Source organism: Drosophila persimilis, unplaced genomic scaffold (assembly GCF_003286085.1).
Source record: "Drosophila persimilis strain 14011-0111.01,24,50 unplaced genomic scaffold, DperRS2 tig00000191-arrow-pilon, whole genome shotgun sequence".
Lineage (NCBI taxonomy): Eukaryota > Metazoa > Arthropoda > Insecta > Diptera > Drosophilidae > Drosophila > Drosophila persimilis.
The window spans coordinates 6,883,482-6,944,429 of NW_020825298.1; the positions used below are offsets into that span (position 1 = coordinate 6,883,482).

At 41.7% G+C, this 60,948-nt stretch overlaps 8 protein-coding genes and 1 pseudogene across 8 annotated transcripts; 4 read left to right on the forward strand and 5 right to left on the reverse strand.

Moving 5' to 3' along the window:
* Window positions 1-2,160: 2,160 nt before the first annotated feature.
* On the forward strand, window positions 2,161-4,710 carry LOC6589543 (gustatory and pheromone receptor 33a). Its single transcript, XM_026988968.1, has 5 exons — window positions 2,161-2,190; window positions 2,256-2,692; window positions 2,875-3,309; window positions 4,099-4,564; window positions 4,624-4,710. Exons 1-5 carry the CDS (start codon window positions 2,161-2,163, stop codon window positions 4,708-4,710), a joined length of 1,455 nt encoding a protein of 484 aa, XP_026844769.1.
* A 25,505-nt stretch (window positions 4,711-30,215) lies between these two features.
* LOC6589297 (probable G-protein coupled receptor CG31760) lies at window positions 30,216-47,613 on the forward strand. Its single transcript, XM_026988248.1, has 12 exons — window positions 30,216-30,764; window positions 32,396-32,582; window positions 40,530-40,734; window positions 40,793-41,201; window positions 41,262-41,560; window positions 41,697-41,850; window positions 44,902-45,011; window positions 45,071-45,215; window positions 45,281-45,489; window positions 46,360-46,609; window positions 46,672-46,859; window positions 46,917-47,613. The coding sequence occupies exons 1-12, from the start codon at window positions 30,216-30,218 to the stop codon at window positions 46,957-46,959; spliced, it is 2,748 nt and encodes a 915-aa protein (XP_026844049.1). The 3' UTR covers window positions 46,960-47,613.
* LOC6589541 (mitochondrial import inner membrane translocase subunit Tim8) lies at window positions 36,825-37,274 on the reverse strand. Its single transcript, XM_002015033.2, has one exon. It carries the CDS (start codon window positions 37,223-37,225, stop codon window positions 36,971-36,973), a length of 255 nt encoding a protein of 84 aa, XP_002015069.1. The 5' UTR covers window positions 37,226-37,274; the 3' UTR covers window positions 36,825-36,970.
* Window positions 42,252-44,878, forward strand: LOC113565754. Its single transcript, XM_026988812.1, has 2 exons — window positions 42,252-43,933; window positions 43,993-44,878. The coding sequence occupies exons 1-2, from the start codon at window positions 42,574-42,576 to the stop codon at window positions 44,820-44,822; spliced, it is 2,190 nt and encodes a 729-aa protein (XP_026844613.1). The 5' UTR covers window positions 42,252-42,573; the 3' UTR covers window positions 44,823-44,878.
* A 1,965-nt stretch (window positions 47,614-49,578) lies between the features above and the next one.
* LOC6589296 (male accessory gland serine protease inhibitor) lies at window positions 49,579-49,988 on the reverse strand. The gene is made up of 2 exons (XM_002015030.2): window positions 49,881-49,988; window positions 49,579-49,824 (listed from the first exon to the last, which is right to left on the reverse strand). Exons 1-2 carry the CDS (start codon window positions 49,948-49,950, stop codon window positions 49,616-49,618), a joined length of 279 nt encoding a protein of 92 aa, XP_002015066.1. The 5' UTR covers window positions 49,951-49,988; the 3' UTR covers window positions 49,579-49,615.
* Window positions 49,989-50,144: 156 nt separating this feature from the next.
* LOC6589295 lies at window positions 50,145-51,031 on the reverse strand. Its single transcript, XM_002015029.2, has 3 exons — window positions 50,944-51,031; window positions 50,647-50,832; window positions 50,145-50,579 (listed from the first exon to the last, which is right to left on the reverse strand). Exons 1-3 carry the CDS (start codon window positions 50,993-50,995, stop codon window positions 50,350-50,352), a joined length of 468 nt encoding a protein of 155 aa, XP_002015065.1. The 5' UTR covers window positions 50,996-51,031; the 3' UTR covers window positions 50,145-50,349.
* A 385-nt stretch (window positions 51,032-51,416) lies between these two features.
* LOC6589294 lies at window positions 51,417-52,374 on the forward strand. Its single transcript, XM_002015028.2, has 2 exons — window positions 51,417-51,555; window positions 51,643-52,374. The coding sequence occupies exons 1-2, from the start codon at window positions 51,495-51,497 to the stop codon at window positions 52,035-52,037; spliced, it is 456 nt and encodes a 151-aa protein (XP_002015064.1). The 5' UTR covers window positions 51,417-51,494; the 3' UTR covers window positions 52,038-52,374.
* A 610-nt stretch (window positions 52,375-52,984) lies between these two features.
* On the reverse strand, window positions 52,985-53,628 carry LOC113565643 (annotated as a pseudogene).
* Window positions 53,629-56,531: 2,903 nt separating this feature from the next.
* LOC6589292 lies at window positions 56,532-59,198 on the reverse strand. The gene is made up of 3 exons (XM_002015026.2): window positions 59,116-59,198; window positions 58,209-58,379; window positions 56,532-56,803 (listed from the first exon to the last, which is right to left on the reverse strand). The coding sequence occupies exons 1-3, from the start codon at window positions 59,168-59,170 to the stop codon at window positions 56,598-56,600; spliced, it is 432 nt and encodes a 143-aa protein (XP_002015062.1). The 5' UTR covers window positions 59,171-59,198; the 3' UTR covers window positions 56,532-56,597.
* Window positions 59,199-60,948: the final 1,750 nt, after the last annotated feature.

Genomic DNA, 60,948 nt, shown 5'->3' on the forward strand with positions numbered 1-60,948 from the left:
CTACCCACTCCCCAGCTCATGGGCAAACATGTGGATGCGTGAGTTGCTGCTTTGTGCGTGCCTCCGATGCAAACTTAATTATTAACTAAAGGAAAGGCAAAAGGCAGCTGCCAACACCTTTAACTTGGGCACTGGCGGGCCAGGTCGTGTTCTACCTGATACGATTACTAGGGTATATGGTGTATTAGGGTTTTAGGATCAGCCTCTGTAGCCGCTCTTCGTATCAAGAAATCTCCACTTGGTTTCTACCTTTCACAACATCTGGAGCTGTGATTCGACTTCTCATTCGTTGGATAATTATTAAGGCCGGAATAGGGGTATACTCCCCATCATTCCCTAGACACTAGCGGGTATCCTGTAGTCCAAATGTCCTCCCGTTCCTCGTTATAGTTGTAACTGTTGTAAGCAAGCCGCAGCCCATTCCAACACCTCCCAAAGCCCCGGTGCTCAACTCAGGGGAAATTTGCATTTTATCATCTCCGGAGTTGGGGTGTCCTTCGCCCCTCTCCCTCCCTCCCCAGCTGGGAGTCCCCAGTCGGCTCTTTCAGCCCTAAGAAAAGGCTTTGCTTTTAATTGGTTTTCTTAGGCGAGAATGTCGTGCGCTAGTTGGCAGGATGCTGGAATCCTGTTGGCACTGTTGTCTTACTTGGTAATTTAGTGTTGGGCGGCACTAACTTATAATTGTTTAATTAGCAAGTAAAATGCGGTGAAAATATGTGGAAATTATTAGATTTCCCAGCTCGAACGCACAGCATAGAAGAACCAACTGGATAAACACGTCGTAGGTGGGGAAGCAACAAAACCAATTACGCCCTCGAATAAGTGGCATGGAAATGCAAGGCTCTGCAAGTAATTAAGACTCGGAACTAATCAAACAACTAATGTTATCAAGAAGATATATATTTTATGGGTGAATAATACAATAAAAACAAAGGGCATTCGAATACAAGCCAAATATTGAATTTTGAGCTCATTCGAAAGTACGGATTGGAGCTATGGACAAAGAATGCTGCGTTTATTCAAGGCTTTAATTAATTCAATAACTAGACAAATACAAAATCGAATATATGTAAAAGGTTTGTTTTAATCTCATTTTTAAAAAGTTTTTGTATAATATTTTGTTATAATATTTAATATTTTATTTATTTAATCTCATTTTTAAATATTTTTGTATAATATTTTTTGATAATATTTTTGTATAATATTTTTTGATACTATTTTTGTGTAATATTTTGTTATAATATTTAATATTTTATTTATTTAATCTCATTTTTAAATATTTTTGTATAATATTTTTTGATAATATTTTTTTATAATATTTTTTTATAATATTTTTTATAGTATTTTTTTACAATATTTTTGAATAATTTTTTTGATAATATTTTTGTATAAAATTTGATGATATTTTTTTTATAATATTGTTTTATAATATTTTTATATATTTTTTGATAATATTTTCGTATATATGTTTCTATAATATTTTTGTTTATAATATTTAGTTTTATTTATTTTTGTTAAAAAAATTTAATAGTATCATAAAGATCATACAATTTATTTAGCTTGTTTTAAGCTATCAACGAGTTAATGTCATGAAACCTACAATTAAGCTTCAATTTTTCCAGTGTGCAAGAGCCAGCAATATTATCAATCAATAAATTGCACATACAAGTGAAAATACACTTAAAAAATAGATTGGTTTAAACAAGAAAATAAGCCAACAACAAAAACAACAAAAAAAGGTTTTAATTTTAAGGTTTAAAAGCCAGAAAAGCTAATGATAATCAATCGAATCCGTATTGATTGGCACATGAAATCCACAAACATATCTCAAATCCCATCTAGAGTTCATTGGGAATCGATCGATGCCACAAATATTTCTCACAGTGCTTGGAACAGTCCACATTTAATAAGCTAAAAGCATTTTAGGCGCCATGCCACTCGGAAGATATTTATCTTAAACATATGCGCATTATCCACCCACTCCTGCGAGCCATCGTAGCGTTTTCATTATCCAAACAATTGATGGAGTAGAGTACACAAGGTAAATATTAACCCTTTTGGGGGCCACCAACGACAACCCGACAAGTTCAGTACAAATAGTGAGCTGAAAGGGAAACCTTGGAGCACTGAGAGCAGGGAATACCCCAGAAACAACAGAAAATGATACAAATTATGAACTGGTTTTCAATGGTAATACCATTTCCTTCCACAATTCTTTGAGTACCTCCTTCTTTAACCCTCCTGTTCTTGAACAGGCCATAGGTCTCATTCCGCTGAATCGCCAGCAATCGGAGTCCAATGTGATACTCGACTATGCGATGATGCTGCTGGTGCCCGTCTTCTATCTGGGCTGCTACTTTCTCATCAACCTCACGCATGCCTTTGGCCTGTGCTTCCTGGATGCCTGCAACAGTGTGTGTCGCCTGAGCAACAACCTATTCATGCATCTGGGCGCCTTCCTCTATCTGACCGTCACCCTGATGAGTCTCTATCGGCGCAAGGACTTCTTTCTGCAGTTCGACGAGCGGCTGAACGCCATCGATGCTGTCATACAGAAGTGTCGACATGTGGCCGAAATGGACAGGGTAAAGGTCACGGCGGTGAAGCACAGTGTGGCCTACCACTTCACCTGGCTGTTCCTCTTCTGTGTGTTTGCCTTTGCCCTCTACTACGATATCAGGGCACTATATCTGTGAGTAAATATGAAGTAGGGGATCCATTCGGGTATTGGCTTTGAAGTTTAGTACTAGATTGAGGGATACATTTTGGAGACCTCTTTCCGCACGTTTGTAGCCCCTCCAATCATGGTTTTAAACACCGAAAACCCCCCGAAAATTCCTTTATTTTACATCTCACCTTTTCTTACCCTTGCAGCACCTTTGGCAACTACGCTTTCATCCCCTTTATGGTATCGAGTTTCCCCTATCTGGCCGGGAGTATCATCCAGGGCGAGTTCATCTATCATGTGTCCGTCATTTCGCAGCGCTTTGAGCAGATCAACACATTGTTCGAGAAAATTAACCAGGAGGCCCGCCACCGACACGCCCCGCTCACCGTGTTCGATATCGAGAGCGAGGGCAAGAAGCAGGAGCGGAAGAACCTAACGCCCGCCACGGCCATGGACTCGAGAGGGCCATCGTTTGGCAATGAGCAAAAGTTGTCCGGCGAAATGAAACGTCAAATGGCCGCTCCACCGCCTCCACCACCGCAGGGCCAACAAAAGAACGAGGAGGACGAAATGGATAGCAGCTATGACGAGGACGAGGACGATTTTGATTATGACAATGCCACCATTGTCGAGAATACAGGGTGAGACGAGGTTTGACTACTAGAAATGGTGGGGGTTTCTGACAAAAAGTTTGATTCGTGATTTGGGACATTTGTTGTTCCAAAATGTGAAACGTAGATTTTGTTTCTAAATGAACTGATAGATTTTTGTGGAATTTAATAGACACTAAAAGTGGATTTTATCCATGAATGAAAGATGCAAGTATGAAGATTCAATCTTAATTTCAAATTTAATCAAATTAAAATCCACAAAACAAAAAGAAAAATCAAAAGTTAAAGCTTGAAATATTACAAAATTTAAAGTTTTGGAAGGTTTAGACTTTAGTACAAACATTAGAGCAAACAAAAAGTATTAAGAGGGCACTTTAGATGAATCTTTTAGTCATAACCCAGTTTTGCATTGAATTTTTAACCAAATTAAAGGCGAGATTTGGTCCTAAGACAGCTTCAACATTATTAGAAAAGTCACAGTCAGCATCCTGGAATATTTAAAGAATTCTTTTCCCATTAGAAATATTGTAAACCAATCAGAGTTTATGTTTCTGTCGTTTAAAACCATTTTTTAGCTGGCTATCCACTTGCCATCCCGTTCCCTCTACCAGAAAACCAAGTAAGGGAGTGAGCGAGAAGAAAAAACCGAAATTTTCGCAGTAAAAATGCTTTGTTCAGGCCGTTTTAAGCGAGCGATTCGATTCGCTCACCAGTTCATGCAAAAAAAAAACATCTTATATCAAAGATTCTTGTAAACAAAATTCTATCCCAACCATTTGACCCTTTCAATCCATTTCTGATCTTCGAATCCCTCTTCAGAAACACTTCCGAGGCCAATCTGCCGGACCTGTTCAAACTGCACGACAAAATCCTTTCGCTCAGTGTAATAACGAACGGGGAATTCGGTCCCCAGTGCGTGCCCTATATGGCTGCCTGCTTTGTGGTCAGCATTTTCGGCATCTTCCTGGAGACCAAGGTGAACTTCATTGTGAGCGGCAAGAGCCGCCTGTTGGACTACGTGACGTACTTGTATGTCATCTGGAGCTTCACCACCATGGTGGTGGCCTACATCGTGCTCCGGCTGTGCTGCAACGCCAACAACCACTCGAAGCAGTCGGCCATGATTGTCCACGAGATAATGCAGAAGAAGCCGGCCTTCATGCTGAGCAACGATCTCTTCTACAACAAGATGAAATCGTTCACCCTGCAGTTCCTGCACTGGGAGGGCTATTTCCAGTTCAACGGCATCGGCCTGTTCGCCCTCGACTACACGTTCATCTTTTCGGTAAGTTCTGCCTGCCGCCCTTTTTTTGGTAACTTTCCATTCAATAAACTCTTCTGCAGACCGTGAGTGCCGCCACATCGTATTTAATCGTCCTGCTGCAGTTCGACATGACGGCCATTCTGCGGAACGAGGGCCTCATGTCATAAGGGGACACGCAGGCCCACAGGCACGCAGCCCTATAGCCCCGTAGCCCTGTCGTCCTGTAGCCCTGTAGTCCTGTGGCCCCGTAGATTCAATTATCGAGCATCAATTTTAATTCCATTAACTTTGTAGCACCAGGAATGTACGTTTTTCTTTTTGTTAAAACTATCTATAAAAAGTATTTTTGTGGAAAAAGTCAAAGAGCGAATACTCTATAAAAGTGAACGAAAAAATGATGGAAGATCGAAGATTGGAGATTGAAGAAGAGGATATTTTTGGCACATATAATAGTAGTAGACACCTGAGGCCATCGAAACCCTGGAACATCTATTCTGCAACTGCCCGGATCTCTCAGGGGCAAGGAGATGATGCCTGAGCGCCCCGGTCCTGGCTTCACTGGAAGATACCTCCAAGAGGAGGTCCAGGGAACTATTTCTTGAAACACTTCGATACTCGAGGACTCTCAAGCCTCATAAGCACTCCAGCGACTGTTCAGAGCCCCTAAACGGATAACCAAAGGCCCTACTAGCCTCTGCGAGGCCCCATTGAAGGCCGTCCGGGTTAGCCTAAACCTACGATATTGGTATCAAATACTTAACGAACTTTTAAGTGCATAAATGACACACTTTTAAATAAATATTTTATTTTAAACAGACGACAGAGTTTTATACTGTTGTGTGTTAAGTTCTTCGTTTGTTTAATATTTTTTAAATAATATTTATCTATCCTTCGCGTCTCTTAGATAGGTCTGAATCTTAAAGGGATCACAAAAGCCTATAAAAAAAACACATTATGTGAATAACTAGACGTTAAAATTCACATCATGTGTTCCTATATAGGCCTTAGTGATCCAACCTATCCAAGACCTTTAACTCCCGTTTCCAATCGTCTCCCCAGTTCGAATCAACCCACAACACATTTCCAGAGTACCCGTGACCAAAGGCATTGGCTTGAAAATGGGTGGAAATCGAAGGGACACCAAGGAGCGACCGACCGACCGACCGACAGACAGCCATCGAAAGCGTCTGTTGAGCCCCGTTGCGATAATCGCATCATCCAACACTTTGGGCTCAACGCGAAGGATGTCGAAGGAGGGCTGGCGGCGCTCCTGGGCGGCGCCGGAGGTCACTAACACAATTTCTAGCAAATGTCAATTGAAAAACACGATTTGCCAGTCATCAGTCAGTCAGACTCTGGCGGCACAGTTGCACAGTTTGCGGCCATCAAACGGAAGCCAGAAACGAGAGAAGAAAGGCAGTCCAACAGGGAGGCGGGGAAGAGGCGGGGGAGAGGCGGGGGAGAGGCGGGGGAGAGGCTGAGAGATGCAGTGAAAAAAGAACATGAAGCAATTTCCGCTTTCAATCACGTTTAGTGCAAAGGAAATGTGTGCAGAAATATGTTTCTCCTTCTTTGTCCCCGCTTTTGGTCCTTTTCGAGCCATGGAAATGTTCGGGCCCGAGGGAGGCTTGGTTTAAAATTGCATTTCGGTTTGGTTCCAATCAATTTACTTGACACAGAAGACAGGACATGGCAGACAAGAGGAGGCGGAGGCGGAGGCAGGGGGCAAGGAGATTTAATTAATTTCTCATTCTGTTCGGGCATAGAAAAAGTGTCAAATTTAATTGATTTCTTACTCGTTCCATTCGCTCTCTCTCTCTCTCTATCTCTCTCTCTCTTTTGCCTATATATTTTACTCTTTTGTGCTTGACAAAGTGAGTGTTTTATATTACACTCCATTGAGGCATGGTTTGAATGACAAGCGCACCATGAATGATACCATAAATCAATATCTGACTCGATTGGATCGTTTGTGCAGGAAACACACCCACACTGAAAGAAAATGGGTTTACAGAGGTTCTTTATATTTAACGCATAATTCCTGGTTTCTATAACTAATTTAAACAAAAATTTAGTAAAATAAAATAATTAAATAAGGGCTTAAGACCCTTTGAAAGAGATATTTTTTTTTTTTTGTGTATTTTATTTATAAAATAATAATAATCCTTAAATGAACTAGAATTCATTCAGTCCGCAAAATGTAGAAAATAAGAGGTCTAATATTTTCGTGGATATTTAAATGTGCAAAGGCATAAGAAAGACGGCAGATTGTGGCGTAGGTGGATGGATTCCAACTAGCTTAAATTCTCCTTAAACGGTGAACGCCGTGTGGATCGCAAGAGCGCACCAAAACACACGAGAGAGCGAAAGCGAGAGCGAGCTGGCACCAGAGCGCTGTTAACACTTAACAGGAGTGCCAACGCTGTTAATACATAAAAGAAGTCCCAGCGCTGTTAACACTTAACAGGAATGACAGCGCTCTAAGCACACAACAGCGCTGTTAGCACTTTAAGGTGGCGAGCACTGTTCTTACTTAACAGGACTTCTAACGCTGTTAACACTTAACTGGGGACCAGCGCTGTTGGTACTTAACAGGAGTCCGGCGCTGTTAATACTTAAACGAAGTGGTAGCGCTGTCAGCCCTTAACAGAAGAGACAGCACTGTTGACAGCTAACAGGAGTGCCAGCGCTGCTCTTAACAGAGGCCGTTCCCGGCAAGATCTGGATTCTGCTGCTATTCCGCTTCTGCGCTGCCGCGCTGCTATGCTTGACTTCTCGACTTGTTCTTCCCGTTCCAATCGTGTTAACAGAGCTACCTGCGGGGTGTCCTGTGTAACAGCGGAGTCCACAGCAGTCTTCCTATAGAAAATTATCACGAAAATTTGGCCTCAAAACGTACCCTAAATAATTCCAAATAGTCCCGAGAACCATCGTTCGTCAAATATACTATTTTTCTAAATTTTTCTATATACTTATATATATTTTTCTATATATTTTTCTATATTTTTCTTTATTTTTCTATATTTTTCTATATTCTTCATATTTTTTTTCTCAGTGCCGCCACAAGAGAGAACGAAAACGAGAAGAAAAACCTGAAGATGAAGAGCAAGAAATGGAGTAGCGTTTCCTTTCTGGTCAATGTCTGCGGTGGAGGGAAAAAACAGAAGCAACAGGCCAGGCCCCACATATTACCTGCAAATTACGTCAACTGTTGCTTGGTACCCGACTCGAGGAGGGAGATAGGAATAGAGAACGAGACAGAGAGAGAGAGAGAGAGCGACACAGAGAGTTTCGAATAAATAAGGACGACCCCTATCCAGGGGGGGAGGGGGGAGGGTTCGCACGAGCCACGTGACCCCCAGTGAAATGTCAGGGCACTTTTAAGAGTTCATTCAGACTGTGGCAAATTGAACGCTGAAACGGTTAATAAAGGGGCACGTGAGGGTTAAGAAATGGAGCCAAAAGAGTGGGGGGTGGGGGTGGGGGCCTGCCAAAGGGCAAGCACACAAATGCCAACAGGTTGTTTTTGCTTTTCTTTTTGTTGCTTTTGTTGTTGTTTGAGTAATTGAGTCTAAAAATGCAATGCCCAGTCGGTGGAGGGTCCATGATATGACCTCCCACTGCTCCCAGCATGTGGCTGTCTGTGTCTGTATCTGTATCTGTATCTGTATCTGTATCTGTATCTGTGTACATGGCGTGTGTGCTAGGGCGCTTATTTATACCCCATTCGGGGGCTAACCTCATTTATAGCTCACCTTAGCAACCACAGATGTGCGGATAAGAAGTCTGTCTGCGACTTTGGCAAATGTGGAATGTGGCTGTTAATGAATTCTGAAGGCGGCGGCAACTTGAGGTCGGGCTACAAGCAACAAAGCTGAGGCCAAAGCAACAGCAACAGCAAAAGCTTCTTTAAATAAAAGTGGGGTTTATTGAAAGCCTTTCATTCTTTTTATTGTTTAGAGGACCTTTTATTAAATTGTGTTCAAGTTTTATTTATTGGTTAGAACAGCAGATTGGAAATAGGGTTTCGTTAGAGAGAGAGAGAGAGACTGTTGAAGGAGCAGAGCATCGATAGATTCTCTGAGGCATGGGGCACAGTTTCAGTGTTGCTTTGAGATCGATAACATGAAATTTGAACAAATTGTGACCTAAATATGAACCAAAAGTTGAACATTAACTTTTGTCTACTGATTTCAATCGTCGAATTATACAAATATTCATATCACATGTCGTATACCTTCAGCTTATGCATTTGCTTGAATAAGTGTAATTTTTGGCTTAGAAGCTAGTCGATGACAGGGAGACCAGGTATTCGATACAGGGGATGACTATTTATGTTGTTTTGAGAAGGAATTGAATTTATTTTGACTTTATTTCGATTTAAATAAACCAAAAGTATGCAATACAATACAACATATTCCCCACTGCTTTTCTTTTGCTTTTCCAAACCAATATTGGATCTTGAAAACTTAAAACAATATTCCAAAGACTATAGAATCCAAGATGTGGCATAAGAGACCAAAAAGCTGTTCTATGGCGGGGCTTTTCAGGACGCTCCGCAGATATAGGGCGAGCGGGGGGTATCAATTCACTTTTCACCTATGACTCGTCCTCTATCACGTCCCGCTGCCTGAGCTGAGTCCGTTGCAGAATCCTACAACAATCCTAGTTTTTTATCTACAAATTTCCAGTAAGAGAGTCCATTTTGTCAAAGGTTTATAAATTAATTAATTCTCCAGGCACTCAGCATTCATTTTGTACATGAAACTTATTTGTATTTAAGAAATTTCCGGAATTAAAGAACTTTAATGGACTACTCGAGTAATACCTCTTGTAATACCCCTTTTAATTCCCCATTCCGTCACGTTTAAAGCCTGTATGTGTAGAAATGTATTTAATTTAATATAAAATAAATCAAATTAAAATTATTGCATTTATTCAGCTGACAAAATGAACAGTAATTCCATCACCACACAAATGAAATGCAAAAACATCATTGAGAATGCAGATTATGATTATTAGTGTATGCAAATTTGCAATAACAACATGACAACATTGCCATCGACGGGCAGGCGAAAGAAAGCTTTCGCCACAGCACAGCAGAGCACAGCAAAGGACACCCGACCGACACTACAGGTGTCTGTCAGGAGGAGAAACGAGCAATACCCGAGAGAGACAGAGAGAGGGATAGAGAAAGCGAGAGAGAGAGCAGGCAAGTGTGGTGAGTACAGTCGCCCACAGCGAACATCCTTGAAAACGCACTCTCACTCTCTCTCTCTCTCTCCGTCTCTGTCTCCCCTCGCCCTGGCCCAAGCCATGGCAAATTGTGCGAGGACTCTGGCAAGTGAAATCAAATCAAACTGATAACAGCCACAGAGCCAGGCAGTGCGTGCCTGCGAGAGCGAGAGAGACAGAGAGAGAGAGATGGGACACGAAGGACACCCGAGAGAGCGCAAAAGCACGAAACGGACCTTTCGTGGGGCTCTGCAGCCGTGGATAACGGAACAGTTCGTGGCGGAGTTGCGAAAGCGTCGGTTGTGCGATACCAAACATAACGGTACTTATCGGTGGAACAACGGTCTGTCTCCCTCTAGCTCTCCTCTGTGTGGGTGTGTGGGTGTGCGCTGTGTGTGGGTGGGAAGCCTCACTGTACTGTGCACTGTGTACCGTACTGTACTGTTCTGTTTTGTTCGAATGAAAAGCGACGGTCCCGTGCGGGCGCCATCAGCAAATTTCAATTAAAAAAGAACCCCCCCCCCCTCAACCAATTAGCCTTGAAAAACAGGCAACAACAAAATACAAAATAAAATGTCTAAAAACTCAAAATCAAAAGAATTCAAGCCAGGACTTGGGCGCCGTTGAATAACCATCGAGAAGAGCCGCGAAGAGCAGACCAGAGCCGAGCAGGCTGCGCCGTTTGGCGCCGTGTGGGCGTCTGCCCCCAAAAGTCTAAGAAATAAAACCGAAAGGACCTGTGAATATAAAAGAAATACATAAATCCCACCTAGACAGCAGCGTGGCGGTGTGCCGTCTGCCCCTTCGAGCTTTATTTACAGGTTGTTGTTGCCGCTTCGGCGATGCCCAGAGTTCGATGATGAGTGGATGTTGTCGACATTTCAGTGGGGCAATTTCGTTTCGGAAGAAGTTCTCAATCGGTCCAGAGATCGAACTCTGACGAGACTGAAGAGAAGGCTCCAGGCAGCAGAGGGAAGGACAGGCTTTCGCTACTTCGATGTGGAGGCATTTCTGTGGGGTTCGCTGTATAAGGAAGAAGTTCCCTGGCTGGGACTGGCTGATCTCAAATCTCTGACGGGAGAGTAGAGATAGTTCCAGGCAGGAGAGGGACAGACACTTCGACGCTTCGGCGATGTCGAAATTGTGGCATTTCATTGGGTTTCTTTGGGTTATTTTCGTGTTTGTTTGGAAGCCTTGAAAGGCACTGTTTATCATCATCAGGATCCTCCTTGAATATAAGATCAATTTGATCACATTTTCCTAGTATTTTCTAAATATTATGCACTACATAAATTATAGTCTTTTGAGCTCCTCTTAATGCTTTACTAAAATGCCTGTGGAATGTTTGTTCTTCAAATATATTTCTCTTTGAATTGAAATGTCTTTCTCCCAAAAATACTTGCTGCAATTTGTCATTAAAATGGTCTCTGAACCGCTTGCGACCTTAGGTTAAATCTCTCTTTCTTGGCCATCATTTATTTCATTGTTTTATCTTTTCTGCATTCATTTTTCATTTCCTACCATTTTATTGCATTTTCATCTTCTGCTCTTTTATTGCTTTAGTTGAAGTTTTTCTTTGTTTTCTTTGCTTGAAGATTTTTTTCATTTTCTCTATTTTTTATATCTTAGGTATTTTTTCTGCAAAGGAACTTGTTTTTCATTTCTCGCTCACGACTTTTTGGACTTTGCATTATTCACCTTTTGGGGTAATATATATTATTATTAAATTATATATATTATTCAATTATATATATTATTCAATTATAAATATTATTCAATTTTAAATATTATTCAATTTTAAATATTATTCAATTTTAAATATTACTATATTATAAATATTATTATATTATAAATATTATTATATTATAAATATTATTATATTATAAATATTATTATATTATAAATATTATTATATTATAAATATTATTATATTATAAACATTATTTTATTATAAACATTATTAAATTATAAATATTATTATTTTAAATATTTTAAAATTTTCTCACTATTTTAATATAATTTTTTATTATTTATTCCGAAAGATTTCCTTCCTCTTGCGAATCGACTGTTTAGAGATTATTAAGTTGCTTCATAGGACTTCTATACAATGCTCTTTACCCCTTACCCTTTCCCCTCCCTTTCTTAACTTTCTTTTTTCGTATTAAAGCCTTGCTCTTTTCAAACATTCTTGGCTTCTGCTTTATCCTTGCATTCCTCCGCTTATTACTTTTCTCTTGGCTTTAATTTGTTTCTCCAACTTTCGCTTTATCCTAGTTTGGTGTTTAGTTTGTTCTTCTTCTGTTTTTTAATAATCTACTGACTTGTGCAATCCAAAAGTACTTTTTGTGCTTTCTTTTACTCAATAATTGTTGCCTTTTCTTTGTCTCAGTCCTGGCATTGTTCCATGTCCAGCTTTCCCTGTCTTTACTCCTTCTGCTCCTGCTTTTGGGAGCATTAAAGGTGCTTTGTATTCGGCAAAGACGACTTTCTATAGCTTCCACCTCTTGGGGGGGAGTCTCTTTCTCCTTTCCTTATCACTTGGTCATGAAAATCAAAGTCCTGCCGTGTGTCCTGTCAATGTCTAGGCCCATCTGTGAGGATTTCTCGCCCTCTCCCTCTCTCTCGGGTACTCTCTCGTGCGTGTGTGTGTGTGTTTCTGCTGTTGGTGTGGGCGTGAAAAGTTTTCCTTCCGGTTTGCGTGGCGTATTTGGGCGCCATTTTAACTTTCAGCTTTTTTTATTTACTACAAATTGCTTTGCATTTCTGTTCGTCCATTTGTACCGGCTTCTTCTACTTTTCCACTTCTTCTGCGTTTAATGTGCCGTTGGCAATTTGTTAAGAAATAAAATTCCCCCTCCCCTCCCCTTCATGCACCGCAGAAGCAATGAAATATTGTAATTAACTTTGCCTCCGGCCGCGGCGGGGCAAACCGAACGGAAATTTTATTCCATTAATGAGGCGGCGGCGGCGACGGCGGCAACAGGTCCAACTTCCGCCTTGCCTCCAGTTCCTGCTGCCATTAGGATCCTTAATAAGCGACAGTTCACGGCTAATAAATATTCATAAATATTTAAGCTCAGCTGTTGGTAATTCCTGCCCCCTGCCCTCCCTCCCTGCCCTTCGAGGCCCTTGGCACATTTTACTGTATTTAAAAAGTTCTCTGCTCTATTCGAAAGTTTTCCATCAACTTCCGTTGTCCCCGTGGCCCTCCCCGTTGCCTTCATTATTAACGTTAATACAGCCACATAGAGCTCCTCGGAGATAGCTCCACTGATGCTTAGTTATGGGCAAAGTGCAGCAGTGGCCGAAAGTTGGGAATTAATTGCAAGACTCCGACTCGAGTGCAGGCATGCGATAGCCAGCATCCCATCCCAGGCCGCAAGTGGGTCACACAATGCTGCAGCCTTGCACTCTCCGGCCATTAGAACTGGTTTGCTTTTTGGTTGGAAATTGGAAATTGGGGCTTAGAAAGCCAAAACTTGGCATTAAATATGCATTTATTGTTGCGGAGTTTTTTGGTTCTCTTTCATTGAAGATTATATTTAATTCTTTTGTAAGTTCATTTGGATTTAAGTTGGGTTTATGGATGATTTAATTAATTTTTAAATATTTAGTAGTAGAGCCACTACAGATTTCGAGTTTACAATAAAAAAAAAATACAGGCTGTGCCGGAGTGAAGCCAAAACTTTTAAGAGCTTTTCCATCGCAATTTTCAAAAGAAAATAAATTTTAACCGATAAACTAATTAATTTTCTATAAGATATGCTTGTTTTTTTAAACATTACTTTGTTGCATTATTTTGTAGAATTTTTTGGAACAACAAAAAAAATCTTTTTAAAAATCCTATGTTTCTGGCCATATGGGTATTTTATTTTATTTTATTTTATTTATATATGGGTTATTTATATCCATATAGTCATGTATTTTATCCATTAATTTCCACATGTTTTTCTCCTTTTATGCAGATACATTTCCCACATAAAAAAAAAACCGATAACATATTAAAGAATTTATCTATCTATATCCCTGGAATTGTTTGACCATTTCATTGAAAACTTGTTCATCCGACTAAGCTCTTTTAATCCACTCCACATTTAAATATTGAACAGGCAGAACTTTCTCTCATCTCAAAAAACAATAGAAAATACTTTTAAAATTCGCCAGCACATATTTCGGGTTAAATTTGTGAATATTTAGTAAATGGTAAACCGAATAAACACAGAAAGATAAAGTTGGCTTGAAATAAAGCCAATTTCCGAGATAAAGACCAAATGGGAAAAACCCATGCCCACCCACAGACGGACACACAGATACGAAAGAACACACACAGAGACACAGACGCACAGCGGAAATATATGAAATTTAATTTAAATATTTGTATACAAATTGAACCTAAAATGGGAGCAGGCGGATGGATCCTAAGTAAATGAAATAACGAGAGACAATAAAAGAATAGTTCAATAAAAAGTGAGTGCGGCAGGAGATGATGAAGTGAAAAGAAGGAAATCGCTGATAACTGAAACAGACACAAACACACACAAAAAAAAAGGAAAAAGGAAAAAGAAGCTGTGGGAAAAGGCCACACTTTGAGGAAAACACTAAGAAAATTCCGAGTCATGATTTGAGTTTCGGTTAAAGGAGGTGAGTCCTTGGAAATGGGTAAACATTTTCTTGTGCGTTTCAAAAGCTTTTAGTTTAAACAATTTTATATATCCCAAAAAAAAATATTTATAAAATAAAAAGGTACACATTAAGATAGGAAAAAACTAATCAAGTAAAATAATTAATTATAAAATAAAAATTAGTATTCATTATACATTAAAGATTGTTATTAATTATGAATTATATATTATGAATTAATAACTATTATTATTAATTATAAATTCAACATAAATATTACTAATTATAAATTCAAAATTATTATTAATTCAAAATTATTCTTAATTCAAAATTATTAATAATCCAAAATTATTAATAATTCAAAAGTATTATTATTGATTACAAATTATTATTATTAATTCAAAATTATTAATAATTCAAAATTATTATTATTAATTCAAAATTATTATTTTTAATTCAAAATTATTATTATTGATCATAAATTATTATTATGTTTAAATTTTTCTTTGGTTTATTGGTTAGTCCCGAAATGAATCAAGAAAACTGATATTATAATTATATTTAAGCGAATATTGAGCAATGAGTATCTTAATTAATGAGCTAAAAATATCCAATTACTGCCTCAAAAATACTTCTTAAATTTCTTAAAGCCTCCACAAATTCGTGGCATATTCGCCAGCAGAAAAACAAGAAGAAAAAAACACGTGAAACCCAATTTTCATAATTCATTCAGCGGCTCCCCCAAAGGTCCCCAAAGTACAGAATAGATATTCCATTTCATCAGACGTATTAACAAAATGATGCCCAGCCCCAGTCCCTCCAGAGATTTATATTTAGGCTTCTGCATAAAAGTATATACTCCTATGTACAGCTGTATATAGGATACGGGGATACATAATTGAATGCGGTTAAATTATTTACTCGATGAATTTTCAGGGCTCGCCTTCTATCGAGGGCCTTTTAACCGCTTGCTTGGCCTTTAAAGGTCGAAGCATTTAATCAAATTAAACGGCGGCTTTAAGGCCGAAGGGCTGCCATCTTTCTCTCGCTCTCTCCTGCCAGGGGACTCGGCCCAGTCCCCGTAAAGTGTGCTGCAAATCCTGCCCATAAATATTTATGTCCTTACACGAGTATCTGTGTGGGCTGTTCGTTCACCTTCTCTGAAACACTTGAGACTAAACAGGGGGCCCCCCCTGTCTGTCCCTGGAAGAGGCATTGAACCAGCCTCTCTGCATATTGGTGGTATGCAACAATCGCCATGGCAACAATGAAATATCAGAAATATTAATAAACATACAAAGGCTTCTGCAGTTTTGCAATTTTCGGCGAACAATTGTTGATTTCATTTCACCCAATTTATTCAATTTATTCGCTTCTAATTGCCAAATCCAATTTGTGTCTGCCACACACGGACACGGTTTTTGGCCACATAATAATTACGAATATTTGCCAGAAACAAAAAAATTAGCATAACGCAATTTTCATTTTCATTTCAATTAAATGAAATTCATTAATTATGCCTGTCAGCGGATGAGAGATGATCCGCCCAAACAACTGGTAATTCATGAATGAATCCATCTGTGGTGCAGCAGAAATTATAGAGTGTGAAACACGCATGAAATTGGATTTGGAGACTTGTTGGGAATTTCGAGGCAAAAACAAAGTAACAACAATAGTAGATAGTTGAAATGCCATAACTCGAAGGTCTGTAAGTTAAATTTTCCTTAATTCGAACTAAAACGAGGGGCAGCAGCTTTTAGGGGGCTTACAGAGAGTGGAGGTCTCCTTAGGTCCATCATTTTTCTTTGGATAATAGTGTTTCGACTTATGGTTGTTCAAGGGTATTTCTGTATATTATTTCATCTAAAAAAATATTCGAAAAAGTCGCTGGCGGTCCTTACGGGTGTACCTCAGAGCATCGTCGATGGGGTGGTCCTCCGATGAGCATTCTTTTTGGCCTGGCGCCTAGGGACATCATCGACAATGATCATCAATGTCGACTTGTATATATTTGGACGTTGATGACCATCCAGTGGCCCCTGCGGCACCAGCAGAAGGCTGTCACGCGCGAATCCCAGGCAGGCACGGAGACAATATCATCCATATCTCCATCCCTTGGCATCTCCATTCATGGTGTCCCAAGATCTATTGTCTAAGTCCTCTTCGAAAGCTCGTGGATATTCCTTGGGATCCCTTACTTAGGATGTGCCACACCTCAAACTATTTTGCGGCTGGGATCTTTGATGATTTCCTCCCAATGGCCTCCTTCCTAGCCTTTACCTGCGCCTTGTCTGGCTTTTCCTTAGGTGGAACGACCTCCTCCCCCCGGATATGTGGAGGAGGTGGAACAATAATCGAAAGTCTAGTGTGGCTCCAACAAATCTATTAAATTGAAGCATTTCCCTGGCATTTGCAGGTCTTTCTCTGATATTGAAGCAAACCAAAACCTTTTCATTTGCTATAATTAAACAAAGTCGCTGTCTGTGGGGATTAACAATGTTGTTCGCTCAATGCGCTTTTCCCACATCAATCAGGGCCCTCGATGGCGGACAAAAGGGGGGTTTACTGCGTGGTAGCCGGCAGAAGGGACTGAGAGACATTACATAAGCCTACTTTGGATCGTTATGGGGGTGTGTGTGTGTGTGTGCATATACTTATGTGAGACAGTGTTTGTGCTTCTAGTCTGCTTATGTGCTTAGGCCTTATTAGCTGCTTATTCATTTCCAGAGTCCTCGAGTGTGTGTTTTCCTTTGGGGTAGCCCCGCGCTCCCCCCCCTCTTGCAGCACTGTGGCACTTTCAGGCAAGAGACAAATGAACAGCGACAGTGACAGCCAGACAATGACAATAAATATTAATGACCGTCGGAACTAATAGATATTTAAATAAATGTAACACCATGGATGGTGTCATTAAATCGGCATTGAATTGTCGATGACCAGAACCACACCCCTCGCCCCCCACACCCCACACAACTACATCCCCTCTTCTCTTGTTGGTTCTCTCTTTATTATGTGTCGATTGTTTTGCCCTAATGACCCATTTGTAGGCGGCTTTATATAATTGCCTTCCGATTGCCCAATAAAAATCCAGACAGTAAAAAAAACAGTACTCCATGGATTGATTGGCTTTTATGTTTTGGTAATTAAAGGAAATATGTTTTGGAGTACAATTTGCTCGAAATTGTAATGAAATTTATTCAAAAAGGGATAAAATGATTAAAATGAGGAATTGAGGAACGGCGGAGGGAAACCATATAAGAGCATATATTTCCAGTGAATCTTTCTCTCTCGTCTCCACACAGCGGAGTGCCCCAGGCAGTTGTTGGAGAAAGTTAACGTGACCTGCCACAAAAGTGTTCGTTTGAGAAAGGCAACTTTTGCTGGAAACAAACAAAAAAAAGCTCACAAAAAGATGGAATCTTTTTTCAGACATAATTATTACTGAAATTCAACGAAAAGTTACCTCAGCCCTGAACTCAGCCCTTAATTCACTTGGTACATTTTTTTAAAAATTCATTTTCTACTTTTTTTACCTTTAAATAAGGTCGATAAATATCCTATAAATTCCCAAGTTCTGAGAAAAATATTCACAGCTTGGTTTATTCCAATATGAAATTTTACTTAATTTATTTCCAGACTCGTTAATGTTCTACATAACATTTAGAATCAACATCCCACAGATTATGCCCTTGACTCCAATGATTTGATTTTTTCTCTTAAATTGTTTTTGTTGGGCCAAGGACTCCAACTTACGATCCTTCCACCAGATAATAGGGAAAATGAGAATTTTTTTTTTCGATTTTACCAGCTCAAAATCAAACCGAATGGTGATCTGGTGGGATAAGTCCTGACTTTCAATCTGGAGGGTCCCCTGCTCAAGCCCTGGATTTTCTTATATTTTTTGTTCCAAATAAATAATTTCTTTACGCCCTCATCCGACCACCAGAAGCCCGTAAAGCTTGCATTTTAAGACCAGGTAGAAACGTGGTTGATTGAAATAGGATAGGGATAGAAATAGGATAGTGATAGAAATAGGATAGTGATGATAGTGGTAACTGATGTGATACCCTACCCTACCCTCAAAGGACATCCAAGGACTTCCGTGCAAAAAACCGAGCCTTAACCTCCATGGCGGATGCACAGATACAATATCCCTTGACACATCTCCCTCTAAAAATCACACCAGGCGAAACCGCCGAGGACTATCTACATATATGGTATTTTTAGCTGCCTTTGAACATTTTAACATTTATTAAAATCCTCTATTAGAGCAATTAAAACTTTTTCTCTGTTTGCTCATCTTTTTTTTTTTAAGGGTAAAAAATAGTTTTTTAAATTTCATTCACGCTTTGGTCGAAAAGTTTCGAAAAACCAGACGAAGTTTGGAGTTTGGTCTCCAACTAAATTCGGCAATTAGAGATGCAAGAGGGGGGGCGGGGGGAAGGGTGTTCCCCCTGGAAAACACACTCAAAAAATTCAACACCTAAGCCGCAGGCTAATGAATAATCCGCGTTGCCCTGCATTTCAACTTTTCTCATTACTCAAATCTATACTTAATGTATCTGTATCTGTATCTGTGCCTCTGTATCCCTATATACTCGTCGTGGGGAACGTAGAGAACGAAGAGAACGCCAAATAACCGACAAATGGTCTGCCTTGCCCCGAAAATCTGTGAGAAAAAAAAAACGGCTGGGGGCGTGCATTTTTTTGTAAACCGCTCGGGCAGATTCATTTGCATCTCTCCCACGGGCTCCCCGGTCCCATGGGCGTGGCTCAGTGGCTCCCTTTGTGCGAAAGTCAAACGCCAAAGAGCTGCTGCAAACAGCAACAAATTTGTGCTCTCATTTTAATTTAGCTTGTATTTTTTATTTTTTTTTTTTGCGGAGCACGAAATGCTTTAAAAAGTTCCCAGAGAAAAGCTGCTGTGGCTGCACTTAATGGTCGGAAAAGTGTGTGAAAACTAGGGGCAAAAACTAAGGCAAGGAACGTGCGAGGGGGTGGCGAGGGAAATACATGAAATTCTTATTGAAGACCTCGTTTTTGGGGGGGTTTTTTTTTGTATTTGAAAGGAGGAAGTGAAGGCAAAATTCGCTAGAGTTTTGATCAAAATTTGCTTGCAATATCCTCGGTCCTTTGTCTTCGCTGCTGCTCCTTCCTTCTCGATGGATCCTCTGTCCCTTTTCTTGGTATCAGCCAGAACCTGCTTCTATCTAGGCAGTTCCTTCCGATACAATATCCGAATTCACGCTGATCGTACGATGGATGAGTTCCATCGATAGCCAAAATGATGGCATTCTTTGACAGAGTGCGTGGTAGGGTCATCCTTTAGCTTGTGAATTGACCTTTAGTAGAACGTAGACAGACAACATCCAGGGGGTACGAATTTACGTTGGACTGGACGCAGGACGTACTGCAGCTCGTCCTCTTTTCATGGGTGGTACCGAAAAACCGAGCTCCAAAACGGATTTTTTTCGTTTGAAATCTTATAACGAACACCCACAACCCGTTCATCCTTGTATAACAGCATTATTCTTAGCCAGGCAGACAGTGACAATGTGTCCCTTAGCAAGGACATTAAGCTCCCACTTTAGCTCCCATTTTACGACATTCATCGAACAAAATGCTTAAGCGCCATCAGAGAAAAGAACTATAAAATTTCGAAGTAAAAAAGCAACAGAATAGAGGTTCAAATGGGACACTAAGTATCCACCAGATGTCCATCTATAAATGGGAATAAATTAAGCCCCAATATTGAGCTACAATCACGAATATTCCGCATTGATTGACGAAAAACGAGTTGTACCACAGAAAATCAAGTATCCACTAAACCACGAGTACGTCCCCAACTTTGGAAGCCGCACAAAATTTTGCAAACAACCACAAAATCCACTTGAAGAGCGTATCACGAGCGAGAGCGAGGGCTGGAATTGAGTTGCAGCTGCAGCAAAGTGTCATCAAGTTCAGGCATAAAGTTTTACAACCGCAAACGGTGGCAGGGTGGCGGGGAGGCAGGGCACCAGCAACCTTGCAACCTTGCAACTCCGGGAGTACTATAATTATTGCTAAAGCATCCAAAAGCACACTTAACCACAGTTGCCTGTCATTTCCAAGCACTTGTTTGACATTTAATTACACTAATTTGTATTTGTATCTGTATCTGTATCTGTATTTGTGTGCCAACTGCAATCGACACGTCGCGGGGCCCCGCCTTCTGCCCTCCCATTGAATTTTCCTCTGGTGAGTGCATCTTATGTGTGGCATATGGCAGGATTGGTTAGAAGAGGGGCAGAAGAGGGGTTAGAAGAGGGGCAGAAGAGGGGGCAGAAGAGGGGCAGAAGAGGGGCAGAAGAGGGGGCACAACCCGTCAGAGAGTAAATCTCGGTTTTGGTGGGAGTTTATATAATTTAAACACAAATTAATTGTAGTCTAATATCCGAAGGAATGCCAGGGAAATTCTATCTCTAAAATGCCTTCCGAATATCCAGAACCGTAGGTTAATCCGGTAATACCCAATATCCTTTGACAGTGGTTTCTCGCATAACTCAACCTTGCAGGAATTTTTTAGGATTACAAATGAAAATAAATATCCAACTTTCCGCCTTGCTTGCCACGAACCCACCTTATCGCTCGGTATCTCCGGCTTCCCTTTCACTTGCCATCTGCCCAAAAAATGTAATCTTTATGGCATAAGGGGCAGAGCAGAATGCAATGTCAGGACATGCCATACCCAGCTACTCCGCCAGACACCACCTTGCACTGCCTTCGGGCTAAAGACATCAAACGCAGCTGCTCCTCCTCCTCCTCGAGCTGGCTGCTGCTCTGCGCTGCTCTTGATTCCTCCTCGAGCTGTTCGTGTCCTTAGTTTCATTTTTTGGGTGGAGCATTCCTTCCGCCATCTTCAAATTGTGTTTTCTAGTGCATTTTTCCGCATGAAGTGCTCGAGAAAAGAGACCAAAAAATGGAGGATAAAAACCTACAAAGCAAAGGCAATATTGGACAACATTTGTCAACAGTTTATAAGTACAGCTACAATTTATTGTTCCTATTGTTTCCCGTTTCTACTACCCTGCCTTCTCTTTTTTGCCGCTGGAAATATATTGCTTTTATTTCTGGGGGATTTAAATACCTTTCCTTTAATGTTTCTACTGTTTTCTGTAGCTTAAAATTCGTATCTTGTTGCTCTTATGACCCTGTTTTTATTAGTTTTTATTTATTTAGAACAGGGATTTGTGATAAAAAAAAAATAAATAAATATAAACAAAAAAAATTATATAAATAAATAAAAAAAATATATAAATAAATAAAAAAATATATAAATAAAAAATAAATAAAAATACAAATAAATATAAGTACAGATAAATATAGATACAAATAAAAATATATACAAATAAAAATATATACAAATAAAAATATATACAAATAAAAATAACTCGAAATAAATAAAAATACAATTAAATAGAAATACTATTAAATAAAAATACAATTAAATTAAAATAAAATTAAACAAAATTGCAATTAAATAAAAATGCAATTAAATAAAAATGCAATTAAATAAAAATAAAATTAAATAAAAATACAATTAAATAAAAATACAATTAAATTAAAATAAAATTAAATAAAAATACAATTAAATAAAAATACAATTAAATAAAAATACAATTAAATAAAAATACAATTAAATAAAAATACAATTAAATAAAAATACAATTAAATAAAAATACAATTAAATAAAAATACAATTAAATAAAAATACAATTAAATAAAAATACAATTAAATAAAAATACAATTAAATAAAAATACAATTAAATAAAGATAAAATCAAATAAAAATACACTTACAAAAAATACAATTAAATAAATTTAAATTAAATACAAATAAATATTTTAAAGCTATTGGAAAGGTATCGCCTGCCCCTTGGGTCTGCTAAGAGTCTAAACAAGAGTTTTTTAATCAAACTTTGACACTTTTCCCATACAGTTGCAGGACGCTTGTCCTGTTTTCTGTTTTCCTGCCGTCACATATAATCGCTGCAACACTTTTGCAGCTGTTTCTGCCCCTTCTGTAGCATGTAGCACACACGCCTGTCTCTTCCACGAGGCGGCTTAACTTATTAAAAAGCCAGAGAAAAAACACTTGCACCTGTCTAAAGTTTCCACCGGCTGCGGCATGTGGCATGCGGCATGATACGAACGAGTAAAGTTTTTCTATGGATATAGGCTAAATTACTTCCTCGTTTGTGGCAGAAGCGCAAACAATATTTGAGCTTTCCCTGGTTTCCCGGCTGACGCAACCCTCCCCCCCCCCCCCCCCTCCTGTCCACCCTCCGTCCCCCCTCCTGGTCAGTGGCTTTATTTTTAGATCCTTCGCATACGCCTTTCATCGCATAAACTATCTCTATGCCTTTTGGGACCTTTTCATAAACACGTTTTTATCTGCTTTACACATTTGTGCGTCTCTCCCTCTCCCTCCCTTCCTCCCTCCCTCTCGCAAAATGGGGCAACCGACTCAAAGGAGGGTCAAGCGTCCTTTAAGCTGCTTTTTGGGGGGGCGGTTGCTGCCATTAAAAGCTCCCTTTATAACACCCCTCATCCCCTCCAAATCCCCTGCCCTTCAATTGAGAATTTGAGCAACATTCTGCTGATTTTGTGAGTTTTCTTTGTCATTGATTTTCGATCATAATAATTTCATGTGCTTTATGTGGTGGAAAGCAGACGCCGAAACTCGCCCCCGCCCCGCCCTCGCCCCCACCCTCGCCAGAAGGTTTCCCAGGCAATCCATTGGCAATGCATTTATCCCGCACATTCCCGTTTGATGAGTAGATTCCCTGTGCTCTGATTTGATTTTTATGATTTTCTGCTTGTCTCCCCTCCCTCCCTCCCCCTCCACAGCTCTGTCTGGCTCCTGGCTTCGCTTATTTCTTATTGTTTGTTTTCTCTTTTATGACTTTATAATGTGGATATTACGCGTACGTGCAGATATAGCGAATAAAGCGAATGTATGCATAATTCCGTGATGCGGTAATGTTTATTGAGAAACGGAATCATTCAGAAAGAAAGAAGAAAAAGCAAGGAGGGTAGAGAGACGATGCGGGGGCTGGCAGGGCGTAAACTGGTGGCAATCGAGTAACAATTGCTAATCTGTAAACATATTTACAAGCTAATAGATTTAAGATTAAGAACTCCGAACTCCGTTGAACACAGAGAAAAAAGCACTAAAAACTGAAAAGTTATGCGTGCGTATGTATGAACATCTGTTACGATTCATTGCTAGAAGGGAAGCAAAAGTATGTTCATATGTACATATGTGTGTATGTGTGTGTAGAACCGATTGTGATGCCTACGAAGATCAGCTCGAGATTCATCAAGGCAAGGGATAACGACAGCGAGAGAACGAAAAAGAACGACCGAGGCAGAGCGCTAAAGCAGGCTCGGCTGTAGATAAGCCGGGAACGAACGATGGACAGAGCGCGAGAGAAGCGCACGAACGCAGAAGGTGGATAGAGTGGCGCAAAAGCATATGCTGTAATTATCTGCTACTGTGGGCACTGCAAATATCGAAAAATATTCGTTCATTTACGTTACGCTGCAGCGCTGGCTATTATTTAAGGAATTTCTTGACTAATTTCGAGCTGAGAAACCAAAAAAAATAAACATATATGATCTAAATGAGTTTCTTATATCAAATAAATATATTTCTTGAGCTTCAATTACATTAATTTATATTTTAGTTAAATTTATTTTCCATAAATTTAATATAATAATATACTTATTTATTTTAAAGTGTTTTATATTTAAATTAAATGTGTCCCATTTTAAAAAGACTTTTTAATACATTAAATAAATTTATATCAAAGTGAATTCTATTATCAATATGTTTGCATTTAAAGCCGAATATTTCATCTAAATATGGCTGTGTTTCTTTAAGTGTATTAGAGATCAAGCTAATTGATTTCTCCATACCTAGACAATATATTTGCATAATAATTAACATTTATTTTAAATATTACAATTTTCTGTTATTATATTAAAGGCAAAGACTGCGTTTAGCTCTAACCAGAGTTTATTTACATACACTTATGGGACACGAGGGTAGTAGACAAAGAAGGAGGTACTATGGCATTAATAGTTATGCCTTAAAAGGCTTAAAGTCACTCCAACTGATATCAAATAATGCCAGATTTATGCATTAAGTTTGCCCGAATATAGGCAGAAACTATTGTAGTCTTTGAAGCCCCTTCCGCTCAGACGAACGCTGGGGGTAGCACTGCTTATGTTTGTGCTGAAAAGTTGGCTAAAATACAAACACATGGCTGAGAACACAAGAAACTACAGACCTTGGTTAACGTAGGCCATGGTGGGTAAGGTTATCCTCGACTCCTTGTTCCCTTTTCCCGAAACACTGATACTGATAATCGAAAAACCAAACTAATTTGTTTGCGTGTGTGGGTGTGGGTGTGCGTGTGTGGGTGTGGGTGGGGCGGAAAGTTGATCCATGTCGAATCCAATGTTCAATCAAGTCCAGAACATTATGCAAAACACATGACAGGCAAACGGCAAACAGCTTAAGGAACAACCAACAACCGACCGACCGACTGACAACTTCACTTATTCCAGTCGAGTTGTGACGTTTTGACCCGCAGGCTGAGAGGCTGAGAGAGCCCCGATTTGTCCCACTCAAAAGGAGAAACTCAGCCAAAAGAAAAGCCGAGTGAAAGGCGTTGAAACGTCTCGTCTCGTTTCGTTCAACGAAAATGAAATGGCCAAAAAAACGAAAACCGAAAACCGCAGGCAAATCAGAGGCAGAAGGAACCTCATTAAATTAATGCAGGCCTCAGGAGATTTTCCCTCCTCACGGCCCACCCCCTAAACCAGAATTCGTGGAAAAAGCCTCTTTAGCGGCGAAAGAAAAATTGTCCCAAAGATTTGAAATGGTTGATAGGCGGGCCCCGAAATGATTGGCAGGACTGGAGCCTTAGCCGGCGGCTTAGTTTTCGATAGTGATAGCAGGACAGGCCAGCATTTTGCCAGTAGATTATCCATGCAACATGCAAAGTGGCAACGGGACTTCCATTTCAGATGTCTGCCAATCGAGGAAAGAGGCGGGCCAGATAAACCAGTTTGTTGGCAGCTATTAAACGCTTGTTCTTTTCCCAGTCCCAGTCCCAGTACAGGAAGAGCTCTTCGTCCGAGTCCTTTTCTATCTCGTATTTCGTTAAACAAACACCTGACCAGCCCACATTTCTGCTCCTACATTTTTGACATTTCCCAAATTGGGGAAACATAAATTCTTTATGCATAAAATAAAAGGGGGTCCAAAGCCAGGCCAAGCCGAAAAATGTAAATGGAAAATACAACAAATGCGACACACGAAAACCCAAAGTTTATGAAACGTTCAAAGTAAATATTCTCTGCTGGGCACATGTATAATTACACTAGTCAGCACGAAACAAGCTGCCAGAAAAATAAAAGAACATTTTAGGAAAATGTTAAAGCTTTTGGAAAATTCATTCGTTCGTATTTTACATTTTTAGACATAAGGATTTAGAGAGATATTGGGATTTTAGGATTTTAATTAACAGTAGATTTACTTTGTAAATATTCGGTTAAAAATGTTTTCTTGAAAGAATAAATAGATTTACAAAAAAAAAAAATAAATAAAAAATATATAAAAAGTTATAAAAATTGAATAAGAATAAAAATGTAATATACAAAGGTAAATAAATAAATAAAATGCCATAAATAATATTTAGAAAAAATAACATAATTTTAAAAAAATAATAATTTAATAAAATTAAAAAAAAAATAATAATACAATTAAAAAAAAAACAAAACTACATAATAATAATAATATAATTAAATTACATAAAAAAAAATAATATAACAAAATTACAGAAAAAAATAATATAACAAAGATAATAATAATTTTAAAAATATTAATTATAATTTGTAAACAAATTAGATAATGAAGAAAACATAAAAAAAAAAATAAAAAAAAATAATATTAATTAATGAAAAATTCCTAAGTCTGGTGTTAGATCGGATTATTGTAACCAGAATACAGAAAACTATTTCAATTTACAATTCTCTAATTCCGCACTCAAATTCTCCCTCTACCTCTCACACAGAGTAGCTTAGCAGTGAATGTACATGTGGCCCTTGAACCTTAATTCCCAACGTTTCGACTAGTTTTCTCTCGTGCCAAACTAATAATTCACGAAATCAAAGACCCCCCCAATCAAGTGAGAAGAGCTTTATAGTCGCAAAATGAAGAGAGGAAGGCTTACAGCTGAAACGAGTAATCGTTTTCCAATCAACCTCAAGCACAGCACAGCTCGGCACAGACTTTTGCTGGTGAGTGTCGAGTGTTGTGTTCATGTTTTGGATGTGCATGCACTGGCAGGAGTACGAGTACGAGTACGAGTCCTGCTTACTGGTACGTTCTCCTCTCATAACCAACGTCCGACACAGATTTAGAGGGACTTTCGTTTTTGCTCCTACTGCTGCCCGTGCTCGTTCTCCTTCTCCCTCTGATGCTCCTGCTCCTGCCCGTGCCTGTCCTTCTCCCTCTGATGCTCCTTCTCCGGCTCGTGTTTATTTTTGCTTGCAAATAAAAAGGATCAACAACAACTGCCCTGCCAGCCCTGTTCAGCAGCAGCAGCATTTTCGCTTACATGTCTCTTTTTCTCCTGCTTTTTTTTCTGGTTTTTGGGTTGAGTTGACTTCTGTGGGGGTTTATTTGTGAGGGAGCCCCGCACGGCTGCTCTCTGAACCCTTTCACAGCTTCTATGAAGCTCTCCTCCAGCCACAACCCCTCCAGCCAGCCATCCATCCACTCAATCCTTTGCATATTGTCCATTTTTCTTCAACATCGCTGCCTCTCTGGGTCGGGGGGGGGGGGGGGGGGGGGGGGGGGGGTATTTTCATATGGTTCGCTGCTTAGTCATGCTCATGATACGCGAAAAACGGCGACTCGTACTCGCACTCGTCCTCGTCTATGGAGGGAGGCAGAATTTTCCAACTGTAAACAATAAATACTCGCACATGGAGCCACCGCCCCCACCCCCGCCCGTGCTCTGTGGGTGGAATCATAATGATGCATCATCCTCCTCCTCCTCCTCCTCATCATCGTCATCGTCATAATCCACATGCTGTCGTCGTCAGTCAAGTTCAAATGGCTGGCAAATTTTTTTTGTACACATTTACCATATACCAACAAATGGCTAATACGTCGAGAAGTGGCTTATACGTGGCGTATAGCCCATAGGAGAAATGTACAAAGGATAATGGAGAGTCCGTATATCTGGGAGTTGGGTGGACAAACAAGTTATTGAGGAGTTTATTCAGGAGATACAATTGTTCTTAATGGATATACCAGATGTTACTAAATGTCTCTCCCATTTGTTCATATTTTTTTGAGTTGTAGTTTTGGATAGAAAAATCGAAAAAAAAAAATTTACAAAATCTAGCAATGATTTATTTATTGGAACAAATTATTTTCTTTCTGAAAATCGCAATAGAAAAGCTATTGAAACAGCTGTGAACTGAAACGTTGTGCTGTGCCAACACTTGACGAATTATTGACGAATACTAAACTGTTTAACAGATCTTAAGATCACTTCTAATACATTTTTATATAACTTTATAATTTTTTATATATTTTTGCATATTTTTATAATTTTTTATATAATTTTATAGTTTGTTATATATTTTTATAGTTTTGTACATATTTGTATAATTTTTTATATATTTTTATAATATTTTATATATTTTTAAATATTTTTTTTTTTTTAATTTTGTATAAGTTTGTATCAGTTTTTTTGTCAATTTGTATCAATTTAAACAAGTATTCATTCCAAACTTGTGTTCATATTTGTTCAATCTGAATCTGCATTCAAAAAGATGCAGAAGCAACTCTCTAAAAAAAAAAATGGCCCTAAAAAAACGGAGAATATAGATATTTTAACAATAACTTTACATGACTTTTCTATAGCCCTTCGTCACTATTTTACACAAAATATTCTTTAAATTATCTCCCCTTTCCCTTCATTCCCCTACATTTTCGGCAGAACTTGCCACATATTTCACGCATTCTTGCAGCCGCCATAAAGCATTTAGGTAAAGTGCAGAAAAATAGAGTGGAGTGGCTTCCAATCGATATCGACTTTATGGCCATACATTTATATTTTTTTTAGCCCTGCCATTATTATACTTTCTTACAAATGGCAGACATTTTTCTGTGAAGCATTGAAAGCACTGCAAATAAAATCGGTCACGGAGCGGTAGACGCAGAATCCCAAGGAGTTACCTCTTTCTGGCAAAAGCAAACACAGAACCCTCGACTGAAACTTAAATCCTGAATCCCCCCCCTCTTCTAGGGCCAAATATGTGTCGCATATTTCCCACTTTTCCCCTTTTTTTCTACGCTTTTTATTTGATATTTACATTTCGTTTGCTTTCATTTCAGGGAAAAGTGGAAGTGGAAGTGGAAGTGGAGGGGGGTTGGGGCATGGAAACACTTTCTTGGGCTCTTCGGTTCTTTATCTTTTTTTTTGCTTTATTTTTATGCTTTTATGTCTTTTGTATTTATTTACGAGTTGCCTGTTGGTTTTATGTTGAACCAGTTGTGGGCGTCTCCAGGTGTAAGCACAGATACAGATCTGTCGCTGCTTTCACTTTCCTGCCATTGCTTTCTCTCTCTCGCCCTCTCCCTCTCTCTATCTCTGGCCGCCGTCTCGGGCAACGCCTCTCCACGAGAGTCCTTTACCTTTTAGTTTTCTGTTTTTGCATTTGTCTTGAGCACACATAAATATTTCAACAACTTATTTATGTGTTGGCTTAATAATTTTCCTGTGCAAGCGCTGAAAGCCAAAGTGGACTTCGTGATGAAGGTTAATTGAGCATTCTGTCAATGGCATAGATCCCATGTATCTTAGCAGCTTTTGGGGTTATGCATATTTCATAAAACTTTCGACGCATTTCATGAATTAGTTATGGGGATTGGGGTTTTCTAAGTTCCGAATCTTGGCGGGGGTCAGATCTTATGTGGAACGATTTTAACGGTCTGAAACGGGGATGGGAACGTAACTCCTGGTGACCGGCCGACAGCCGAGTGGATCGTGTGGATCGTGTGGGTCGTGATAACATTGCGAGCCCGCTCTCAGAGCGCTGTCAGAGAGCGCAGTAACAGGCTGTTAACAGAAAGCGGTAGCCGCTAGCAATAACGGCTGTTAACATGGGCTGCTAACAGCGCGGATTAACAGGCTGTTAAGCTGGGCTGCTAACAGCGCCGTTGCCCTGTTACAGCTGCACATACCCAAAATATCATTAAAATAGCCTAAAAGAGAGGACATCATTTTTAATATGGAAAAAAAAATTTTTTTAAATATTAATATATTATATATAAAAAAAATATTCCAATAATTTTTATATTTAAATAAAAATTACATGATTCATGAGTGATAAATACCAAAAATTATAGATATAAATTTATTGATAAGTATCATTAGAATATAGTCTTTTAATCCTTCATTTCCACTCTTTAAACAGTTCCTTATTCGTTCCTTATTTAATCTTTCATCTCCCATTCATCGTTAATCCTTCATCCGTATAGTTTCCACAGCGAAAAACAGAAAAAACAATTAGTCTCCGCCGCGTAAACATCTTGTAGGGCAAAAGCAAAAGCAAAAGCAAAAGCAAAATGATTAAAATTACACTTTAAAAGTCGTCAAAGTCGTCTGCAACTACTAATCCCACTCTCTGGCTGTGGCCCCGTTTATCTCTCTCTCTTTCTGTTGCAGTTGCAAATGCAAAAACAACAATGAAATGCTGGCTCAATGCAGGGAGGCGCAAGAAGAGGCAGCAGCAGCAAGAGGGGGCACTGGATGGTGCCGACAGTCGATGGCGAAGAGGAGGAGCACGACGAGGACAACGAGGACGGCGAGGAGTGGCACAGCAGCTAGATGGAATCTGTCAGAGACAGCAACAAGTGGCCAGCGACACTTTGGTGGCAACAACAAGAGCCGGTCCGGCTCTGGTGATGCTGTGGCTTTTGCTTGCGGCCTCTGCACAACACGGAGAGGCAGCGGCAGCGGCAGCCACACCAACAACAGCCAACGGGCCCGAGGCCACGGCAACAACACTAAACAGCAACACGACGACGACGACGACGACAGCCACAGCAACAGCCACAGCATCATCATCATCGTCAGCAGCATCCTTCGGCACAGGAGGAGCAGGAGGAACAGCAGCCTCTGCCTCGGCATCATCCGCAGTTGGCAAATCGACAACCAGCTGGGGAATAGCCGGCATCCATGAGGATCCATTCAAAGACATTGTCAGGATTGGCGATGGCAACACAGTCACTCGGGTAGGTCCTTAAAGGTTTAGGGTTTAAGATTAACAGAAACTAGAGCTGGGCATAGTACAAAAAATTTAATTAAAAAGTCCCAGATTTATTTTGCAAAAATTGGAAAATTAAATTTATGTTTTTCCAATGAATTTCAATTAAATCTGATATTAAAAAGGCAATTTATTTAGCTCCCAAAAAAGCCCCGACTTGATTTATGTGCTTGATTTTGGTAGGGAATAAATACGGATATTCCAAGCATAAATTGGTAATTTATTAAGGCTTAAATATTAGCAGCCAACTAGGCATAAACGGCCCTTAGATCCCCACTTAATTTATTGAAAAATCGAAAGTATTCCCTAAACACTAGGTGGCAACTTTTTTGGCTAAAAACTTTGTATTCTTCATTAAGTTTGGCTTAGGTTCAAAGGAACTTCCCACACACTTTAGATCTCAACTTTAAACTCCATTTGAGTGGGGGGATATACACGGGTTTTACCACAACAAAGGCACAAAAAGCGACTGCCAAAAATGCTGAGAGCCTTAAACACCCATTACACTGTGGCACTATTTATGAATGCAGCATTTACGATGCACAGTGTAAGCCTTATTTAAGCCGTCATTACGTTGAAGTGCCATTGAAATAATGGGCACAAGTGCGGCACAAGCGGGGGAGGTGGCACAAGCAGAGGAGGGGGCACGCACGTTTGAGGTGTGGGCGGGTGGCACCCTCCAAGAACGAGTGAGTGAGTGAGTGTTCCGGTTCTCAGTCGAATTTAATTGAATTGCAATTCGCAGACGCGACTGCACTTGAGATTCTGCATTCTCCATTCCGCACCGAAATGTCCTGAGTGGCTATTTAGTTTGCACTTAATGAATGCTCAATGGGCGGCGGAGCAGTAAGTGCTGTCAAATACAGTACGTTTCGGGCATATAAAGCAAGTTTGAGTGGGAGAAAAGCCCACCCAAAAATCCCCCCCAAACCCTCCACAGACCATCATCTTTTTCCGTTTCCCCACCTTCAAAGTGCCTCTTGCACACTCTTCTATATAGTTTCATGCCGCACTGTACTCTAATTGGAAGTTCGCAACCAATTTAGTGAATTTTCGCTGCGGTTTGTGTGCCTCATTATGGGGCAAGCTAATTAGGCTAAATGGTTATGGCAGAGTCAAGATATTTATGCTCTCTAAACACAAGAAAGTTCGCCAAGGAAACCGATGGCCAAAGCGGAAATATCCCTCTTCATTTTCCATATCTTTTGTGGATTCTAAGCCACAAATCTAGTCGGAAATTCCCCGCCTTTGTCCTGCCTTTGTCTTTAACAATTTAAAGTCAAAACAATGAAAACTTTTCCTTCAACAAATTTTTAGGGGGTGGAAAAAAAGAAGCCAATAACGTAATTTTCCACTCAAACGATAAAAGGGTCTAAAAACCAAAATGTTCTCGGGCTCCATGAATTTTTGTTTTAGCCTAAAATGTATTTTTAATGCGTTTGTCAGCGGCAGACCACACAAAAAAAAAAACCAAAAACCCAAAAAAAATGATTTGGGTTGCCCGCTAAATACACAGAGAGCCCCCCACACCCCCCACTCTCTACCTCCACTGTTAGATAATATTAATAATAATGAGGCGATTCCTATACCATTTAACAGGAGGCCATCGAACAATCGCTGGTGACGATACACGACATTGCCACCGAAAATCTGGGCACGTTATGCATCTCGACGCTCTACCGACCCCTACAAGTGCCCATCAATTCGGAGCGATACGAGAGCTCCAGACAAAAGGCCGATTTGGCCGCCTCGATACTCCAGGAAGTTGGCATCATTCGACACGGCGGTGAGTGCTCCCCCACGATGTTTTTTATATATACATATATATATTTTATCCCCCTATCGATTATTGATTTTGAAGCTTGTTTTTTTTGTGTGTGTGGGAGGGGAGTGTCATTTCCTGCTCGGCCAAAGTCAATATGCGTGTCTCACATGGCGGGGCCAAAGTTATTGAATATCAGGCAGAGGGAACCCCATTCCATCCCATTTTTATAGCCCACTTTTTTCCGGCAGGTCAGAAATTAAAGTGAATTCTTGGCCTTTTTTGTGCTGAAATTTCCCAATAAAAATTGGAAGTGCTTCTGTTTTTTATAGGGGGATGGACTGTCAACTCTCTCTGAAATTTACATAATTTTTAAAATTTATGTTAATGGCAAATAAAACAGGTTTTCGGTGCCTGGAAAGTATTTCTCTCTCATTTTTAACAACGAATTTTGGTAAATTCAATCAAAAAAGTAGCCTCTGAGATACGAAATTGTTTTGAGCTTTGGAAAACTTGGGATTTATTCACCCAATTACTATTATTTCCAAAAACTAATGGTATTTGTTTCTAACTATTTAAATCGATATATAAAATGGTATTAAATACTTCTCTTAAGAGTTTTCTATACGACGAATTTATTTCCAGCAAAAATAAATTCTATATCACGAATTTTCCCTTGAGATTCGCTTTATGGAAGCTCGACTGTATTTTCTAATTAATTCCAATATCCCCAAAAATATTACAGACCTTAAAATACACCTTAAAAATCGAGTTAAATATTTGATGCTTATAGAAAGAGTACATAAATATTTCCCACAGCTCCATCGATCTGCTACACCAATTATCCACCCACAAATAAATAAAAAACCAATTAATATACTCTATGGACAATGCATATAAAGGCGCGGCGGGTGTGTAAGATGATATCTTTTCTTTTACTGTCTTTTATTCGATACAATTACAACGTTTCAGACATGCAATCGGTGGCCCCCGGCCAAAGGATGATTCTTCTTATCCCTTAAGTGGAAATCTGATAGCCACATTTCAGAATTTCTCTTTCAATTGAACCTTGTAAATTTGTTGTGTATATTTGTGCTTACTGTCATGCATGTCCTTGCCAAGGATCTGCTCCCTTCGGTGCCCCCCGAGCTGTGTTGTGGGTAAATCACAGTGAAGGAGAACACAGAACACAGACCAGACCCAATGTGGCACAATGCGAACTTTAAATTAAATCTCCAGCAACGGCAACAGCATTAACATGGGACTAACAACGACAAAAGGACGAAAGGGACATTCCCCATACACATGTATATACATATAATAAATAAATATATGTATGTACGTATATATTTGGTAGGAAGTGTGGGTCTGATGCGCCACAAGTGCGTCGTTGGCTGTCAACCCCAATGGTGTCGCGCGGCTGCTGCTGTCAGGACAAGACTTTCATTCCATTCCCATGCCCAACAGCCTTGACAATGCTCATCAAAGGAATACACTGGCAAAAATAAAAAAACAAAAAATATATACAAATATCTAACAATTTTTGCAAATATAATGCAAATTAAATGAGGATTTGGTTACGATGAAAATGGAGGAGAATCCTGGGTTATGAGCTCTCAACCATTGTGTTTTTTGGTAGTGTAGAATACCATCTGATGGCGTTGCATAGTCAAGGACAAAACGCACAATGAACCCATCGCTGGTTTCACTCTTGAGCTTCTGGGATAATCAGGGGAGCAAAAGGCAGCACAGCATCTGACTGGGAGTGCTGGAGCGCACAAGTTGCCATTATGGCCATGATTTCATGGCCTCATCCTGCCAAAAAATCCTCCTCTGTCTTTGCCCCACGAGGCATCACTCTCTCTCCGTCTCTGCCTCTCTCGGCGTGTGTTCCAGTGCCCAGAAAGGTGAGACGTGTCAGCGGGAAAATCGCATAAAGTGAAAGCAAATTTGCTGCCTTTTGTTGGCTGTTTTCTCATTGTTCCATCATCCTGTTGAGCTCGGCAGCAACAGGAGGCAGCCGTTGGTATACAATTTTCGGGCACTTGTCGCTCTCCCGCGCGCTCTCTCGCTCTCTGCTTGGCTTTTGGTCTCTCTCCCTTTTAGCGCTCGTCGGTCGGTGGAAATTCTGATGCCACGCATAAATTATTCCCATAAAGTGCCTCACAAATCGAATAAATTTAAGCCAATTTTAAAAGTGGCAGCAAACTAAAGCAAACGGAGGCAGCAGCAGTCACTCTCAAAGGGGTCTGTGTTTCCCCTTGGCTTGACTGCGTTTTACCGGAAAATATGACAAGTGCAGAGAGAGGCTTAAAGACCCAAAGATTTGCTTTTAGGCTTAAATGAAGCCGGGGTTTGGAAATTCAAGGCTTTAATGGAACTATGATTTACGCATGATTTTAAAGGGGTTTTTCGGTGTTAATCAAATGGTTTTCCCTACTCTTTGATGGAAAATTTCTAATAAACGCTAAATTAAACTATGCAACAATAATACACTTCCGAATCGATTTTTTTTTATAGATTTAGGGATTTTAAAAATTATAAAAGATTTTTTTTTAGTTTCAAGTTTTATTTTATTCCTAAAAAATTATATTTTTCATGTTTTTTTCCAGAGGTTGTGCTTCTTTTTTCAAATAATTTAAGCATCTCAAATCTGATTGTATTGAACTTTGCACTACTGAAAAGCTGATAAATTCAGCTAAAAATCGTACCTAAACACTTTGCAGCTTAAGCTTAGTGCCTGAAAAATATTAAGCTTTTAAATAACCAATTTATTATTTTTTTGCGATAATTTTTCCAAACGGTTGACTTTGAAAAATCGGGAAAAGTCGAAAACAATAAATTTCTTCTGCTTTCATTCCTTTCTTATTTAAGTTCATTAATTAGGCATCGTTTAAAGTATCTTTCGTGAAAATCTATGAATAAAAAGTTTGTTCAAACCTCCAAATGCCAAATTTTGCAGTTAAATTCCCTAAAATCAATTTTGTTGTCTAGTGTTAAATCTAAAACCCAATTGGAAATACTCTACAAACTTTGTATAATCTTTCTTTGAAAATTCCTTTCAAAAAAATAAAGAAAAACCATTAATAAAAACTGAAAAATTTAATTTGAAACTGTCACAGGACTTGCTCTGATTTTCCATCTCCATTTCCTTGAGCACCCCGCCCCCTCCCCAGAATTATTTTCAATTTCAATGCCACAACATCCAGCACTTAATTGAAAGAGATTCCCAGATTCCCCGATTCCCAGCAGTCCTAATTCGCCCCCAAAAGTGGTGACCCCCGTGTGGCTCCCAGGCTCCCCCACACTTCAGACTAAAACCGAATCTGAGGGAAATTTAATTATTCCTGCAGGGGAAAAACCAAAAGAAAAAGCCCACACCTGACAGGAACAAAATACACAGAGACAGGCAAAAACATGTCTGCTCCGACTGTAGTTTGAATAATTGCCAATTTTGATCCCCAGCCATGGCCATGGAGGAACTTTTGGCAGAAAAGTGGCAACAATTGTTGGGAAAGTTGAAAATGTGTATTCTTGTACACAAAAACATTCCACCTAGCGGCAATAAATTCTAGAACTAGCCAAAAAAGAGTAAAGAATAAGATTGATGATGGACTAGAAGTGAGTACGAATCCGAATGGCGGGGCAGATGATGAATGATGAGCCCTGGGAGTGACACAAACATAAGCACATCGTTCCATGAGTTCTCACCGGATGTTGCCGTGTGTTACCTTCTCGAATGTTGACAGCCAGGGCGTAATGTTGTTTGCCAAAAGCGATTTGTTGCTGCAACAGCTGCGTGGCAACCCCATGAATAACACCCGAGGTTTTGTTTGGTTTTTAAGAACTTTAATTTGTAGTAGATTAAACTGAAGAATTGCTTCTCACATCAAGTCGGCGGCACCCTGCTTGTCCAAGGCATCGGCAATGTGTTCGCTGACAAATGTAATTGTCTCCATGAAGCGATCCATGCAGTCACTGAGGCACTTCTCTGTGGCGGTCCCCTGCTCGTCGCACTTCTTCCAGCAAATCTCTCGGAATTCGTGGATATAGGCACAGACTTGGACGTTCCGTTTGGTCTCCATGGCCTCTATTTCGTGCTCGTAGTCGGACATCTTTTGGGCTTGTTTGAAAATGGCAAACAAATTTTCTACAAATTCTATGCTAGTAGAAAGCCGACTGGATAGTCAATGAGACTGTGATTTGAATGCCTTAAAAATCAAAGTAAAAAACTCCAAAGAAAGCACCTCCAAAAAAGTCTCTAAATAACTCTCTAGATGGGTATATTTTGATTTAGTTTAAAACGAAAATTGCATTACTGCTCTTCCTTCCTTCTTTTTGCGTGGTCCTGGGAACATCTTTGCTGTCGATAGACTCCTCGCCACAGACCAGTCTGGCGTCTGGAACGCCTCTTACTGGCGCCTGTTTATGACCTCGACGAAGCGCTTGGCGATCAGCACCGATGTGTCGATGAAGCGGTCCACGCAGTTGCTCAGGCACACCTGTGTGGCCTGGTCCAGCTTGCTGCTGGGCTTTCCGATGCACTTCTCCCAGCAGATCTCGTTGAACTCGTGCAAAAGGGCAGTCACCTCGGCCTTTTGCCTCTCCAGCTGCATGAACTCCTCCATTTCCTTATCCTTGCCGGACACGTTCTCGTAGTCGCTCATCTTTCGGTCGAGTTTTGAGTTTCGTCAAAAGAACTTTAATTTTTGTTGAAGTTTTGTTCCGTCAAGCCGTAAGACGTATGAATTAGGTTGTGAGACGATAAAGTCAGGGTTGGAAAACAATCCAGGGTTCCAAAAATGTCAAAAATGTTGATACCATGCGACACACAGTGACAGCTACCTGAAGGGCTTTGGCCATGTGGCAGGGGACCGGGGGTGGACCGAGGCTTGACCCGAGACTCTGGTGCCACTGATGCTGGCAGACTCGAATTGGGGAGCGGCCTCTAGGCGGAAGGAGCAATGGGAGAGTAGGTGTCCACGCGCTTCCGAGGCAATGTTTTCCCCCTTTCCTATTTGCTATTAGTTTCTAGGTATTCTATAGGGTCTGGCAGAAGCTAATCTCCTGCTAATCAACTGCATTGCAGATAACTGGGTGACTGGAAATTTCATGTGAATTATATTGTAGATGCGGCAAGGACTCTTGGGCTTATATCCCTCTTAAAACCCAGAAAAGGATCAGCTTTCCAGCTTTGCCTGCAGTATACACTGGGATTTTCTGCTATTTTAAAATGAATTACCATTAAATTATGATATCCCATTTCTATTTTAATTTAATCCCATAAAATATCCGACCTTTATCTTTCTTGCATAAAACTAAAAACAATTCTGTTGGAGTTTTGCCAGAGAACAAAGATAGAGTTTTGTTAGAGGCAAAGCTAGATCTCATCTCCTTTCACTCCGCCTCTCAAAGGGAAAAACTCTCTTGAAAAGTTTAAGAACTAAAAAAAAAAGTGCACATGCACGGTTTATATGGCCCTTTCTCGCTGAAGGAATAGGAACTTTCCCCAGATGTAACGGTACCCCGTACTCGGACCAAAGAAGCAGCAAGTTCTGTACACACTAAAACATAAAAATAAGGAAAGTGCCACGGAAGTTGCGGTAATCGAATTTAAATAAGTTTACTTTGTAAACAATTCTCGTTTCGTTCTGCCTCTCCCTCGCACGTTCACGTGCCTCGTCTCATGCTTTCTGTCTCCCTTTTTCTGGCTGAAAAGTCAAACAGAAAGCAAAAGAAAGGCGGCAGGATTGTGCAAGACACATTAAAAGGAAGGTAAGGCCTCACCAAACATGAGCCTTTTGTGTTTGTATTTGCCTTACCCACTGTGTAACATACCCTGCACAGTACCAGGGAAAAATATTAGCTTTTGACAACCACCGCCCACACACGACACACACACACACAAACACACACAGAGAGACGGAGAGCGAGAGAGTGGAAGCTGCAGAGGGAAAAGGGCATATGCTGGCCTGCCGCGCATATTAATCATTGTTCTACGGTTGACACTTTTGCCAAGGCTGAAAGCAGCATCAGAGGCAGCTTTTAATGACTGTTCCAAGGCTGCAATAACAGTAACAGATGTTCACAGTTAAACGCCTAAAGTTGCATTCGCCACAAAGCAATCAGATAAGAGCAACCCCATGCAAAAGTCTGCCATAACTCATGGCCAAATTCCCATTGGTTGGTATTCCTCAAATTGCTTCAGATTTCGTTGCCAAAATATGTGATTTCGGGGATTAGTTCGTCACAATTTAGAGGAATATATCCTTAAAAATGTATTCTATGGTGAAAAAACAGAATAGATCCGAATAGATTTGCCATCCCTTTCGCACATACGAGCTCGCCACATGTAAACAATTCTTGTCGTCTCCTTTTACACATCGCCAATGATTTCTTGCTATCTCGTTCCGTCTAGAACACCCACACACACCTGATCACTGTTCTTTCCTCCCACACAGGCATACATTTCGCGCCTGTTTTTGCATAGGCAAACACACTAACACATCATCAAATATCAGCTCAGCGGCTCTGCTGGCCGATGCAGGAAAAATCAAGAAATCGTATATAGGAAAAGTGAATATTGCGTACACACATAGTATCTACATACGAATTAAGGGCCAGTGACAATTTTCAATTGGTTTTAAATAAAATTCAAGAAGAAAAACACGCATTACATATGAATAGCTGTTTGGGAGCATTTTTACCTTAGATCTTGAAGCTGCAGGGTCTGGAGTTTTCGTACCAAGAAGTCACGTAGGCCACAAAATGATCTTCACACACTTCATATTTCATATCTATCTCCATATTCGTTAGTCGCACAAAAGAAAAAGGAAAAAAAAACTTCACTCACGACGAAACAAAAGAAAATTGCACACAAAAAAAAACAAAATGGCGGCAAAGCTGGACTTGCTTTGGATAAAAACACTGATTATGCTGCTAAAAACACTGACACAAACGATTCTCAATAAACAAATATAACACTGCACACTTGTGAACATTTTGCACACACTTAACACTTTTATTTTCACTTTTACAACGCAAAAAAACATTTTAAAAGATTTGGGCGGGAGAAACGCTCTTCTATGCGATCTTCTATTCGGAATGTTGAGGGACAATGCTGCTCGATTTCTCGGGACATGAGTCTGGCATATATTCGATACTCAGAATAGAAAAATACTGCCATTTAGTATCGGAAATACCAAAAACTCGTGATCATACGAATATTTGAGTTTGAATGAATGCTTATTTCACCAATTGGAAAGAAAATATACGGTGCTCAAGGTTTAAATAGGAGAGGTCCGCTACCATTTTATTTACCTCGTTGAAATTGAGCTGCGGATTGGGGTAACACTTGAAGTTTGAACATATTTTACAGAAACATACTTATTGTTATGGGAACACGCAGAAATATCGTGAAAAAAGGCGAAAGTCCGACAGGATTTGCCCTCTCTATCCCACACGCGCATAACGCCAAACGATGATGCAATAAAATATAAAATGATAAACTTAATTTCAAGTGGATAACGGTATATGAAAATTGCAATAAAGGCACAATGCCGCGCGGCAATTGATGTGCAATCGCCAATTGAGATGCATTTCCCATTAAATGGCCCTCCTGATCGATTCCATGCCTACTCGATACCTGGTATCGCGTGGCATCGGAACTTTAGCGCCAATAAATAATAAAGGCTGAGTAATTTGTGAGCGGGCGTAATCAGCAATTAAGTGCAGTGACATGGCCAATTCATTTTGGGGAAATGTAAGTGAAAATTGTAATCACTTTGCTTCCGCCCCCCGCCCCCGTCTGCTGTTGGTCTCCGAGTTTCGTTTCCCATTTAATTTCCGCCGGGGTTTTTCTGTTTCTGTTTCTTGTGCGGCTGCTGCTGCTGCTGCACAGCAATTATTGAAATAAGTTTTCACTTGCAACAACCATGGGACTGACCCAGATTTTAATTTCCTTTTCTATAGGACTCTCGGATGCGTTAGCCAAGGGCCTGCTCACTGATGACTTTATAACCGGAGCACGCATCTTGGCTTTGAACCTGACAAACGGCGCCGTGCAGTCGTATGTGTGGTGGGTGAAGAGCAACCAGGACAAAGTCCTGGGCGAGACGCAGCGCTACGACGAGGAGGGACTGCAAATTGGCAAAAAGCCGGCCAACAATTATCCCTGGTACGTATGCAGAGCCACAGGCACACAGCATTTATTTATTTATATGCTCTTTGGTTAGGTTCGACGATGAGACCAGCACGCCCACTCTCCGCTCGCCGAAATTCGCACCTAGCCCACCGAGCAACTACTACAAAGGCTGGTGGACATACCCGTACTTCTCGTGCGCCCCCAGCAAGTGGCTGGTGTCGTATAGCATTGCGATTCCGCCCAGCGGCCGGCATGGACTGCGCGGCTTCATCAGCATCGACATTGATGTAACGTCGCTGCGCGTCAATCAGTGCGAGGCGGAGCCCTATCACTTTGGCAGCCGCAAACAGCAGCAGCTGCAGCAGTACCAGACCATGCGACGTTACCCACGGCTGGCCAGCAAGGCGGCCGCGGCGGCATCGGCACTGAACGATGTGGGGAGGATCAACGATTTGCAAGCCTTTCACAGCTCACACAAGTGTCATCGCACCTCCATGGTGGTAAGTGTGGGGCACTTCATTTGGGTTAATTAATTGTGTTCCATCCATGCTCATCTGCAGTGCGACTATCGGCAGCCGAGCGCTGAGGCATCGACAATAAGCAGCGGCAAGATATTGAGCGCTCTCACCAGCAGCAGCTGGTCCCGGGGCTCGTACCAGTGCCTGTGCAAGCGCGGCTATTATTCATTGCGCCATCCGGATGGCTTCAATGGCACCATCATGGAGATTGCCTGGCAGGAGCATCAGGACAATATAAGCAATTACTATACGGATGTCTTCAAGTGTTTGCCTTGCGCCCCCGGCTGTGACATGTGCACCGGTCCGGAGCCGTGTCTGGCCAACTATCATTGGCCTTTCAGGTGTGTGTGCTTGTCTGTCTGTGTGTTTGTTTGCGCACCGAACATGCTTCATGTTCAAGTGTTCCTCATGTCAATATGCCTCACCATGACACTGCCCCTGTCGGTGTCTCTCCCTCTCTTGATTTCTGTTCTTTAGAATATCATTGTTGACCATATCCATTGGCTGTGCTTGCGGCACCTTCGTCCTGGCCGGCTACCTCTTCCGGCATCGTCGCGTCAAAGTCTTTAAGGTGGCCAGTCCCATCTTCCTGATGATCACACTCATTGGCTGCGCCATCATGTATCTGGAGGTGAGTTTTTCGACGACATTTAGGCCAACACTCTTGGCCCATTAAGGCGGGCCGGCACACAAGCACAAAAAACACACAAAGACCATTTGGAAACAATGTCTCTAGTGTGACAAAAGGTCTGACTGGCTTCGTTTCGGGCTCATTCATAATTAACCCCTGCTGGCAGGTAGGGAATCTGGGAACCAACCGCAACATTAAACGTGTTCTTATGTGTTTTTAAATGCGGCTTTTAGGCACTGGCTGCCCAAAAGGGTATATGCGGTTTCCAAAGGCAGTTTGTCGCCAGGAAAATAAGTTTTAAGTTTGTTATAAGAAAGAAATATGTTAGAATATATATGTATAAGCAGATGGATCCATTGTTAAGACTTAAAACTTAAGACTAGGTCTAAGAAACAGAAACCTTCCAGTTGGTTATGCCATTTCCTTCTTTGGGAAGTGTTTCCCTGGAAAGAGCAAACCCCCTTCGACCTGGGCTCGCATACCCCTGGATGGCATTAGCAAACCTACAATGGCAGACCACTCCACCCAGTGGACCCATAAAAGCCCTCACACAATGGCGACATTAACAACAAAAGGACAAGCCAACAAACCGAAAGCCAAATGGGTTAAGAGGCTGCAAATGAAGAGCCAGGAGCCGATTCTAAGAACAAACTAAATCGCAGACGATTTTCCAATCAAAGTATTTGGCAACTGAGTGTCAAAATACCAGAAATTGTTGAAACTATGAGAAGGAACCGGACACCAGGGAATAAACGTGAAGAAGAATTGCCGCCAGCCAGCTCGGACTCCGAGGAGGAGGATGAGGAAGCCCTGCAGGCGGCCCTGAGGGATATAGTCAGTATCCCCGACGTCGATGCGGGGGATTTCAAAAATGAAAGGCGTGTAGAAACGGAAAGAACTTGGTCGGAGGAGCTTAAGCAGGGTCGCAAGAAAGAGCGCCAGAAGCCAGCACAAAGGCAAGAAAAAAAGGAAAAGAAGCCGCAACATGGCCCGGAGATGGGAGAAACCTCCGACAAAACGATGGAGGGTCGAGATCTGCCAAAGACCTGGTCGGCGGAGTTTAAAGAATCGATGAAATCCTGGTATGCGGACCTCAGGGAATCCCAGAAACCAAAAAGGTCCCATTCGCAAACCAGGAAAAGATCCCGCCACAGCTCGGAGGTGGAGATGGAGGAAACAGCAGTCCTAAGAGGGAAGAGTCCAGAACGAGAGTCCAAAAAGAAAGAGAGTACTAAAAAGCCCCCGACGAAGGAGCTGGAAGCGGAGAGAACTTCAGCGAAGAAAGTAAAACCAAAGATGGTGTCCTTTGTGGAACCGGACTCCTTGATAAAGCTCGAAACGGAAAGCGATGGCTTAGACGAACCCATAGACGAAGAACCAGAGCCATCAACTAGCATGGGGCCAAGTCCCTATGCCAGACCTCAAAGCCACGACTCTGTGGAGGCCAATCCCCTGGCTGTGCCGTCGATAGAGTCGGGCATGGGCTTGATCAACCTCCTGGCGGTACCTTTCCAGAGGCCCCTAGGCTACGGCTCTCCCATTTCTGCGTCTAAAGTTGTGGATAAAGCTGGAGCGGGGGAAGAGAAGGCCCCAGCGAGTCCAGAGATCCCTTCAGTGGGTCCACGCAATGTTACGCCCAAGGCCAAACCTGCCAGCGATGCAGAGGAGGAGCGGGACGGCAAAGAGTCCCAGGTGGAGAGCAAGACTTCTCTGGCGCATGCAGAGTCCATGAAGACATTGACCATCACCGGCCACAGGCACATCACGACGCAGTGGAGGGATCATTGCCACCTGGAGGTGCAGCCCGAGGGCATCGATAAGCCTGCCCGAAGGAAACTGATCGTTGCCTGTGTGCTCTGCCTGTCCTTCATGATCCTTGAGGTGATCGGCGGCGTGCTGTCCAACAGCCTGGCCATAGCCACGGACGCCGCCCACCTGCTGACGGACCTGGCCGGCTTCCTGATCTCCTTGTTTGCCCTGTACATCAGTGCCAGGCCGAACACGCAGCGCATGAACTTTGGCTGGTATCGGGCCGAGGTAATCGGGGCCATGATCTCCGTCTACTTCATTTGGGTGATAACAGGTGATATCGTAGATCCTTCCACAGCGAAAAACCCATCGTTAAACCCCATTTACTCGCAGGCATTCTGGTCTGGCTGGCCATACAACGCCTGTGGGTGGGTGAGCATAATGTGGATCCCAAAATAATGCTGATCACCTCCGCTGTGGCCATTCTGTTCAACGTCATCATGGCATTTCAGCTCCATCACGGACACGGACACGGACACTTTGAGCCCGGCGAGGTTGTGCGTCAGACCCGCATCCTGCACGAGGAGCTTCCCAAGAAGGAGCTGCAGCTGGTGGAGAGCTCGGTGTCGGTGGTGCACGTCCAACCGCCAAAGGAGAACATCAATGTGCGGGCGGCCATGATCCATGTCATCGGCGACATGATCCAGAGTGTGGGCGTCTTTGTGGCAGCCCTGATCATATTCTTTCGCCCCGAATGGTCGTTTGTGGACGCCATCTGCACGTTCCTCTTCTCCATCATTGTTGTCCTGGTGACGATCCGCATTCTGAGGGACGTCCTGATGGTCCTCATGGAGGCCACACCCGACTACATGGACTACGACGAGGTGCAGCGCGCATTTCTCTCCATCGAAGGGGTCGAGCATGTGCACAACCTGCGTATCTGGGCTCTGAGCATCAACAAGGTGGCCCTGTCCGCCCATCTGGCCATCAAGAAGGACGCCGATCCCCAGAGCATCCTCGAAGAGGCCACTAAGATGATCCACAAGCGGTACCGGTTCTTTGAGACCACCATCCAGATCGAGGAGTACACGCCCGGCATGGAGAACTGCGAGCAGTGCATTAAGCCAGGCATGCGGCTGTCCCGAGGGGATAGCCGTACAATCCAGGCCATGGAGGAGGGGGCCCACGAGGAGGCTACGCAGAAGGCCGTTGGGCAGTCGTAAACATCACTTTTGTACTATAGAACAGAATAAAACCATAGAAATAAGGCCTATTTTATACAGTCTCTTGGCCTCTTTACAGATGGTGGCCATATTCCCCTATCTGGACACCAGCTGGTGCATTGTGACCAAATGGTCGCGCCACATGGGCTTTTGCATCACCTACACTTCGCTGTTGATGAAGACCTGGCGGCAAGTACACTCTAGACCCCTGCCTGCCCCTCACAATAACTTATGCCCCGCCTCCACAGGGTCTCTTTGACGTATCGCGTAAAGTCGGCGCACAAAATCAAATTGAACGATCAGCAACTGTTGCAATGGATGGTGCCCATTCTGTTGGTAATGCTGATCTATTTGGGTACCTGGACCATCTCGGCCACGCCCTATGCGGAGGTGGTAAGTGAGAGACAGGGAAAATGTAAGAAAACACCATTAAAAGGCTTTCCATCGTCCCCATTTAGATCTACGACAAGCATCACCTGAAATTCAAACAGTGCTCGTACAACTGGTGGGATCACAGCCTGGCCATTGGCGAGGTCTTCTTCCTGGCCTGGGGCATACGCGTCTGCTACAATGTGCGGAATGCGGAGAGTCTGTACAACGAGGCGCGGCTCATCTCGTATGCCATCTACAACATAGCCCTTGTCAACATAGCCATGGTGGTCTTCCAGTAAGTTGGGAATGAGAGCAGCACCTGATGCACAATTGACACATGCTGGGTAATCCAACATGCTGCGGCACGCGTCATACCCATTAGGGCACCCGCACACGCCCCTCACACCCCTGCTCGCCGCCCTCCAGCCATCATTGGTTGGTCCTTTTAATTAAATTCCTTTGCTTTGTGCGCGCTCGTGTTCGCGTTGTAATCCTTTTTTGTTGGCCTGCCTCTCCGACTGTCTGTCTGTCTGTCTGCATCGCCCTTCCCACGCTTTGTTTGCCTAGACATTCCCGGCCATCTTTCGGTTTCAAGTTGTCTGCGGGTTTACCCGGTTTCTGGGTTCGTGTGTTTCCCCAAATTGAAATCCTTTTTGAAGAGCTCTTTTTTTATAATTAATGCAATTTGTTGGCAAACTTTTACAGCCACGTAGGTGAACTTCCAAGGGTTTTGGGGTTTGCTTAGAGTGTTGATTGGGAGAGCCAATGAATGGGCCAGAAATCGTAGGAAAAGGTGTGAAGTTTGTGAAGGTTTAGGTGTGGAAAATGGGCCTCTTACTGTTGCTAGGTTTCTGCCAGGTAATTGAGGATTCAACCACTTTATGGGGCAGAGTTCAGGTGAATATTTGCTTGATTCTACCTTGCGCCTAGCCACCATCTTTTAAGACAAGTTTAAGCCTAATTCTTTGTCTGAAATGGGCTTAAAAAAAGGGAAATAAAACCTTGAACATGAACCATATAACACCTTGAATAAAAAATCGACTGTAACGTCGAATACCCTTGCTTCCTTCGGCCTCAATCACTACTCCCAAACTGAACCATCAATGTTCCTCTTCCTTTATCAAAAACTAACATAAATGTGCCCTATTTTCCTGCCCCCAAACAGTGTAATGCTCTTCCCCCAAGCTGGACCCGACTACAAGTACATGCTGGGCTTTGTGCGCACCCAACTATCGACCACCACCACCATTGCTTTGGTCTTTGGGCCGAAGATCTTGCGGGTGTTCAAGGGCCAGGGCGACAAATGGGATCAGAAGGCCAAGGTGAGGAGCATAACAGCTTCGTTCTCGCTGAATGGAGTGGGCCTAGTGGCCGAAGAGTCGCCGGATTTGTACCAGGAGAATGAAGAGCTAAAGGTAAGGGTTTGAAGGCTTTAGAGAGAGACTTGTACTAAGGAATTTTGGTATATTTTCCTTAGGAACAAATCCAAAAGTTGGCCCATCAAATTGAGTTCATGAAGACTGTCCACATGCAGATGAACAACAGGCATCTGAAGCCGAAACCGGGTGGGTACTTTACCATCACATCGACCTCGTTCCAGGCTCCCTACAGCAAGAACACGGTTTCCACAGCACAGACCCAAACGGGCAAAGAGGAAGCCAGCGGGTAAGTCACTGAAGAAGAAGCCTCAAGTGTATTTGGATTCAAAATTGTTTCGTTTAGGGCCACGCCAACGAAATCCAAATCGCCCAAGGGCAAAGTCTGACGAGGTCAACGAAGTGTTAAAGATTGCTCAATAGAAGTTGTTGACCAGCATGGAACAGCAACGGTCGTAGAGGATGCAATTGCTTTTAGTTTCTACCAAACAGAGCCAGAGATGCAGATGACGGGAGAGGAGCAGCCAGGGCCGGAGGAAGCGGAGCTGCTCAGGCAGTTTCGACGCCTCTTTGCACCCATTTTGGACGACAGCCTGCAGCTGTACTACAAGCTGAATGAGACGGACGACACGGCTGGGGATACAGAGCACATACGGATCCATCAGACAGTGGCGCAGCTGAACGAGCAGCACACGAGCAGCGAGGAGGAGACAATGGTGACCCACGTGAACAGTCCCTCGCCGCCAGTGGATGCGGAGCTGCTGCCGCTTTCCAGCTGCCCCAGCTCGACGTCGAGCAGCTCTCTGTACGCCATACACACACCATCGCCGGCGGCTCTTGCCAGCGGCCTGCTGCTCCTGCCCCAGTGTCTGGACTCGCCTTTGCTGTCCTGCAGTCCCGAGTCGCGCACGATCACCGAGCAGGTGCAGCTGCACAGACCACCCCAGCAGCTCATCGAGGACGAGAACAACACCTCGTGCTCGTTGTCATCGAATCTGACGGACAGCAAGACTCTGGATGGTCGTACCCCCATTGTGGTGTGAGATCTCTCTCTCTCTCTCTCTCTCTCTCTTCTGATCTCCATCTTCTCCTCTCTCTCTCTTAATCGGCTTTATATGTGATTTCGTTTACACTGTCTTAGAGCAACACAGCAAACAAATAGTGAAGGAAAACAGCTTAATGTTTAAACTAGTCTTAAATAATGTTTGTGTGTGTCTGTTTAAATGTTAAATGCGTTCATGCGGTGCGCCACTGAAGTTCTGTAAATAGTTTGCAGGGAAATCTGTTTTTGCCATTTAAAGGGATTCTTTTCGTCTGGAGGGAGGACTTCTCCTGTGGGAGGACATACCCCAGATTTAGAGCTAGAATTTTTAATTTAGTTGCCATTTTCTATAATTTATAATACCTCTATCATTGTTTTATTGGGGCCTTGAGAATTTTAAGATGTTTTGTAAATGATTTTGGCATCAAGTCTATTTTTATTTCTATTTAATTGTATGCTCAGTTGTTCAGTTATAAATATGAGTCACGCGTTATGCAGCAGCACCCCTCGATTGGTTTGATTGGTGCTAGGATGCGTTTCTGCCAGGACTCACTGATCCAAGCCTAAAAAAACTTGGGTTTTGGTGTCGCTAGAGCCTCTTTGAGCAGTATTTTATATTGTTTTTTTAAATTTATGCTTAGCTCTTAGTTATTTTAATTTAATTTAGCATTTTACAATTTTTTGAGGAATATTCTTCCACATTTTCGCCACAGATTTCCCCAAAAAAAGTGCAATATTGTCTCTTAAAGAGCTAAAAATACTTATCTTCAAAAACGCCACCGCATAAACGTAATCCCCATGTGTTTTGAATCATTTGAGTTTTGGCTTCTCAAACATACACCCACTCATTATCCCAGCCATCGTCCATAATCTTCATAGTTTTCGAAACCAAAAAGCAGCATTGAGCAAATATTTTTCACTTCGTTCGGATCGCCAGGAAGTTGATGTATATCGTGTGGATAGAGTGGAACAGTAGACGGCCAGATGAGATGGCCTGGCGACTCATAGAGTCCCCCCAGGGCCCCTTAGGGATTTGGCGTTAATAAATTATTCATTTCTCTCATGCACCTAGCGAAACTAAAGGCATATTTAATTCACGTTTTCCTTGTTGTCAGTGCACCCATTTCATAGGACATCATTTTCTTTGCTTTTTAGGGAAATTCACTTGATTTTCTTTTTGTCATACGATCTATATACAATACATAGCCCTTAAGCATAGCAAAGAGAGTCGATTTTAGTGTACAAGAACATAAATATACATACATATACCTATACTATATACAAATATATATATAAATTGGATTTTTAGCGTACAATTTTAAACTGATTAACTGTTAACAGGACCGCAATTTCTCTCCATACAGTTCATGAAACAAAAAAAAAAACAAAAATAATATATTGAAAAAACCAAAACAAAACAAAAAATCAACAATTTATGGCATAAGTTAATGTTAAATTACAAATATTGTAAAGAAAACATCTGGCAAGATCAAAAACCAAAACAAATTAAAAATAAATGTTATAAAAACAAAGGAAGAAATTGCTTGATTTTACAGTACGTTTCATGGCTATAAGAGCCACTGAAAGGGATTATAAGAGATTCAAGAGTTTAGATCTAGTAAGAATGGGGGTCCCTCTTTGCCCCGGACACATTTGAAACTGGGATCGAAAAGGCACTTCCACTTCCAACCAACGAGAGTATTTTGAGGCTCTCTTTGGGCATTCGTTCAGGGGAGACACTTCGTGGAGTAAAAACCAAAGGAAATCCAACAAAACAGAGACTTTGCTTCTACTTGACTCGTTTTGCTCACGTGCCGAACTTCAATCCCTTCTTCACAAGGTCTTCATAAGAGAGTGCTGCTCAAAAGAGTACCAAAAATACGCCTTCTGTTGAGAGAGTAAACGGTGTGCCTCTTTTTTCTCTGTCCTTTCGGCGAACAGACAGCATAGAGAAAATTGAGTGATATTTTTCGAGTTTTTTACACCCCAGCCTTTTTTGGCCTTTACTTTATTATTTCTATAGAGGCAGCTTCCTTGCATTTATGCTGGCACTCCTCTATCGTGCCGAAGTTATTCCTGTTCGGTTTTCCACAGCCGCCATATATCCACCTTTCGCACTCGTTCTTAAAGAGATAATAGGAATATCTCGGAAAATGGCCATGGCAGGTGAAACCATCGGTGCCGTGACTGGCCGGTTCCAGAGCACAGATCGCTGCGAGAGAGAGTGTTTTAGATGAAGTATAGTCCCCATTACCGCGTTGTACTCACGATCCTTGAGGGCCCGCGAAAGCCCAGACAGGGCCGCGATGACGATGACGACGACGGAAATTAACGTCATTTTCTTATAGGAACTGCTTCTTTCAGATGTTGCGGAGGGACTTTTGTTATTTCCAATAGATAGAACATCTAAAGGCGGGGTAAGAATTAGTTCTGGAAAGGGAATTAGCATCGTGGCAAATCGATTTCGTAGCCGAGGCCATGCCAAAGACGCTGCTGGACTGGACAGCCGGATAGTGGCTAATAAATCTCTACTATGGTCTATACTAGTGTATATTTCGATTTGAGGCTCTTTCGCCGAGTGTACAACTTTCTGGCTTAGATTTAGACATGGAAAAGTGGACGGAATGTGTTTCGTTATAAAAAAGTTTTCCTTGGCTTAAAATGTAATAAATAAAGAGCAGTGGGTAAAGGCACTATTGGTGGCTGTCTTTTTTTGTCGTTTGTGGTAATCCGCCTCTTAGCTGCGACGCACAATCCTTGCGGCGGCGCCCATCAGAAGGAAACCCAGCAAAAGTTGCAGAGATCCGTGCATTTGTAGCAGGCTAGAGCCATTGCAACTGTCGTTGGAGCAATAGCATTCCTCCCAGTACACGCCGTTCTCGTAGACGCCCCAATTGCAGACGCCCGTCACGCCCGTATCCGAGACAGAGGCACAGCGACGTATCACCTGACGCCAGCGTCCGTCCCCTGGGGAGAGAGAAAAAACAACCATTAAACGATGGATATTCAAGAAGTAACAACGTGAGATGCTAACAGATGAATCCCCTGGGTCCCTGCTGGACCACCTTCATGCAGAAGGAGCCGGGCATGTGGCTCTCGTCGCTGTTGCATTCGATGGCAATGTGTTCGGTGCGATTGAACTTTTTGTAGGCGCCGCAGCTGTCGTGACCCTTGCGGTCTTGGTCCGAGGAGCACTGGTAGCAGCGTATGGCCCAGCTGCCTGTAAGAAAAACAGTAATGAATCTCAATTAACAAACAAAACACCTGCCCCAAGCCACACCCTAAGCGGAGATTATGAATGTGGCGTTGGGTTTTTTGCATAACCACCTACCGCACACGGCCAGCGAGAGCAATATAAAGGCACAGCGCGTTATTCTGGACATGGTTGAGCTTCGTATGGTTTGTGCGTTTCAATTAACTTAGCTAAAATGGAGATTTAAACTAAATAAATTGAAAACAAATGGAATGATGTGACCGCGGATTAAAATATACAGTCCGACCCTCAGAAATATACCGTCCAAATTTAAAAACATACCGTAAATATACTGACGAACTCAAGTTCTATTGTACAGAATATTATTAGCCACTTAACTTTAAACGATTGCTAAATTAATTTTCTACTGAACTGGCTGATTCTTAATACTTGCTTTTATTGGATTTTGCGTAAAATAAAACAAATTTGTTTGCTTTGGTATTTTATGTGGACAGTGCTACCAGCCTGTTGGAAAAAGAAACACACCAAGACAGCCATCGATAAGAGCACGAAAACTATCGATACCAGCCAGCATTTTTTGGGCGGTGTTCGCATTTTGTTTTCATTAATTTGTTGTTTGCAGAGGCCCCAAAACGAGTTAAAACCATCAGAAATATAGACCGTTCAGAATGAAAACCTTTGAGAAATGCGTTCTGGGTGCTGTACTGCTGTGCTTCCTGCTGCAAACTGGTAAGTGCCCTATGAGAGCCACCTGCGTCTGCGCCGCGTATATTTTATTAATGCCATAAAAATGTTGTCTCATGTGATTGACCACAGCCCAGGCCATCAAGTGCTGGGACTGCCGCAGCGACAGCGATCCCAAGTGCGGCGATCCCTTCGACAATAGCACCCTGGCCATCACGGACTGCCAGCAGGCCCCCGAACTGGAGCACCTGAAGGGGGTGCGGCCGACGATGTGTCGCAAGATCCGCCAGAAGGTGCACGGCGAGTGGCGTTACTTCCGCAGCTGTGCGTACATGGGCGAGCCGGGCATCGAGGGCGACGAGCGCTACTGCCTGATGCGGACGGGCAGCTACAACATCTTCATGGAGTACTGCACCTGCAACAGCAAGGACGGCTGCAACGGCGCCGGCCTGCCCCGCCTCGGGCTGGCCAGCGTCCTGGGCGGCACCCTCCTCGCTGTCCTCGTGGCGCAACTCTTGAGGCAATAGCAATAGCCCGCCTAGCCCTAGCCAAAACTAATGTGTAATTTTCAAGTGCCTTTTCCAATGAGTCGAATCTAAAAACAAAAAAACTTAAAACTTGGAACTCGTTTCCGTCCATATCTCTATGCCGCACAACACACAAAACATTCCGTATATCTTAAGCTCAATGTTCGAATCTCGCATTTTTGTCTGTCTCTATTTTGTATGCAATTTTTACAAAGAATTCTTTAGTTTAAGGATGTGAGGGGCCTGCACTTGCAAATTGTATTGTATTTGTATTGTATTGCCCCCACGAAAAGTAGAACGTTTTGTAATCGAAATAAAAGATTGATGTATACACAAAGATTTGGGATTTCTCTCAGTTTTCAGAGTGTGTTTGGCTTTCGAGCCGAAGAGAGTCAAGGATCGGTGGGTCATTCGAATTAGACGCCTGAAAGGATGTTTATTTGGTACTCAGTCAGTATATGCATATGTAATCCTATGATTTGCAAGTTAAACAATACATTCTTGCTTTCCATCTATCCATTTTCCAGTTTTATCTCTCTGAGTCGACCAGCTAGGACACCGAGTGCCTGCGCCTCATGGACGCGCTTAAAGAGATAATTGGGGCGAACAAATTCGGACAGATCTAAAAGACATAAATAAGTTCATATTACTAAAAAATTATGTATGAATACAAAGAATGTAATCATTTTAATCGCACCTGTTTCCTACACAAATTTTAGGCAGACCTCAAGAAAGGTTGCACAAATACATATCGCGTCTGGATCAGATCGGATCAATATTATAACCAGAATGAACAATTCAATTTTCCATGGCTATGCTACCCCCTTCGTCGCGCTTACTCTCTCCCACACGCAATCTTCCTCGCCCCGTGTGCGTCGCCTGGCGGAGGGAAGCGAGATGCAACGGCTAATCTTGGTGTGGGAACAGAGAAGTGCGATCCACGTTTACTAGGAAACGACAAGGGGACCCATCTGCTTGGCGGCATCGCGCTGCTTGACCACAATCTGGTTGGCGATGCGATCCAAATCAGGCTGTCCTGTACGATGGAGCTGAGCTTGCGGCCACCGTTTGGGTGCTTCTGGACAAGGCGGGCGTACTCGATGTCCTGGAGACCCTTACGGACAGCACCGTCAGCGGCAATGCGCTGGGTGGACCCCGTTGCGCTTGCGATCACCATAGATCTTGGTTATGGAGCTAACACAAGCAGGACTGCGGTGATAGAAATGACGCAGGAACGAGGCGCAACGCCACCATATAAACAGTCGAGATCGTAAGGGGCCAGCTCCTTGAATTTGGCCGTCTTCATGATGTCCATCTGGTCGGGCACCTTCAATTTTCCAGTCTTCTTGAGGAAGATGGCAACAGCCTTGGTAACGACATGCCCTTCCTGTGGCACCTGGCTGCTTGCTTGTTAAAGGCAACCGAAATGTTGTCCACCCTAGAGTCGAGGTTGAACAGGCGATCCTTGGATGTTATTCTGCCCACAAAGCGCAATATCCGCGTCTCGTGTGATGACGTGTGAGTCGCCACAGCAGCCGCTTTGCAAGGATGCACATGCAGATCAGCAACATGGGCTATAGGTCGTCACCATCGTTATCGTGCGTGGCTTGAGTGAGCGGCTCTTGCTGATGGAGAGGGCGGGAGGGCAGAGCTCAGACAAAGGCGCCGGTGGCGGCTTGGGACGGTATCACCTTGGACACTGTCACCGTTGCAAATGCTGGCTCTGGCTGCGCAACAAAGAAATTTTTCTGAATGTTGTTTTGATTTACGATAATCTCCATCTCTTTATGCCACAATAAGACCACTGTTCCAGTAGAGACACCTGCAGAGCTGCAAATTGGGCTATGGGGAGAACTGCAATAAGAGTTATGTAGGTTGTATCATTCGACCGACAGCGCACTTACCCTTCCCCTCCACGGATTTGATCCGACTGATGGAAGATGACATTGGAGCCTTTGTCGGCGTGGTTTTATTCAGCTCGCATGGATCCATTTGGAAGCAGTGGCCTCCAGTGCCCGCATTATTATCAAATATGGCTGCCCGTTTGGAGACCAAGCCAGGCCCGATGATCGCCAAACAGCCACGTTCAAAGTGGAGTCCCGGAAGGGCCTGTGGCTTGTCTTGTCTACTTTTCTTATGTCTTATTTACTTTTTCAGTTTTTTCATGTTTCTGCTATGCTTCTTTTGCTGCTTCCTTCTTCTCTCTCTGTCTCTGATGACTACCATTTTTGCTGCATACACACACGTACGTACTCTTGTGTGCATGTGTTGATCACTGGCGCGCAAATTGTGTTTCACTGTGTGTGTATTTCCTTGCTTTCATTGGTTGTTTGTGTTTGTGCGAGGCACTCAAAGAATGAATAAGGGTATAACGGTTAGAGAAAATGTATGTAACAACCAAAAATATGGTTTACAAATACAACAATTTATGCATATATGTACATTTATGTGCATATAAATTTTGGGATATGTTTGTCATCTCCGGCTCCAATGAATGCAGAAACTAATTCTAGTTCAATGAAATTGTGCAGTTTATGGTCTTCTCATAGCAACCAAGAAATGGTATCGGGGTCGAGATAGGTGATAAATATGATTTCCAATCATGGACAGAGAACGATTAGCCCATTGTCGTCCAGGGGGTAGTTAAATACACTCCACTTAACTTATGAATCTTGAATAATTTTAACGCAGCTCAGGTAAGAGATAAGAAGTTAAAAAGATGGATAGGTCTACAGATCTACAGGAAAAATTCTTATTATTATTATTGGTATTATTTTCCGCGATTTAACTCGAGGCGTTATCCGGCTTAAATAAAGGGGGTCTTAGTGGGCTAAGCTCGTTTCTTCATCAGTATTTACGGTATATTTTAGTATATGTATTGTGCTTCCGATCTGTGCGCGTCGCTTAAATGTTTTAAACTTTGTCTTTGCGTTGTAAAAATGGAAAAAGCAGTGTTAAAAGTTGTCAAAGCGTGTATAAGTGCAACATTTAATATTAATTTATTGAAATTCGTTTGTGTCGGTGGTTTTCGCAGCGTAATAAGTGTTTTTAGGCAAACCAAGTCCAGTTTGGCCGCCATCTTGTGTTTTTGTGGATATACCTTTCGTTTCGTCGTGAACGTCGTTAAACTTTTTTTTTGAGACTAAATAAATAAGCTAAACCAAAAAGACGAGAATGGAGATAGATATGGAATATGGAGAGATGTGTTTTGAAAATAATATTGTAAATGCATCAGACATAAACGACTTCTTAATGCGAAAAGTCGACGCCCTGCAGCTTGAAGACCAAAGGTAAATATGCTCCCTTGATTTTTATTTCAAATCAATTAACAATTTAAACAGGCCATTCATTTGTACATTCTGCTGATATTTGATCATGCGTTGGTGTGTTTTCCTATGCAAATGGGCGGAATGTATGCATGTGTTTTATGTGAGAAACATCAGAGAAACTGCCTTGCGAAAGGGACGTGCAAAAAAAGGGGCAAGAACTGTGATCACACACACGGTGAGTGTGTGGGTGTTCGCGACGAACGAGGCAGCAAGAGTTCATCGGCGTTGGGTAAAAGGAGACGACAAGAATTAATTCCGTTAGGCGAGTTCGTATGTGGACTAGAGATGGCATTCGGATTCTGTGGTGATGGGAGTTACTGCTGTGGTAATTTTTCCACGATACTTACTCGTATCGTAGCGTATTCCGATAATAATAAATACATAATTATAAATAAATCAGCAGCTCAATATTAACAAGGTAAATATAGTGATCAAGGATTTTCTCCTATTTAAATATTGAGCACCGTATATATTTGCCATATTTCGAATGAGAGAAATCCATTCAAACTCAAATATTTTTATGATCACGACTTTTTGGTATTTCCGATATCAAATGACAGGATTTTCCTATTATGAATAGTATCGAAGTATCGATTATCGATGCCCGTACGAAGTACCCGCTACGGCAGCGCTGCTTTGGGCTTTCCTCTTCCTTTCGTTTTGTCTCTCCGATCTGTTCGTGTCGCCTAAATATTTTAAACTATTGTTCTGTTGTAAAAGTGGAAATAAAAGTGTTAAATGTTTGAAAAACGTTCATAAGTGCACAGTCGAGTACTTATTTATTGAAAATCGTTTGTGCAGGTGTTTTTAGCAGCGTAATTAGTGTTTTTAGCCAAACCAAGTCCCGTTTTGCCGCCATCTTGTTTTTTTCCGTGTGCACGGTCCTTTTATTTCGTCGTGAACGTAGTTTTAAAGTTTTTTGTGAGACTGAAGAAAATAGCTAAACCAAAATGACGAATATGGAGATAGATATGGAATACGAACAATTATCTGTCGATGGCATAAATGATTTCTTGGCTCGAAAAATCTGGGCCCTGCAGCTTCAAGCCCGAAGGTAAAAATGTTTCCATACATCAATTCATATTTATAAGTTTTTTTTCCTTCTTGAATTTTATTTAAAACCAATTAACAATTTACAGACGCCATTAATTTGTACATAGGTATGTGTGTATGTGTGTTTGCACATGAAAATGCATTTTTATTCGTTTTTGCTCATTTGTTGAGTTTTCACTCACAGCGCCATTTGCAAGGCGAATACCGCCACCAGAACAGTTGCGCTCAGGGCCAAATAACGGGACGCTCCAGAGGCATTGCACAGATCCCCCTTGCAGGTGAAGCAGCTCTCCACCTGGCGGCTGTGTGTTACCGTGCACTCGTTGTCCTTCTGCCCAATCGACTCAAAGTGGCAGTCGCGGGAGACAATGACGCCGGCGCGGTCTGCAAGTGTGGAAAATATTTATTAGAAAAGTGTGGTGGGGCGATGTATGTGTGTTGGTGTTTTTCATGTGCATAAAAATGCGAATGAATTGTGAGGTTATGTGCGTCGTATGCGAGGAACAGGCGGAGAGGGAGTGAGTGAGAGAGATGGCAAGTGTCCGAACAGTGGACAAGAATTGTGAAGTGTGTCTGTGTATATGTGTGTTGCAAATAGAACGAGACGGCAACTGTTCGTTTTCGATGCGTAAAAGAAGAGGACAAATAATTCTTCCGTTACGCGAATTCGAATGCGAATTAGAGATGGCAAATTCTTGGAAATGGTTAAAAAGCGTTATGGGAAATTGTGTTAGTGATGGAAGTTCGTGGTGGCAAAATCCTCTATCCCGATATTTTGCTCATATCAGCGCGAACAAAGCGAGTCTGCCCCCTGGCAGACCCTGGCTCCCCACTATTTATTCTATTATATTACATATATTTTATTATATTTATTTAAATTATTTTATTCCACTATTCATTTAAAATATTGAATTCTCTTTTGACATATTGCTATATATTTATACATATAGTACATACATACATTTATTTCTATTGATTAAATTTAATGTTTATGGATTTTATAATATGAAAGAACTTTGCGCCTGAATTACCCGTGTCTATTCCCACATCCTATATAATATACAGTCTTGTGAAAATAATAAGAAAACATGCGCCATGGCAGCCCCATACCATAATTAATCCCCTCCCACGTCTTTTATAGTTTTAAGTGATTCAGATTTGTGTTTATTGGTTCTAACACATACTGTGTGCCACAATCAGGGTATAAAATATTATATTTTCTCTCATCCGATCACAGGATATTGCTCCACAACGACTAGCATCATCTTGGATACATTCTTTTTCAATAGAAAGGGTATTTTACGTGATTTCTTTGGACTTAAGGGTTGTTAGAATGCTCCGAATCATCTATTGATGCCCGCTGATTAATAGTCGATCCCTAATAATTCTACCCGGTTTAAAACATTGAAAAGTGGAGCAGTAGAGTGAACATCGAAATTTCTTGTTTAATTTTAAGTTTTGTGTTTTTTGGATTCCAGTTAAAGTGGAATTTCGGATTTAAGCTTTCGGATAATAATTGACGTGCCTGCCTTATGGCTGCGTAACGCACTGTGCCTGCTTTGCATTGACTTTGTTTGCCATATGTTAATTGGAACTCGGGGCCCGACCTTCCCCAACCCCCCCGCCCGAACATCATCTATCGTTTGTCGACGGTGACATCACGTCTTATTAAATTGTTGACGTTTTCCGTTCAAGGTGCGTGCCAGTGCGAATGTTGTGTATGTGTGTGTGTGTGCTTTGGAATTTGTATGCAGGGAAGAACTTAACTTCAGAGACAGATTTCACTTACCGCTGGTGACCACCTTGTTGCATTTGGTCACTGGCTGGAGCTGTTCCATGGTATTGGGCCTGGCCGCATTATCGCAGTCCACCTGCCGCACGTTGGAGCCAGCATCGATCTTCTCCTTGGCGCAGTTGGGATCCGTTAGGGACTTGCATTGATAGCACTTGATGGCAGTCGCTGTGGAAGAGAGAGAGAGAGAGAAAGAGAGATAGAATTCTAGCTTGGATTACTTGATTCCAAACACTCGAAACGAAAGCTCTGTCAAGGTTGGGGGGAGATTTGAATTTGCTTGTAACCAGTTTGAGCGCCCCACCCCCCTTCCCACGATTCCATTATGTAACGCCAACACAAATTCTCTCACTCTTCCCCGGATATTTATTTGTGTTTTTTGTGTCTTTTTTTTTTGTTTTGCTATGAAGTCACTTTTTGCTTATTTTTGTCTTGGCCAAATGGTATGGAAAAGTACGTGAATATTTGTTAAATGGATTGTTTATTGTTTTCCGCAGTTTTAGTATGTGATAAATAATGGAATTTGTTTTTCTTTTTTAGTAATTCATTGCACAACCTGATTGATCGATCTGGGTAGCATTTTTTGTCGGATTTTTGATTCTAAATACGTTTTATTGTTGAAAATATTCCACTGTATGTCTTGAAACCTGATTAGGGAGCATTTTTTGAAGATTTGTTGTCTTTAAATCTGGTTTTGACTTGTCTCCAATTTGGGTCTCGGCAAAAGGCAGCTTTCTGGTTTCCAACTACAACCTTTAACCCCGCGTTCTTTGAATCCAATTTCACTTTCCAATATTTAACTGGAAGATGTTTTATATATATTTAAATGCTATTTCGGTTCAAATGTTTCACTCAAAAACAAGTTTTCTTCCTGCACTTTCTATGGGGGGAAAAAAGCACTCACCCGAGTGCATCAGGCACAAGGCAATAAGCAAAACACCAAACATTTGTTTCCACATAATTATATATTTTTGTTTGAAAAACTTTAGTAATAATATTTTGCAAAAATAAAAGCTCTATAAACTTTTTTGTAGTGCTCTCGGGCTGACGGTCGCTGAACAACTGAAAGCCAAAGGCGTGCTTCGGATTTTCGGGTTCAAACGAACTCGTTTTGAGTGGGCGATCGGATCGTGCAACGAAAAGCTTTTGCATTTCATCTCTCACAAAAATTTCAACGTTTTTTGAGTGAAACTCGGGAACGAGTTATGTCAAAGCGCGATGTCGGCCACGCAAAAAAAAAAAAAAAAAAAAAAAAACACTATTCTGTTGTGATCGCCAGCTTCGTAGGCGGCTGCCCCCGTTTTGTCTTCAATCCATTGATTGTTCTTTTTTCCTTTTCTTGTGTGTGGTTGGGGTGAGAATTAGTTGCGGTCAAGTATTTGGGATTTTTTCTTTAATTGAATTTATTGCTGATGGAATTTAATTGCCAAATGACACAGTTCTCTCTCGCTCTTTGATTTTGCGCTGCTGCTGAATGGCAGAGGTGGAATTGGAGAGGTGAAAGATCCCAAAGGCAAATTGGTGTACAGTGCGTTTCATTAGCAAACGACAGGTTGACAATATGAAGGCTTGTTGGTGGTACATTTGGAGGTCTCTTAGCCCACGTTCACGTGTGACTGACAAAGGAAACGTCTGTTTTATTGGTTGTACAGACGAACATCTCTTTTACGGACTTTCATGCAATGAAGTTTTCTAAATAAAGAATTTATTTCCAAAAAAAATGTTCAACAATTATTTCTGTTTTAAAATTTTTTCTGTAGAATGAATTCCCCTTGAGATTTGCTATTTGAAAGTTCGACTGTATGGTTTTCTGTAATATTAAAAATATTCCATCCCTAATCATCCAAGGATTGACTAGCGGCGGATGCTTCATGGTTGATGAACTATGGTTTTTTAAATCTAGAAATTACACATAAACAGAACACTTTAATCGGGAATAAAAAACCTACAAAATTGATAAAAAATGTTTATCTAATTTGTGATTGTTATTATATAATGTAATTTATGGTTTATTTATGTGGTCTTGTTTCTTTTTAAGAATTTTGAAGTGGGGTGATGGCCAGAGTTTGCTGTGCAGTGAGTAACCGGCAACCGGGATCTGGGGGATCGGATATCGCTTTCCTTTGTTGTTGCAAGAACTTGATGCCCCTTCGATGCGCCAGTCTCTGGGCGGCTCACTCACTTGCATATTCGTAGACATTTAGTCTTTGAAAATTACATTTTCCTCAATAATTTCTACCGTAATTTCGTTGCGTTACCTACCGCTTATCTCCACGAAAGTTCAACGACCTGCTTGTGGGTAATCCTTGCCTCATTGTTGTCTCGTCTGCTGTTGCACATTGATGATTGCTTATTTTGTTGCATGTTATTTGAGCAATCGACTCGTTGAAATCTTTCCCCCCTTCCGCACCCTCCCCTGTCTGCTATCATGGCAATTGGAAATGTTCTTGGCCCGGGTTTTCCATCCGGGCTGGAAGGCAAGCGGCGGCGGCAGTGATAAGAGCAGCCAGGGCCAAAGCCAGTTTCAGTGCCAGGGGAGTCACAAATCCTTTTCAATGGCAAAACCAAGCAAAGATTGAAGTTGGGGCAAAAAACTGCGATTATAAAGCTTTTCTACAACTCCCCCTCCCCCCCTCTCTATCGCTGACTCATTTTGTTTCCCTTAAACAGTTTTTGTGGTTTTTTTTTTTGCTAGAAATAATTGAATTTGTTGCAGTTTGGGGCTGACTCCAAGTCT

Bases quoted from the DNA above. Each gene is read 5' to 3' on its own strand.
- LOC6589543 (XM_026988968.1), top strand. From the start codon at position 2,161: ATGATACAAATTATGAACTGGTTTTCAATG. The intron at 2,693-2,874 runs GTGAGTAAATAT...TTACCCTTGCAG, and splicing joins GATATCAGGGCACTATATCT to CACCTTTGGCAACTACGCTT. The intron at 4,565-4,623 runs GTAAGTTCTGCC...ACTCTTCTGCAG, and splicing joins ACTACACGTTCATCTTTTCG to ACCGTGAGTGCCGCCACATC.
- LOC6589297 (XM_026988248.1), top strand. From the start codon at position 30,216: ATGAAATGCTGGCTCAATGCAGGGAGGCGCAAGAAGAGGCAGCAGCAG. The intron at 41,851-44,901 runs GTGAGTTTTTCG...GCCTCTTTACAG, and splicing joins GCGCCATCATGTATCTGGAG to ATGGTGGCCATATTCCCCTA. The intron at 46,610-46,671 runs GTAAGGGTTTGA...TATTTTCCTTAG, and splicing joins AGGAGAATGAAGAGCTAAAG to GAACAAATCCAAAAGTTGGC.
- LOC6589541 (XM_002015033.2), bottom strand. From the start codon at position 37,225: ATGAGCGACTACGAGAACGTGTCCGGCAAGGATAAGGAAATGGAGGAG.
- LOC113565754 (XM_026988812.1), top strand. From the start codon at position 42,574: ATGAGAAGGAACCGGACACCAGGGAATAAACGTGAAGAAGAATTGCCG. The intron at 43,934-43,992 runs GTGATATCGTAG...ATTTACTCGCAG, and splicing joins CTTCATTTGGGTGATAACAG to GCATTCTGGTCTGGCTGGCC.
- LOC6589296 (XM_002015030.2), bottom strand. From the start codon at position 49,950: ATGACGTTAATTTCCGTCGTCGTCATCGTCATCGCGGCCCTGTCTGGG. The intron at 49,825-49,880 runs GTGAGTACAACG...TCTCTCTCGCAG, and splicing joins TTCGCGGGCCCTCAAGGATC to CGATCTGTGCTCTGGAACCG.
- LOC6589295 (XM_002015029.2), bottom strand. From the start codon at position 50,995: ATGTCCAGAATAACGCGCTGTGCCTTTATATTGCTCTCGCTGGCCGTG. The intron at 50,833-50,943 runs GTAGGTGGTTAT...TTTTTCTTACAG, and splicing joins GCTCTCGCTGGCCGTGTGCG to GCAGCTGGGCCATACGCTGC. The intron at 50,580-50,646 runs GTTAGCATCTCA...CTCTCTCCCCAG, and splicing joins GGGACCCAGGGGATTCATCT to GGGACGGACGCTGGCGTCAG.
- LOC6589294 (XM_002015028.2), top strand. From the start codon at position 51,495: ATGAAAACCTTTGAGAAATGCGTTCTGGGTGCTGTACTGCTGTGCTTC. The intron at 51,556-51,642 runs GTAAGTGCCCTA...GATTGACCACAG, and splicing joins GTGCTTCCTGCTGCAAACTG to CCCAGGCCATCAAGTGCTGG.
- LOC6589292 (XM_002015026.2), bottom strand. From the start codon at position 59,170: ATGTGGAAACAAATGTTTGGTGTTTTGCTTATTGCCTTGTGCCTGATG. The intron at 58,380-59,115 runs GTGAGTGCTTTT...TCTCTTCCACAG, and splicing joins CTTGTGCCTGATGCACTCGG to CGACTGCCATCAAGTGCTAT. The intron at 56,804-58,208 runs GTAAGTGAAATC...CCACACTTGCAG, and splicing joins CAACAAGGTGGTCACCAGCG to ACCGCGCCGGCGTCATTGTC.